Consider the following 72,089-nt stretch of genomic DNA (forward strand, 5'->3'; position numbering starts at 1 on the left):
AGACTCGGAAACCTCAACGAGGCAAAACGTCATCATCCCGCTGTCGGATTCTCTCGGGCTTTGGATTCCATATAAACCTCCGCGCATCACTTCCATTTTCACTCCGGAATTGGAGAGTGAGGGAGACAGACCTCTGTCTCTTTCTGTGGGTGGTGGCGTCAGGTGGGGTAAGTGTGTGCTCTGTAGGGGTGCTGTTCCTGTCACTGTGATGTCCCTGTACTGTTAGGGGTGCTGTTCTGGCTGTCACTGGTGTTTCATGTGCTGTTAGTGGTGCTGCAGCTGTACATGGGTGTTGCTGTCATGGCTGTCACTGTGTTGTATAGGGGGCAGGGGAACTGTCCTCCTGTATGCAGGGAAAATACAGGGGTGATGGCTGTAAAAATTCAGGTGTGCAGTGTAAATAAATGGTCTTGTATGCTGTAAAAAAATTTGGGCACTGTTGTTAAAAAAAAAAGTACACTGGCCCTGTATGCTGCAAACATTTGGGGGCATTGTTAGAATAAAAGTACACTGGCCCTGCATGCAGTAAACATTTTGGGGCACTGTTATTAAAATAAAAGTACACTGGCCCTGTATGCTGTAAAACTTTGGGGCGCTGTTGTAGAAATAAAAGTACACTGGCCCTGTATGCTTTTAAAATTTTGGTGCGCTGTTGTTAAAATAAAAGTACACTGGTCCTGTATGCTGTGAAAATACAGGGGTGCTGGCCCAATCTTGTAAGCAGTATAAATTCAGGAGTGATTCTGTTGTTAAAACAAAAGCACACTGGTCCTGTATGCTGTAAAAATTAATGGGTGCAGTTGTAAAATAAAAGTACACTGGCCCTGTATGCTGTAAAAATAGAGGGGTGCTCTTATTAAAATAAAAGTACACTGGTCCTGTATACTGTGAGAATAAAGGAGTGCTGTCCTGTGAAATGGAGAACAAAAATTTTGAGCAAATAATAGTGGAAGATCAGGAACCACTTCCAGTTCCTAGTACTAGTGTTGAAGCTGATGCTGCCACCAGTCATGACATTGACACTGCAATTCCATCAACATCATCTGCTAAGGCCAATGTCCAATGTCATAGAGGGCATGTAAAATCCAAGAAGCAAATATTAATAATCAGAAAAAAACATCTGATGAGAAACGTAAAATTGTCAATATGCCATTCACAACACAAAGTGGCAAGGATAGGCTAGGGCCTTTGCCTATGTTTATGACTGGTGGCTAAGCTTCTCATGAGGATGGAAACCCTCCTCCCACTCTCAAATTTGCATTCAGATATATCACAAATCCCCAAGGAGAGTCAAAGTGTGTCAATGGTTGCAATTTCTAGGCCTGACCTCCCTAAGACTGTATGAAAAGAGGAGGCTCCCACCACCAATTGCATGCACCCTGCAAGTGCTGGGAGGAGCACCGCCAGTCCAGTTGCTGAAATTGAGATTGAGGATGACACTAGTGATGAGCACCGGAAATTTTTCGGGTTTTGTGTTTTGGTTTTGGGTTCGGTTCCGCGGCCGTGTTTTGGGTTCGAACGCGTTTTGGCAAAACCTCACCAAAATTTTTTTGTCTAATTCGGGTGTGTTTTGGATTCGGGTGTTTTTTCAAAAAACCCTAAAAAACAGCTTAAATCATAGAATTTGGGGGTCATTTTGATCCCAAAGTATTATTAACCTCAATAACCATAATTTCCACTCGTTTTCAGTCTATTCTGAACACCTCACACCTCACAATATTATTTTTAGTCCTAAAATTTGCTCCGAGGTCGCTGGATGACTAAGCTCAGCGACCCTAGTGGCCGACACAAACACCTGGCCCATCTAGGAGTGGCACTGCAGTGTCACGCAGGATGGCCCTTCCAAAAATCACCCCCCAAACAGCACATGACGCAAAGAAAAAAAGAGGCGCAATGAGGTAGCTGTGTGACTAAGATAAGCGACCCAAGTGGCCGACACAAACACCTGGCCCATCTAGGAGTGGCACTGCAGTGTCACGCAGGATGGCCCTTCCAAAAAACACCCCCCAAACAGCACATGACGCAAAGAAAAAAAGAGGCGAAATGAGGTAGCTGTGTGACTAAGATAAGCGACCCAAGTGGCCGACACAAACACCTGGCCCATCTAGGAGTGGCACTGCAGTGTCACGCAGGATGGCCCTTCCAAAAAACACCCCCCAAACAGCACATGACGCAAAGAAAAAAAGAGGCGAAATGAGGTAGCTGTGTGACTAAGATAAGCGACCCAAGTGGCCGACACAAACACCTGGCCCATCTAGGAGTGGCACTGCAGTGTCACACAGGATGGCCCTTCCAAAAACTACTCCCCAAACAGCACATGACGCAAATAAAAATGAAAGAAAAAAGAGGTGCAAGATGGAATTGTCCTTGGGCCCTCCCACCCACCCTTATGTTGTATAAACAGGACATGCACACTTTAACCAACCCATCATTTCAGTGACAGGGTCTGCCACACGACTGTGACTGAAATGACGGGTTGGTTTGGACCCCCACCAAAAAAGAAGCAATTAATCTCTCCTTGCACAAACTGGCTCTACAGAGGCAAGATGTCCACCTCATCATCATCCTCCGATATATCACCGTGTACATCCCCCTCCTCACAGATTATCAATTCGTCCCCACTGGAATCCACCATCTCAGCTCCCTGTGTACTTTGTGGAGGCAATTGCTGCTGGTGAATGTCTCCACGGAGGAATTGATTATAATTCATTTTAATGAACATCATCTTCTCCACATTTTCTGGATGTAACCTCGTACGCCGATTGCTGACAAGGTGAGCGGCGGCACTAAACACTCTTTCGGAGTACACACTTGAGGGAGGGCAACTTAGGTAGAATAAAGCCAGTTTGTGCAAGGGCCTCCAAATTGCCTCTTTTTCCTGCCAGTATAAGTACGGACTGTCTGACGTGCCTACTTGGATGCGGTCACTCATATAATCCTCCACCATTCTTTCAATGGGGAGAGAATCATATGCAGTGACAGTAGACGACATGTCCGTAATCGTTGTCAGGTCCTTCAGTCCGGACCAGATGTCAGCATCAGCAGTCGCTCCAGACTGCCCTGCATCACCGCCAGCGGGTGGGCTCGGAATTCTGAGCCTTTTCCTCGCACCCCCAGTTGCGGGAGAATGTGAAGGAGGAGATGTTGACAGTTCGCGTTCCGCTTGACATGACAATTTTGTCACCAGCAGTTCTTTGAACCCCAGCAGACTTGTGTCTGCCGGAAAGAGAGATCCAAGGTAGGTTTCAAATCTAGGATCGAGCACGGTGGACAAAATGTAGTGCTCTGATTTCAACAGATTGACCACCCGTGAATCCTTGTTAAGCGAATTAAGGGCTTCATCCACAAGTCCCACATGCCTAGCGGAATCGCTCTGTGTTAGCTCCTCCTTCAATGTCTCCAGCTTCTTCTGCAAAAGCCTGATGAGGGGAATGACCTGACTCAGGCTGGCAGTGTCTGAACTGACTTCACGTGTGGCAAGTTCAAAAGGTTGCAGAACCTTGCACAACATTGAAATCATTCTCCACTGCGCTTGAGACAGGTGCATTCCACCTCCTATATCGAGCTCAGTTGTATAGGCTTGAATGGCCTTTTGCTGCTCCTCCAACCTCTGAAGCATATAGAGGGTTGAATTCAACCTCGTTACCACTTCTTGCTTCAGATGATGGCAGGGCAGGTTCAGGCGTTTTTGGTGGTGCTCCAGTCTTCTGTACGTGGTGCCTGTACGCCGAAAGTGTCCCGCAATTCTTCTGGCCACCGACAGCATCTCTTGCACGCCCCTCTCGTTTTTTAAATAATTCTGCACCACCAAATTCAAGGTATGTGCAAAACATGGGACGTGCTGGAATTTGCCCATATTTAATGCACACACAATATTGCTGGCGTTGTCCGATGCCACAAATCCACAGGAGAGTCCAATTGGGGTAAGCCATTCTGCGATGATCTTCCTCAGTTGCCGTAAGAGGTTTTTAGCTGTGTGCGTATTCTGGAAAGCGGTGATACAAAGCGTAGCCTGCCTAGGAAAGAGTTGGCGTTTGCGAGATGCTGCTACTGGTGCCGCTGCTGCTGTTCTTGCGGTGGGAGTCCATACATCTACCCAGTGGGCTGTCACAGTCATATAGTCCTGAGCCTGCCCTGCTCCACTTGTCCACATGTCCGTGGTTAAGTGGACATTGGGTACAACTGCATTTTTTAGGACACTGGTGAGTCTTTTTCTGAGGTCTGTGTACATTTTCGGTATTGCCTGCCTAGAGAAATGGAACCTAGATGGTATTTGGTACCGGGGACACAGTACCTCCAACAAGTCTCTAGTTGGCTCTGCAGTAATGATGGATACAGGAACCACGTTTCTCACCGCCCAGGATGCCAAGGCCTCAGTTATCCGCTTTGCAGCAGGATGACTGCTGTGATATTTCATCTTCCTCGCAAAGGACTGTTGGACAGTCAATTGCTTGGTGGAAGTAGTAAAAGTGGTCTTACGAGTACGACTTCCCCTCTGGGATGACCATCGACTCCCAGCAGCAACAACAGCAGCGCCAGCAGCAGTAGGCGTTACACGCAAGGATGCATCGGAGGAATCCCAGGCAGGAGAGGACTCGTCAGAATTGCCAGTGACATGGCCTGCAGGACTATTGGCATTCCTGGGGAAGGAGGAAATTGACACTGAGGGAGTTGGTGGGGTGGTTTGCATGAGCTTTGTTACAAGAGGAAGGGATTTACTGGTCAGTGGACTACTTCCGCTGTCGCCCAAAGTTTTTGAACTTGTCACTGACTTATGATGAATGCGCTGCAGGTGACGTATAAGGGAGGATGTTCCGAGGTGGTTAACGTCCTTACCCCTACTTATTACAGCTTGACAAAGGCAACACACGGCTTGACAAATGTTGTCCGCATTTCTGTTGAAATACTTCCACACCGAAGAGCTGATTTTTTTGGTATTTTCACCAGGCATGTCAATGGCCCTATTCCTCCCACGGACAACAGGTGTCTCCCCGGGTGCCTGACTTAAACAAACCACCTCACCATCAGAATCCTCCTGGTCAATTTCCTCCCCAGCGCCAGCAACACCCATATCCTCCTCATCCTGGTGTACTTCAACACTGACATCTTCAATCTGACTATCAGGAACTGGACTGCGGGTGCTCCTTCCAGCACTTGCAGGGGGCGTGCAAATGGTGGAAGGCGCATGCTCTTCACGTCCAGTGTTGGGAAGGTCAGGCATCGCAAACGACACAATTGGACTCTCCTTGTGGATTTGTGATTTCGAAAAACGCACAGTTCTTTGCTGTGCTTTTGCCAGCTTGAGTCTTTTCATTTTTCTAGCGAGAGGCTGAGTGCTTCCATCCTCATGTGAAGCTGAACCACTAGCCATGAACATAGGCCAGGGCCTCAGCCGTTCCTTGCCACTCCGTGTGGTAAATGGCATATTGGCAAGTTTACGCTTCTCCTCCGACAATTTTATTTTAGATTTTTGAGTCCTTTTTTTACTGATATTTGGTGTTTTGGATTTTACATGCTCTGTACTATGACATTGGGCATCGGCCTTGGCAGACGACTTTGATGGCATTTCATCGTCTCGGCCATGACTAGTGGCAGCAGCTTCAGCATGAGGTGGAAGTCGATCTTGATCTTTCCCTATTTTTGGAACCTCAACATTTTTGTTCTCCATATTTTAATAGGCACAACTAAAAGGCACCTCAGGTAAACAATGGAGATGGATGGATACTAGTATACTTATGGATGGACGAGCAACTGCCGACACAGAGGTAGCTACAGCCGTGGACTACCGTACTGCGTCTGCTGCTAATATAGACTGGATGATAATGATATAAAAAATATATATATATCACTACTGCAGCCGGACAGGTATATATTCCATAGACAAAAAACCTTACGGTTTCACATGTCCCATTAAGGCTTCTTAGACATGATCGAAATTTCAGAAACCTGTTGTAACTCTTCCACTCAAACTCCAAAAAGCAATGAAATTCCGATCATTAAGGCTGACGCCTTAATGGACGTGTTCCTTGCGCAATACAGATATGGTATGCCATCACAGCCTGTGGGTAAGTGCAGATTCAGCACTCTCACAGAGTGAGATTGCTGTCACTCACACAATGGTGGAGCTGCTAATTCACAGATTTGTGTGCTCATTGGAATACACACATGCAGTCTATGCAACTGAAGGTCTGAGCAGTTTTGTGGTGCTCCCATCCCACACAGTGCCCACAACCATCCCATTCGGTCACAACCATCCCACCTTGTTACAACATCCTTCTGACTCCATACATCCATCTCACATAGTATACACATTTAGCTCCCTCAAACATCTTGGTTAATTGCTAAAACTATAATACCCTATCTACGGTCTATGCATCTACACTTACTTCCCCTATACACCCCCATGCTGCCCTGTCTTCCCCAATCCCTACTGCTGTGTTCTCCCATCTGTGCTAGTCTGTACTAACTTATCTGCACCATCTGTCTTTCCCCACCTGTGCCTTGTCTGTACCACCGTTCCCTTCTCTCTGTGCTGCTCAGTGTTTCCTTCTTCAACGTCACTCTGCCTCCTTCAGTACATGGCACACTATTTTCTCTCCCATCTGCACCAGTTTTCTACCCATCCATGCCAGTGTTTTCAACCCATCTGCACTGCTCTGTCTCCCTTCCCATACTTGCTGCTTAATCTACCCCCTATCCACACCACTCTTACCCCATTCATGTAGCTGACATCCTGAAGGTAAATTTCGTGGATCATGTGCTCTTGGCAGGGGGATAACCGCTACAGCCCACCCCCCAGTGGTCTGGAAACGCCTCCGTTGTGCAGACCATGCCCTGCCAATGGCATGCTAACGCTGTTTGCACGCCCCCCTCCTTCCCCGCAACCACCTCTGCCTATCAATCAGGCAGGGTGATCGCAGCCAGTGAGATGCTGATAGCATCTCACTGGGCTCCTGGGGTACGCACGCGCAGTGCGGCCATTGCACGTGCGCACCTCACAAACTAATTCAGACTGCGATTGCTGCTGCTGCGGTCTGAATTACCCCCTGTGTTTCTTTGTCCCCCCCATCAGTGCTGCTTAGTGTTCAACTCTATCCACACACTTCTGTTCCCCCATCCACACCGCTCTCCTCCCTCCAATCAACAACACTCTTACCTCATCTGAGCAGCTTTGTCTTCCGCTCAGACCTTCAGTTGCATAGACTGCATGTGTGTATTCCAATGAGCACACAAATCTGTGAATTAGCAGCTCCACCATTGTGTGAGTGACAGCAATCTCACTCTGTGAGAGTGCTGAATCTGCACTTACCCACAGGCTGTGATGGCATACCATATCTGTATTGCGCAAGGAACACGTCCATTAAGGCGTCAGCCTTAATGATCGGAATTTCATTGCTTTTTGGAGTTTGAGTGGAAGAGTTACAACAGGTTTCTGAAATTTCGATCATGTCTAAGAAGCCTTAATGGGACATGTGAAACCGTAAGGTTTTTTGTCTATGGAATTTCATCGCTTTTTTTAAATTTATTCTTTTTATTCAGAAATGTAAAATTTCACTGTAAGAATAAACATTTGATTTTTTAAATGTTTAATGAAAATGTTCGTATAATATCACTGTTCTGTGCAAAATTATTTTATTAACCAAACCGAATTGTTTAAGGTCCATACACACTTAACGATTTAATGAGCAACGTCGCTCATTTTCCCCCTCCTTGAGCGATGTTGCTCGTTTTATCGTTAAGTGTGTATGCCGCCAGCGACGAACGATGCGCGGCCCCGCGGGTCGGCAACAATCGTCGCTGTCGGTAGGTCATGCATGAAGGATGTGGACGGTCGTCCACGACCTTCATGCAGGGCTGGCGGGGGCGTGACGTCACTGAGCGATATGAGCGGTCATATCGCTCAGCGTGTACAGTTGGCCGCCGGCCGGCCGGGGGAAACATTAGATGATGTCGCTCACAGAGCGACATCGTTTAATGTGTATGGGCCTTTAGACTTTGGTCAAAATATTTTGCTGCCTTTGCAGCTGATGCAGGGAGGGGGGTAGGCGGCAGCAGCCTGTGACTGAGGCTGGAGGTAGGCGTGAAATGCATTGCTTGTACGTGTGAGTGTGTGGTGTCAGGTGCTGCACGTGTATATGTGTGTGTGTGTGTGTGTCAGGTGCTGCCTGTGTATCAGCTCCTGTGTGTGTGTGTATGTGTGTCAGGTGCTGCGTGTATATACGAGTGTGTCTGATGGTGCGTGTGTATGCGTCAGCTGCCGCACGTGTATGAGTGTCAGGTGTTGCGGGTGTATATGTGTGTGAGTATCAGGTGCTCCGCGTGTGTACAAGGGTAGGTCTGGTGCTGTGCATGAATACGTATGTCTGTGTCAGGTGCTGCGCGTGTACATGTGTGCATCAGGTGCTGCGCGTGTACATGAGTGTGCATTAGGTGCTGCGCGTGTACATGAGTGTGCGTCGGGTGCTGCGTGTGTACATGAGTGTGCATTAGGTGCTGCGCGTGTACATGTGTGCGTCAGGTGCTGCGTGTGTACATGAGTGTGCGTCAGGTGCTGCGCGTGTACATGTGTGTGCGTCAGGTACTACACGTGTCTATGTGTGTGTGAGTAAGGTGCTGCATGTGTATGTGTGTGTCTGATGGTGTGCGTGTATATGTATGTGTCAGGTGCTGCGTGTATATGCATGTGTCAGGTGCTGCATGTTTATTTAATTGTGTCTGATGCTACGTGTGTGTGTCAGGTGCCGCACGTGTATATGTGTGTGTGTCAGGTGTTGCGCGTGTATGTGTGGGTCAGGTGCTGCATGTTTATTTTATTGTGTCTGATGCTACGTGTGTGTGTGTCAGGTGCCGCACGTGTATGTGTGTGTCAGGTTGCGCGTGTATGTGTATGTCAAGTGCCGTTCCCCTTCTTCCCATCCCAGCTCTCTCTGTAGAATACAGCTCTGCACCCAGAGAGAGGGAAAGACTAGGGGGCTGATCACTGCACTGCTCACTTTTTGGTCATGAGTTCGGCCTCCTGTTTCTTCCAGTGCTGTGTTCCTGCAGCCCAGCCCTCCCTGTTGTGCCAGAGAATCAGCCCTTCCTTCCCCTGCCAGAGAGAGAGAGAGCCAGAGGCAGAGACACTCTTCCCGTAGCTGGCTTACCCCCAGTACTTCAGCACTGGCCATGCGGCAGTCAACAAAGGAGACCAGCAGGGGGTTCTGGCAGCATCAGCTGTGGCCGCAGCTGGATCGGGGAGGCCTGTAGTGTCTGAGGTGGGCAGCACTTCCTCCGCCGCTGTCACCTTCCCCTGCCGGAGAGAAAGCCAGATACATACCCTTCCCGCAGCTGGGCTACCCCTAGTACCTCAGCGCTGGCCAGGCGGAAGTCTATGGAGGGGACCGGCAGGGGTTTCAGGCCACAGCAGCAGCGGCCGCAGCCAGATCAGGGAGGCCTGCAGGGTCAGAGCTGGGCAGCACTTCTACCAACACTGTCACCTCTGTGCTGGGCATGTACACCAGTCCGTACGGACGGAGGTGTCCACAACAGGCAGCAGTATAATGAGTCAGACAAACTCATTACACGCCGCCCACTGCTGCGCCGCATGCACTCGATGGAGGAAGCCTAGATGCGGTCCCCAGCTGCAGCGAGGGAGAAGGGTGATCACATCACCCTTCAACCCGGCACCTCACAATCAGCTGGGGATCTGCAGTAGCTTCATCTCTCTCTTCCTCTCTGACAGCACAGCAGCCCCTCTGGGTCCCATGTAGCTCTGCCCCCCTGCTCAGAGTTCACTCGGCCTCTCCTGATTAAAAAGAAAATAAGAGACTGACCTGCTGCTCAGATGCGAGGAGGGGACGGGCGGTAGGTCCTCTGTGAGTACACTACACAGTCAAAATTAACTCTGACTCCTCACAACAGTGTGGACTGCGGGCGACGTCAGACGCCAATTTGGGTGTGCTTGCCGCACTACCTGCCCATCAAGCCCAACGTGGTGCCATGGTGCAGCCCCGCCCACTATACGGATTCCATTTTGTATTAGGAACCCTATAACAGCATTCTGACATCCCTCCCCATGATGCTGCCATCCATACACTGCCGCTCTCACACAACTGTACACTGCTGCTCTCATACATCCATACACTGCCGCTCTCATACATCCGTACAACCCCGCTCTCATACATCCGCACACTGCCGCACTCTTACAGCCGCACACTGCCGCACTCTTACAGCCGCACACCATTGCACTCTTACAGCCGCACACCATTGCACTCTTACAGCCGCACACCATTGCACTCTTACAGCCGCACACCATTGCACTCTTACAGCCGCACACCATCGCACTCTTACAGCCGCACACCATCGCACTCTTACAGCCGCACACCATCGCACTCATACAGCCGTACATTGCCGCTCTCATACATCCGCACACTGCCGCTCACATCTATACAAACATAGCCTCCATACATCTACACATCCAATCCCCGCGCAAGGGAACACTGAAATCACTATCACTTTTGCCCGGGGTGTGACCACAGCCAGCCACTACTCCGGCCACCTTCTTGTGACACCAAAATGCATCTTACCTATCATCAGGGTGGTGCTGCTGCTGGGGGTGGGTTGCTGCCTCAGTCTCCAGGTTGGTGCTGCGATTGGAGGGGGTACTGCTTCCCTGTGCTGCCACTGTCTCCCGGATCATCGTGCCGCTGGCTGAATTGCAGCTTGACGCTACTGCTGCCGGGAGTAACAGCTTCCTGGCTGTTGTTGCTGGTGGCTGCCTACTGCTCATTGCCACCGGAACACTGACCGGCTCGGCAGTGATGCTGGTGGAGGAGTAGTGGCGGTGGGGTGGGGGTGGGGGGGTGCCTGCTCCCTTCCCTCGAGCATGCTGCAGTGTACAAAAATAAATAATAAATAGAGAGCTTACCAGGGTGAGAGTCTGTATGGATCACAGTGATTACATGGGGCACAGCAAAAGGACACCTTGCTGTGAAGGGCTCTGCCCACACAGATTGCTGCACCCTCTCTGATGTCAGCCGCTGCCCTCTCGTTCTCTGGGCGGCTAGTTCCAGTGTGAAGTAGGAGAGGAAGAGAACACACAGGAGAGCAGCCCTGATATATAACAGAGGTGGAAGTTCTATAGGCAGCAGAGACGGAGACCAGCCAGCCAGTCTCCCAGTGCCCTGATCACTACACGCCTCCAGCACAGCATTACAGGAGGGTCCTATAGTGCTGCCCTGAGCTAACAGGTGTGTGTACCAAGTGTACCCCGTACAGTGTGCTGCGCCCTGGTATCTCTGAGAGGGGTGAGGTCACCGTGCCGCTTTAGTATATGGCTTTTCCTTAGTACTGTACGTTACAGCCCTGCACTAGTGGTGGCAACTCTGCCCTATGTGAACCTGTGAGGTTATTTTCCTATTTACAGAATAACCGGGGAGAAGGCGGCCATATTGCGGCTCTCAAGTGAAGGCACTCTAATACACCCCCTGCTGGCGGCCACTGTGCAGGCGCAACAAATTGAAATGCCCGATCTCTAATGGGGCATATTTCTCTTAATTAAAAAAAACCTGTAACTTTCTGAAAAACCACAACCCCAAAAGGCACTTCACTGGGACATGCTCTATCTAATAAAACAAACCCCAAGTCATATATATATATATATATATATATATATATATATATACACACACACACACACACACACTCATGTATATACATGTATACACAAATACACGTATGTCCATGTTTATGTATGTATAATACATTGATAGAGTACATTATATTTATGAATTAATTGCTTCCCGATTCTGCAGCAGCATCATCAGCACCACCAGTGTTACTCACAGTCACTTCACACTGACTGCTGCACAACACATCACTTAATTTCCGGGCCGCCCGCCACCTGGTGAAGAGACATGGGAGATGAAGGACCAGCAGTGCCACGTTGAGCGGAAGTATTGTGAATTAGTTACCCACACACTCCTTGTGACACCTGCTCCCCGTCTGCCCTCCCACCCGCCGCCTGCCGTCCGGAACCAGCACTGACAAGTAAGTCTCAGCAGAATGTGTCTGCCGGCGGCTCCCAGTCCCCAGTGGTGTGGCGGCCGCGGCACACTAGGACTGAGAGACCGCAGCGGGAGGAAAGCACAGGTGGGCGGGAGGAGAGCATGGGCGGACATCACCAAGTCACATTGCAAGGTGACGCCAGTCCCCCCAGTGAGGCCGCCAACTAATGCACTCAGCATAGTATTAGCAGCAGGCAGAGGGGGGGCGGGCGCATCGGTGGTGGGAGGTACGGAAATGAGCTGCAGGCTAGGCTCCACCGATCACACACTCAGTGATCACTGTGCTACAGCAAGCGTGGCGTGCAGCGGTGCTGGACATTAGGGAGTGCCTGTGCGCACCAGGCACCCCCTGTACGCACGCCTATGCGCTACCACCCCCCATATGCCACACTACATCACTATGCTATAGCCCTCCCATATGCTGCACTTCATAATTACACTATACCCCCCATACAACATACTACATCACCACACTACACTACTCACAATAAAATTAAAGCATCCCAGTTCCTCATTCTTAATGAGCTCACGTGAGTTCTCTTCCCAACGGAGCTCCAGACCAAGTAACAATGAAGACACCAGCAGCGTGTAGGGGCATGCCTGGTCCACTTGTCAGGAGAGAGCAGTCACTGGAGGGTAAGAAGGGGGCGGGGCCTAGTCCTACAGACGGGAGAGAACACAGACAGGAGAGAGCAAGGTACAGGGGTAGAAGGGGACGGCTGATGTGAAGAAGGGGGCGGGGCCTATTCTTACAGGCTTTCAAAATTCGATTTTTTTAAAAATTCGACATTTGACAAATTCGACTTTTCTGCAATGGTACAAATGCGGCAATTCGACAAAAGTATATTCAATTGAAGTTTGTAAATTCGACAACAGTGCTTTTAAACAGTAAATTCGTCATTTTCAATCCGCCACACTTTGCTGGCGGAATCTAATAAAAAAATGTAAAAACATGTTTTTTTTGCAGTTTTCTTTTTTGGTAATATCATATCTATTTATATTAGAAGGGATTAGGTACTTGGTTTGTCTTTTTTGGAGGCACAAGTATTATTTATATATTTTTTAAAAGATTATTATTATTTTTTAAATGGAATGTGAAAAACCCGTAAAAAAAATTGCGTGGAGTCCCCCCTTAAAGCATAACCAGCCTCGGGCTCTTCGAGCCGGTCCTGGTTCTAAAAATCCGGGGGGAAAACGGACAGGGGATCCCACGTATTTTTAAAACCAGCACCAGGCTCTGCGCCTGGTGCAAAAAATACGGGGGACAAAAAGAGTAGGGGTCCTCCTTATTTTTTACACCAGCATCGGGCTCCACTAGCTGGACAGATAATGCCACAGCCGGGGGTCACTTTTATACAGTGCCCTGCGGCCGTGGCATTAAATATCCAACTAGTCACCCCTGGCCGGGGTACCCTGGGGGAGTGGGGACCCCTTCAATCAAGGGGTCCCCCCCCCAGCCACCCAAGGGCCAGGGGTGAAGCCCGAGGCTGTCCCCCCCATAAAAGGGCTGCGGATGGGAGGCTGATAGCCTTGAGAAAATTGAAAGAATATTGTTTTTTCCAGTAGTACTACAAGTCCCAGCAAGCCTCCCCCGCAAGCTGGTACTTTGAGAACCACAAGTACCAGCATGCTGGAGAAAAACGGGCCCGCTGGTACCTGTAGTTCTACTGGGAAAAAAATACCCAAATAAAAACAGGACACAGACACCGTGAAAGTATAACTTTATTTCACACCTGCCGACACACACATACTTACCTATGTTGACACGAAGCAGTCGGTCCTCTTCTCCAAGTAGAATCCACGGGTAACTGAAAATAAAAGATAATTATACTCACCTGATCCAGGTTCCAGATTAAATCCACGTACTTGGCAAAACAAACCGAACACACGGACCAGACGGACTGAAAGGGGTCCCATGTCCACGAATGCAGACATCCGAATCTCGCGAGAATCCGACAGCGGGATGACAACGTTCGGGTGCGCTCGGGTTAGCCGAGCGAGGCGGGAAGGTTCGAACCTGCCTCGGACCCGTGTAAAATGGGTGAAGTTCGGGGGGTTCGGATTCCGACGAACCGAACCCACTCATCACTAGTATGTACGTGTGCGTCAGGTGCCGTGCGTGCACGTACGTGTGTGTCAGGTGCCGTGCGTGTACGTACGTGTGTCAGGTGTCGTGCGTGTACGTGTGTGTGTGTCAGGTGGCGCGTACCTACATGTGTATGTCAGGTGCTGTGCATGTGTGTACGTACACGCGTGTATGTGTCAGGTGCCGCACGTGTACGTGTGTGTGTGCCAGGAGCCGCGCATGTACATGTGTGTGGGTGTCAGGAACCGCGCGTGTACGTACATATATGTGTATGTGTGTGTGTCAGGAGCCGCGCGTGTACGTACATGTGTGTATGTGTGTCAGGAGCCACGCGTGTGCATACGTGTGTGTGTGTCAGGTGCCACACGTGTATGTACGTGTGTGTGTGTGTGTCAGGTGCCGCGCGTGTACGTACGTATGTGTGTGCCTGGAGCCGCGCGTGTACATACATGTGTGTGTGTGTGTGTGTCTCAGGTGCTGCACGTGTATATGTGTGTATCTCAGGGGCTTCATTTGTATGCGTCAGCTGCCACGTGGGTGTCAGGTGTTGAGAGTGTATGTGTTTGTGTCAGGTGTCGCATCTGCATGTGTGCGACTGTCAGGTGCTGCGCGTGTATGTGTGTGTCAGGTGCTGCATGTATATATGTGTGTGTTAGGTGCTGTTCATGTATGTGGGAGTGGCAGGTGCTGCATGTGTATATATGTGTGAGTAGCAGGTGCTGCGTGTGTATATGATTGTGTGTCAGGTGCTATGCGTGCGTGCGTTAAATGCCACATGTATATATGTGTCAGGTGCTGCCTGTGTGTGTGTCAGGTGCTGCATGTCTGTATGTGTGTGGGTGTGTCAGGTGCTGCATGTCTGTGTGTGTGGGTGTGTCAGGTGCTGCATGTCTGTGTGTGTGTGTCTTTCAGGTGCTGCATGTGTGTGCCAGGTGCTGCATGTCTGCGTGTGTCAGGCGCTGCATGTCTGTGTGTCAGGTGCTGCGTGTCTGCGTGTGTGTGTCAAATGCTGCGTGTGTGTGTCAGGTGCTGCGTGTCTGTGTGTGCGTGTCTGTCAGGTGCTGCATGTGTGTGTCAGGCGCTGCATGTCTGCGTGTGTGTGTGTGTCAGGTGCTGCGTGTCTGGTGCTGCGTGTGTGTGTGTGTCAGGTGCTGCGTGTGTGTGTGTGTGTGTCAGGTGCTGCGTGTCTGCGTGTGTGTCAGGTGCTGCGTGTGTGTCAGGTGCTGCGTGTGTGCGTGTGTGTCAGGTGCTGCGTGTGTGCGTGTGTGTCAGGTGCACATCCCAGTTCCTCATTCTTAATGAGCTCACGTGAGTTCTCTCCCCAACGGAGCTCCAGACCAAGTAACAATGAAGACACCAGCAGCGTGTAGGGGGCAGGCCTGGTCCACTTGTCAGGAGAGAGCAGTCACTGGAGGGTAAGAAGGGGGCGGGGCCCAGTCCTACAGACGGGAGAGAACACAGACAGGAGAGAGCAAGGTACAGGGGTAGAAGGGGACGGCTGATGTGAAGAAGGGGGCGGGGCCTATTCTTACAGGCTTTCAAAATTCGACTTTTTAAAATTCGTCATTTGACAAATTCGACTTTTCTGCAATGGTACAAATGCAGTAATTCGACAAAAGTATATTCAATTGAAGTTTGTAAATTCGACAACAGTGCTTTTAAACAGTAAATTCGTCATTTTCAATCCGTCACACTTTGCAGGCGGAATCTAATAAATAAAAGTTGTTGTTTTTTTGGTAATAGCATATCTATATTAGAAGGGATTAGGTACTTGGTTTCTCTTTTTTGGAGGCACAAGTATTATTTATATATTTTTTAAAAGATTATTATTATTTTTTAAATGGAATGTAAAAAACCCGGAAAAAAAAATTGCGTGGGGTCCCCCCTCCAAAGCATAACCAGCCTCGGGCTCTTCGAGCCGGTCCTGGTTCTAAAAATCCGGGGGAAAAACGGACAGGGGATCCCCCGTATTTTTAAAACCAGCACCGGGCTCTGCGCCTGGTGCTGGTGCAAAAAATACGGGGGACAAAAAGAGTAGGGGACCCCCGTATTTTTTACACCAGCATCGGGCTCCACTAGCTGGACAGATAATGCCACAGCCGGGGGTCACTTTTATACAGTGCCCTGCGGCCGTGGCATTAAATATCCAACTAGTCACCCCTGGCCGGGGTACCCTGGGGGAGTGGGGACCCCTTCAATCAAGGGGTCCCCCCCCCCAGCCACCCAAGGGCCAAGGGTGAAGCCCGAGGCTGTCCCCCCCATCCAAGGGCTGCGGATGGGAGGCTGATAGCCTTGAGAAAATTGAAAGAATATTGTTTTTTCCAGTAGTACTACAAGTCCCAGCAAGCCTCCCCCGCAAGCTGGTACTTTGAGAACCACAAGTACCAGCATGCGGGAGAAAAACGGGCCCGCTGGTACCTGTAGTTCTACTGGAAAAAAAATACCCAAATAAAAACAGGACACAGACACCGTGAAAGTATAACTTTATTTCACACCTGCCGACACACACATACTTACCTATGTTGACACGAAGCAGTCGGTCCTCTTCTCCAAGTAGAATCCACGGGTACCTGAAAATAAAAGATAATTATACTCACCTGATCCAGGTTCCAGATTAAATCCACGTACTTGGCAAAACAACAAACCGAACACCCGGACCAGACGGACTGAAAGGGGTCCCATGTTTACACATGGGACCCCTTTCCACGAATGCAGACATCCGAATCTCGTGAGAATCCGACAGCGGGATGATGACGTTCGGGCGCGCTTGGGTTAGCCGAGCAAGGCGGGAAGGTTCGAACCTGCCTCGTGTAAAAGGGGTGAAGTTCGGGGGGTCCGGATTCCGACGAACCGAACCCACTCATCACTAGTATGTGCGTGTCAGGCGCTGCGTGTGAGTGTGTTAGGCGCTGCGTGTGAGTGTGTGTGCGTGTCAGGCGCTGCCTGTGAGTGCGCGTGTGTGTCAGGCGCTGCGTGTGAGTGCGCGTGTCTGTCAGGCGCTGCGTGTGAGTGCGTGTGCGCATGTCTGTCAGGTGCTGCGTGTGAGTGCGTGTGTCTGTCAGGCGCTGCGTGTGAGTGCGCGTGTCTGTCAGGCGCTGCGTGTGTCAGGCGCTGCGTGTCTGTGTCTGTCAGGCGCTGCGTGTGTCAGGCGCTGCGTGTCTGTGTCTGTCAGGCGCTGCGCGTCTGTGTGTGTCAGGCGCTGCGCGTCTGTGTGTGTGTGTCAGGCGCTGCGCGTCTGTGTGTGTGTGTCAGGCGCTGCGCGTCTGTGTGTGTGTGTCAGGCGCTATGCGTCTGTGTGTGTGTGTCAGGTGCTGCGCGTCTGTGTGTGTGTGTCAGGTGCTGCGTGCCTGTGTGTGTCAGGCGCTGCACGTCTGTGTGTGTGTGTCAGGTGCTGCGTGTGAGTGTGTGCGTGTGTCAGGTCCGTGTGAGTGTCATGTGCTGCGTCTGTGTGTGTGTGTCAGGTGCTGCCTGTGTGTGTGTGTGTGTCAGGTGCTGCATGTCTGTATGTGTGTGGGTGTGTGTGTGTGTCAGGTGCTGCATGTCTGTGTGTGTGGGTGTGTGTGTGTCTGTCAGGTGCTGCATGTCAGGCGCTGCATGTCTGCGTGTGTGTATGTGTCAGGCGCTGCATGTCTGAATGTCAGGTGCTGTGTGTGTGTGTGTGTGTCAGGTGCTGCGTGTGTGTGTGTCAGGTGCTGCATGTCAAGTGCTGCGTGTCTGCGTGTGTCAGGTGCTGCGTGTCTGCGTGTGTCAGGTGCTGCGTGTGTCAGGTGCTGCATGTCTGCGTGTGTCAGGTGCTGCGTGTGTGTGTCAGGTGCTGCATGTGTGTGTGTGTGTCAGGTGCTGCGTGTGAGTATGTCAGGTGCTGCGTGTGAGTGCATGTGTCAGGTGCGTGAGTGTGTGTGTCAGGTGCTGCGTGTGTGTGTCAGGTGCTGCGTGTGTGTGTCAGGTGCTGCGTGTGTGTGTCAGGTGCTGCTGTGTGTGTGTGTCAGGTGCTGCGTCTGTGTGTGTCAGGCGCTGCGCATCTGTGTGTGTCAGGTGCTGCGCGTCTGTATGTGTCAGGCGCTGCGCGTCTGTGTGTGTCAGGCGCTGCACGTCTGTGTGTGTCAGGCGCTGCGCGTCTGTGTGTGTGTCAGGCGCTGCGCGTCTGTGTGTGTAAGGCGCTGCGCGTCTGTGTGTGTCAGGCGCTGCGCGTCTGTGTGTGTCAGGCGCTGCGCGTCTGTGTGTGTCAGGCGCTGCGCGTCTGTGTGTGTCAGGCGCTGCGCGACTGTGTGTGTCAGGCGCTGCGTGTGAATGTGTGCGTGTGTGTCAGGTCCGTGTGAGTGTCAGGTGCTGCGTCTGGGGACGGCGGGGAGGGATGGACGGACACAGCAGGGAGGGCGGGGGGGATGGACGGACACAGCAGGGAGGGCGGGGGGGGTGGACGGACACAGCAGGGATATGGACGGACACAGCAGGGATATGGACGGACACAGCAGGGAGGGCGGGGGGGATGGACGGACACAGCAGGGAGGGCGGGGGGGATGGACGGACACAGCAGGGAGGGCGGGGGGGGGTGGACGGACACAGCAGGGAGGGCGGGGGGGGATGGACGGACACAGCAGGGAGGGCGGGGGGGGGTGGACGTACACAGCAGGGAGGGCGGGGGGGATGGGCGTACACAGCAGGGAGGGCGGGGGGGATGGGCGGACACAGCAGGGAGGGCGGGGGGGGATGGGCAGACACAGCAGGGAGGGCGGGGGGGGGATGGGCGGACACAGCAGGGAGGGCGGGGGGGATGGGCGGACACAGCAGGGAGGGCGGGGGGGGGGATGGGCGGACACAGCAGGGAGGGCGGGGGGGGGATGGGCGGACACAGCAGGGAGGGCGGGGGGGGGGGATGGGCGGACACAGCAGGGAGGGCGGGGGGGATGGGCGGACACAGCAGGGAGGGCGGGGGGGGGATGGGCGGACACAGCAGGGAGGGCGGGGGGGGATGGACGGACACATCAGGGAGGGCGGGGGGGGATGGACGGACACATCAGGGAGGGCGGGGGGGGATGGACGGACACATCAGGGAGGGCGGGGGGGGGATGGGCGGACACAGCAGTGAGGGCGGGGGGGGATGGGCGGACACAGCAGGGAGGGCGGGGGGGATGGGCGGACACAGCAGGGAGGGCGGGGGGGATGGGCGGACACAGCAGGGAGGGCGGGGGGGGATGGGCGGACACAGCAGGGAGGGCGGGGGGGTGGGCGTACACAGCAGGGAGGGCGGGGGGGATGGGCGGACACAGCAGGGAGGGCGGGGGGGATGGGCGGACACAGCAGGGAGGGCGGGGGGGATGGGCGGACACAGCAGGGAGGGCGGGGGGGATGGACGGACACAGCAGGGAGGGCGGGGGGGGTGGACGGACACAGCAGGGATATGGACGGACACAGCAGGGATATGGACGGACACAGCAGGGAGGGCGGGGGGGATGGACGGACACAGCAGGGAGGGCGGGGGGGATGGACGGACACAGCAGGGAGGGCGGGGGGGGTGGACGGACACAGCAGGGAGGGCGGGGGGGGGATGGACGGACACAGCAGGGAGGGCGGGGGGGGATGGGCGGACACAGCAGGGAGGGCGGGGGGGGGGGATGGGCGGACACAGCAGGGAGGGCGGGGGGGATGGACGGACACATCAGGGAGGGCGGGGGGGGATGGACGGACACATCAGGGAGGGCGGGGGGGGATGGACGGACACATCAGGGAGGGCGGGGGGGGATGGGCGGACACAGCAGTGAGGGCGGGGGGGGATGGGCGGACACAGCAGGGAGGGCGGGGGGGATGGGCGGACACAGCAGGGAGGGCGGGGGGGATGGGCGGACACAGCAGGGAGGGCGGGGGGGGATGGACGGACACATCAGGGAGGGCGGGGGGGTGGGCGGACACATCAGGGAGGGCGGGGGGGGATGGACGGACACATCAGGGAGGGCGGGGGGGGGGGATGGGCGGACACAGCAGTGAGGGCGGGGGGGGATGGGCGGACACAGCAGGGAGGGCGGGGGGGATGGGCGTACACAGCAGGGAGGGCGGGGGGGGATGGGCGGACACAGCAGGGAGGGCGGGGGGGATGGGCGTACACAGCAGGGAGGGCGGGGGGGGATGGGCGGACACAGCAGGGAGGGCGGGGGGGATGGGCGTACACAGCAGGGAGGGCGGGGGGGGATGGGCGGACACAGCAGGGAGGGCGGGGGGGGTGGGCGTACACAGCAGGGAGGGCGGGGGGGATGGGCGTAGACAGCAGGGAGGGCGGGGGGGGATGGGCGTAGACAGCAGGGAGGGCGGGGGGGGATGGGCGTAGACAGCAGGGAGGGCGTAGACAGCAGGGAGGGCGGGGGGGGATGGGCGTAGACAGCAGGGAGGGCGGGGGGGGATGGGCGGACACAGCAGGGAGGGCGGGGGGGATGGGCGGACACAGCAGGGAGGGCGGGGGGGGATGGGCGTACACAGCAGGGAGGGCGGGGGGGGGGGGATGGGCGGACACAGCAGGGAGGGCGGGGGGGGATGGGCGGACACAGCAGGGAGGGCGGGGGGGATGGGCGGACACAGCAGGGAGGGCGGGGGGGGGATGGGCGGACACAGCAGGGAGGGCGGGGGGGGTGGGCGTACACAGCAGGGAGGGCGGGGGGGGGGGATGGGCGGACACAGCAGGGAGGGCGGGGGGGGATGGGCGGACACAGCAGGGAGGGCGGGGGGGGGGATGGGCGGACACAGCAGGGAGGGCGGGGGGGGATGGACGGACACATCAGGGAGGGCGGGGGGGATGGACGGACACATCAGGGAGGGCGGGGGGGGATGGACGGACACATCAGGGAGGGCGGGGGGGGATGGGCGGACACAGCAGTGAGGGCGGGGGGGGATGGGCGGACACAGCAGGGAGGGCGGGGGGGATGGGCGGACACAGCAGGGAGGGCGGGGGGGATGGGCGGACACAGCAGGGAGGGCGGGGGGGATGGGCGGACACAGCAGGGAGGGCGGGGGGGGATGGGCGGACACAGCAGGGAGGGCGGGGGGGTGGGCGTACACAGCAGGGAGGGCGGGGGGGATGGGCGGACACAGCAGGGAGGGCGGGGGGGATGGGCGGACACAGCAGGGAGGGCGGGGGGGATGGGCGGACACAGCAGGGAGGGCGGGGGGGATGGACGGACACAGCAGGGAGGGCGGGGGGGGTGGACGGACACAGCAGGGATATGGACGGACACAGCAGGGATATGGACGGACACAGCAGGGAGGGCGGGGGGGATGGACGGACACAGCAGGGAGGGCGGGGGGGATGGACGGACACAGCAGGGAGGGCGGGGGGGGTGGACGGACACAGCAGGGAGGGCGGGGGGGGGATGGACGGACACAGCAGGGAGGGCGGGGGGGGATGGGCGGACACAGCAGGGAGGGCGGGGGGGGGGATGGGCGGACACAGCAGGGAGGGCGGGGGGGATGGACGGACACATCAGGGAGGGCGGGGGGGGATGGACGGACACATCAGGGAGGGCGGGGGGGGATGGACGGACACATCAGGGAGGGCGGGGGGGGATGGGCGGACACAGCAGGGAGGGCGGGGGGGATGGGCGGACACAGCAGGGAGGGCGGGGGGGGATGGACGGACACATCAGGGAGGGCGGGGGGGATGGACGGACACATCAGGGAGGGCGGGGGGGGATGGACGGACACATCAGGGAGGGCGGGGGGGGATGGGCGGACACAGCAGTGAGGGCGGGGGGGGATGGGCGGACACAGCAGGGAGGGCGGGGGGGATGGGCGGACACAGCAGGGAGGGCGGGGGGGATGGGCGGACACAGCAGGGAGGGCGGGGGGGGATGGGCGGACACAGCAGGGAGGGCGGGGGGGGTGGGCGTACACAGCAGGGAGGGCGGGGGGGATGGGCGGACACAGCAGGGAGGGCGGGGGGGGGGATGGGCGGACACAGCAGGAAGGGCGGGGGGGGGATGGGCGGACACAGCAGGGAGGGCGGGGGGGGGATGGGCGGACACAGCAGGGAGGGCGGGGGGGGGATGGGCGGACACAGCAGGGAGGGCGGGGGGGGGTGGGCGTACACAGCAGGGAGGGCGGGGGGGGTGGGCGTACACAGCAGGGAGGGCGGGGGGGATGGGCGTACACAGCAGGGAGGGCGGGGGGGGTGGGCGTACACAGCAGGGAGGGCGGGGGGGATGGGCGTACACAGCAGGGAGGGCGGGGGGGGATGGGCGGACACAGCAGGGAGGGCGGGGGGGTGGGCGTACACAGCAGGGAGGGCGGGGGGGATGGGCGTAGACAGCAGGGAGGGCGGGGGGGGATGGGCGTAGACAGCAGGGAGGGCGGGGGGGATGGGCGTAGACAGCAGGGAGGGCGTAGACAGCAGGGAGGGCGGGGGGGATGGGCGTAGACAGCAGGGAGGGCGGGGGGGATGGGCGTAGACAGCAGGGAGGGCAGGGGGGATGGGCGTAGACAGCAGGGAGGGCGGGGGGGATGGGCGTAGACAGCAGGGAGGGCGTAGACAGCAGGGAGGGCGGGGGGGGGATGGGCGTAGACAGCAGGGAGGGCGGGGGGATGGGCGTAGACAGCAGGGAGGGCGGGGGGGATGGGCGTAGACAGCAGGGAGGGCGGGGGGGGGATGGGCGTAGACAGCAGGGAGGGCGGGGGGGATGGGCGTAGACTGCAGGGAGGGCGGGGGGGGATGGGCGGAGGACGGACACGGCAGGACGGACACAGCAGGGCGGGCGGGCAGGCGGGGGACGGACACAGCAGGGCGGGCGGGCATGCGGGGGACGGACACAGCAGGGCGGGCAGGCGGGGGACGGACACAGCAGGGCGGCCGGGCGGACACAGCAGGGCGGCCGGGCGGACACAGCAGGGCGGCCGGGCGGGCGGACACAACAGGGCGGGCGGGAGAAGTATAAGAAAAATAAGAAAGGATGGCATACATCCTGCCGGCTTCCTCCGAGCTGCGGCTATCTCCTCCCGCTGACACTCCTGAAGGGGACCCGGCTTCTGCTCCGTCGTTCTCCTCCCCCAGTAAGGCTCCCTCCGTCGATCACGTCCCGCGATCTCCTCCGGGTCTTGTAGAGGCTCCCTCCTTCTCGTCCTCCCGCCGCCTGCAGCTGTCCTCGTCATGCACGAGACACTGCTTCCCGCGCTCTCCTCGTGCACAACTTGACAAGCTCATCTATGTTCACCCCCTGCTGGCGGCCACTGCGCAGGCGCAACAAATTGAAAAGCCCTATCTTTAAAATGGGGCATATTTTACTTAATTAAAAAAAAACTATAACTTTTTCAAAAACCACAACCCCAAAAGGCACTACACTGGGACATACTCTATCTAATAAAACAAACCCCAAGTCTTAATTTGTCCTCTATCCTGAGTTATGCCTTCCCAAAAAAATCCTCATTCACTCTATAGGAAAACCATGTCAAAAAGCCACAGAGGGAGTGGCAGAAAAAAACTGACAGTTGGAACTTTAGCTTACTCTCAATTCCTCATTTTTTATTATTTTGCCCTGAAATTTGGCATGCACCAGCGGGTGACGATTCTACACGTCCATGCCAAATTTCAGCTCGGTACGTCCAATCAGTTTTGAGGTGTAGCCCCTCAAACACCATGCCCCCATCTCAGAAGTTCCCTATGGGAGAATTCCGTTTGTTCGATTCAGCCTTAATATAAGGGCACGACCGTGCCCTTATAATTATATAATGACGGACCTGCTGGACACTGTCAGCACTGCAGACTCCTAAAGTAAGCTACTAGTATCAAGAAGATAGAAAAAAAAAACACCACAGGTAGGTGGTATACAATTATGGATGGACGAGCGACTGCCGACACAGAGGTAGCTACAGCCGTGGACTACCGTACTGCGTCTGCTGCTAATATAGACTGGATGATAATGATATAAAAAAAATATATATATATATATCACTACTGCAGCCGGACAGGTATATATTATATAATGACGGACCTGCTGGACACTGTCAGCACTGCAGACTCCTAAAGTAAGCTACTAGTATCAAGAAGATAGAAAAAAAAACACACCACAGGTAGGTGGTATACAATTATGGATGGACGAGCGACTGCCGACACAGAGGTAGCTACAGCCGTGGACTACCGTACTGCGTCTGCTGCTAATATAGACTGGATGATAATGATATAAAAAATATATATATATCACTACTGCAGCCGGACAGGTATATATTATATAATGACGGACCTGCTGGACACTGTCAGCACTGCAGACTCCTAAAGTAAGCTACTAGTATCAAGAAGATAGAAAAAAAAAAAACACAACAGGTAGGTGGTATACAATTATGGATGGACGAGCGACTGCCGACACAGAGGTAGCTACAGCCGTGGACTACCGTACTGCGTCTGCTGCTAATATAGACTGGTCGATAATGATATAAAAAATATATATATATATCACTACTGCAGCCGGACAGGTATATATTATATAATGGCGGACCTGCTGGACACTGTCAGCACTGCAGACTCCTAAAGTTAACTACTAGTATGAAGAAGATAGAAGAAAAAAAAAACACCACAGGTAGGTATACAATTATGGACGAGCGACTGCCGACACAGAGGTAGCTACAGCCGTGGACTACCATACTGTGTCTGCTGCTAGTATAGACTGGATGATAATGATATAAAAAATATATATATATATCACTACTGCAGGACAGGTATATATTATATAATGACGGACCTGCTGGACACTGTCAGCAGAATGCGTTTATAGAATAAAAACACCACACGACGAGTGTTTAACTTTTTCAGGCAGACAATCACAATATACTGGTGGTCACTGGTCACTGGTCAGTCACACTGGCAGTGGCACTCTGGCAGCAAAAGTGTGCACTGTTAAATATATGTACTCCTGCTATAACTGCTCCCCAGTCTCCCCCACAATTAAGCTGTGTGAGCAGTGAGCACTCAGCACAGTCAGATATACATAGATGATGCAGCACACTGAGGCTGAGCACAGATATGGTATACTGTGTCACTGTGTATCGTTTTTTTTTCAGGCAGAGAACGGATTATATTAAATAATAATAAAACTGCACTGGTCACTGGTCAGTCACTAGTAAACTCTGCACTCTCTGAGTACTCCTAAGCTCCAGTAAATCAAGTGTCTCACTCTCACTATCTATTTCTATTCTAAACGGAGAGGACGCCAGCCACGTCCTCTCCCTATCAATCTCAATGCACGTGTGAAAATGGCGGCGATGCGCGGCTCCTTATATAAAATCCGAGTCTCGCGATAGAATACGAGCCTCGCGAGAATCCGACAGCGGGATCATGACGTTCGGGCGCGCTCGGGTTAGCCGAGCAAGGCGGTAAGATCCGAGTCTGCCTCGGACCCGTGTAAAAAGCGTGAAGTTCGGGGGGGTTCGGTTTCCGAGAAACCGAACCCGCTCATCACTAGATGACACTGTAGATTTATACCAGGATGAGGAGGATATTGGTGAGGCTGGCACTGAGGAGGAAGTTGACGATGAGGTTTCTTATAGTGATGTGGTTTGTTTGAATAAGGCACCAGTGGAGACAGTTGTTGTCCATGGGATGAAAAATCCCATTGTGATGCCTGGGCAAAATATTTAAAAAAAAAGCCACCTCTTTAGTCTGGAATTTATTTCTCCACAAATCTGGACAACAGGTGTAAAGCCGTGTGTTGACTTTTTCAATCCATAATAAGTAGGGGTAAGGACGTTAATGACCTAGGAACATCCTCCCTTATACATCACCTGCATCACATTCCCCAGAAGTCATTGTCAAGTTCATAAACTTTGGGTAAGAGCATAAGCAGTCCACTGACACCTAAATGCCTTCTTTCTGTTGTACCCAAGCTCCTGCAATCCACACCACCAACTCCCTCAACGTCAATTTGCTCCTCAGTCTGGAACATAAGTAATCCTGCATGACATGTCACTGGCATGACTGAGTAGTCCTCTCCTAACCGGGATTCCTCCAGAGGATCCTTGAGTGGTGCACATACTGCTGCGGCCGCTGCTGTTGTTGCTACCTAGGAGTCAATCATCAGCCCAGATAGGAAGTCAGAAGACCACTTGTACTACTTCAACTAAGCAATTGACTGTCCAACAGTCCTTTGCGAGGAAGATGAAACATGACAGCAGTCATCCTGTTGCAAAGCAAATTGCTAAGGCCATAACAACTATGCTGGTGTAAAGGTGGGTACACACTGTTAGATATATCTGCAGATATATCTATGGACGGATCGGGCAGTGTGCTGTGCATTCACAATGTCCGATCCGTATGGGACTGACATCATGAACTGGACGGGCATGTACACACGCCCGCCCAGTTCAGCTGTCAATCACCGCCGGCCACCACAGCATGTGTACGATAGAGTTCACAGACATATTGTCCGTACACACTGGCCGATGGACCCGCGATATTTCGACCATTCAATAGAACGCCTGATATGTCGGCCAGTGTGTACCCACCTTTAGACGTGCGTCTGGTATCTGCCATTAGTGCAGTGGGATTTAGACAGTTGATGGACGTCCTGTGTCCTCTGTACCAAATCCCATCTAGATTCCATTTCACTAGGCAAGCGATTCCCGGATTGTAAAGGGACATTAAGAAAAGTGTCCTCCGTGTCCTGAAAAAGACAGTGGTACCCAGTGTCCACTTAAACACAGACATGTGGACAAGTGGAGCAGGGGAAAGTAAGGACTACATGACTGTGACAGCCCACTGGGTAGATGAATTGCCTCCTGCAGAATCAACAGTAGCGGCACCATTAGCAGCATCTCACAAATGCCAATTCATTCCTAGGCAGGCCACGCTGTGTATCTCCGATTTCCGTAAGAGACACACCATTGACAACCTGTTATGGAAACTGAGGGACATCATCGCACATTGGCTTACTTCCCTTAGATTCTCCTGTGGATTTGTGATATCTGACAATGCCACCAATATTGTGCAGGCATTACATCTGGGCAAATTCTAGCACGTCCCATGTTTTGCACATCCAATTAATTTGGTGGTGCAGAATTTTTTGAAAAATGACAGGGGCATGCAGGAGATGCTGCCGGTGGCCCAAATAATTGCGGGCCACTTTCGACATTCAGCGAATGCATGCCGAAGATTGGAGCACCATCAAACACTCCTGAATCTGCCCTGCCATCACCTGAAGCAAGAGGTGGTAACGAGGAGCAATTCAACACTCTATATGCTTCAGATGATGGAGGAGCAGCAATAGGCCATTCAAGCCTATTGTCATGATCCGGGTATCTGGACGCCATTACCTGCCTTTCAGATGTCTCCTGAGGCTCGCTCAGCGTTCCAAGGCCAGATCTCATCTGTGTCCACATACTGCACATTCCTCCTGTCACGCTGAGATGCTGTCACAGCGGCGCCATGTTTGAATCCTGCATGGCGTCTCCCGTTCTCCGCGGCCTCCGACGCTGCTCCTGTGTTATAGGTGCAGGTTGTCAGTGTGGTGTTCCATGCCTGCCGCGGCCTCCGTTGTCATCCACGAGTCTCAGCATACATTTGTCAGTCTGGCGTCTCCTGTCCTCTGTGACCGGCGCCGCCATTACAGTTATGTTTCCACATGGTTTCCCAAGCCAGTTTTCCCTCCAAGTTCTAACATGGGCGCAGCCATGTTGGATCTAATCAAATGTCTCAGTTCCTCCAATCCACTGCCTCTGGAAATCTGCATAATTGCCCAGCCAATGCCTGCATTGCTGCAGGTATAAGTATCCTGTGCCTGGGCCAGGAAATGGTCAGTGCTTTGTTTGTCATACCTTGTTCCAGTCTCTCTCCTGTGGTTGTGTTTCCAGGTTCCAGCTCCTGTCTCCAGCATTCACCAAAGAGACCCGCACCTGTCTACCATCCTGCGGTGCAGCCTGACTCTGCAGTCCTCCGTGGCTGATCCAGTTTCCAACTTCCAGCTATTTCATCTGCTTCCAGCAGTATCCACTACCACCGGTAATCATCCTTCAATTCCTCTGTTTCCACGCTCCCTAGCATCTTACTATATTCACTCCGTGTTTCATCACCTGGCTGGTTCCACCCAGCATTCATTCAGTGACTTTATCATCTGGCTGATTCCATTCCGCATCCGCTCCGTGTCTTACCACCTGGCTGGTTCCATCCAGCAATTACAACAGCTGATTCAAGTTACCAACTTCATCTGTTCCATCTACTGGCATGTTCCTTGGATATCTTCACTACTACAGCCAGGCCTGGTAAGGTTATTCCATCTAAGGACTGTAACAGCTGTTCTTACCTACCAGTGTCCTGTGTAAACATTTCATGGTCAGAGTGCTCCAGGAATCATATTATTTATTATTGCCATTATGTACCTTGAATGCTGTTTGTTTACACGGAGTCTGTTAATAAACTTTTATTTTGACTTTTACCTGGTTGTCATGGTCACACCTTCGGGTTTCCTTTTAACACTTACATGTCCAGGGGTCTGATTAAACCTCCCCGGTTTAAGTTCCTCTCAGCCCCTACAACTGAGGCTTTCTCCTGTCAGCCAAAACCCTCAGTTGTGACAGTCAGCACTGACCATATGAATCCAGCCGAAGACCAGGATCAAGCGGCTAGGCCGATGCTAGAACTGGCAGCCAACTTGAACATAAGGAGGCTGCACAAGGCCACATAATCCGCTGTCTCCAGGATCTCTCTACGCGGCTGGATGGGATTCAAACGACCCTCCGTGGACCTGGCACGTCCGGTGCATCCACTACAGTGACACCAGCTGTAACCCCACCCACCTTACCCATTTCCTTTCCACGTCTTCATCTCCCAACGCCAGCAAAGTTTGACGGATCTCCAAGGTTCTGCAGGGGATTTCTTAACCAATGCGAAATCCACTTTGAGCTTCAGCCTGGCAATTTTCCCAGCGACCGTACTAAAATTGCCTATATCATTTCCCTTCTCAGCGGCTCAGCCCTTGACTGGGCATCACCTTTATGGGAGAAGTCTGATCCCCTGCTGTCCTCTTATACGGACTTTGTGGCAACATTCAGGAGCATCTTCGACGAGCCAGGCCGGGTAACCTCTGCTTCATCTGAGATTCTCTGTTTATGCCAGGGAACACGTACTGTGGGACAGTATCTCATACAGTTCAAAATCCTGGCATCCGAACTGGCATGGAACGACGAGGCCCTGTATGCTGCATTCTGGCTTTGCTTATCAGAACGCATCAAGGATGAGTTAGCTACCAGAGACCTGCCCTCTAAGTTGGATGAGCTAATTTCTCTTTGCACGAAGGTTGATCTACGTTTCAGAGAGAGAGCAACCGAGCGAGGAAGATCGTCTGCTCCAAAATCTTCTGCTCCTCCTCTTCGTCAACCGACTCCATCCAAGGATGAGCCCATGCAAATTGGCCGTTCCCGTCTATCTCCCGCTGAGCGCCGAAGACGTCTCTCTGAGTCTCTCTGTCTCTATTGTGCAGCTCCGTCTCACATTATCAATGCCTGTCCCAAACATCCGGGAAACTCCAAATCCTAGCTCGCCAAGGAGAGGGCCGGCTAGGAGTAATGATCTCCTCTCCATCTCCTCATGATTGTAATCTCCCAGTCTCGCTCCAAATTGCTCAACGTTACAGGAACGTCATTGCCCTCCTTGATTCCGGAGCAGCTGGGAATTTCATAACCGAAGCTTATGTTAAACGGTGGTCCTTACCCACCGAGAGACTTCCTTCGTCCATCTCCTTAACTGCAGTAGATGGCAGCAAGATTTTCGACGCAGTTATTTCTCTAAGGACTCTACCAGTTCGTCTGAGAGTGGGAGTTCTTCATGCAAAATTTATTTCCTTCCTAGTGATTCCAAGAGCCACACATCCAGTGGTTTTGGGCCTTCCATGGCTCCGTCTCCACAATCCGTCGATTGACTGGACGACTACGCAAATACTAGCATGGGGTCCCTCCTGTGCTAAGACTTGTTTGTCCAAAGTGCTTCCTGTTTGTTCTTCTTTCCCCAGGTCATCTGATGTTCCACCTCCTCCATATCAAGACTACACGGACGTGTTCAGTAAGGCTTCTGCTGAAATCCTTCCTCCTCATAGAGAATGGGACTGCCCAATTGATCTCATTCCAGGGAAGGTTCCACCTTGAGGCCGAACTTACCCGTTGTCTCTGCCTGAGATGCACTCCATGGAGGAGTACATCAAAGAGAACCTGGCAAAAGGTTTTATCCGACCTTCTTCTTCTCCAGCTGGCGCAGGCTTCTTCTTCGTTAAGAAGAAGGACAGTGGTCTGCGACCGTGCATCGATTACAGAGGTCTGAACAACATTACTGTCAAGAACTGGTATCCTTTACCTTTGATTACAGAGCTCTTCGATAGAGTCAGCGGAGCAACCATCTTTACAAAGTTGGATTTGAGGGGTGCCTACAATCTCATCCGGATCCGTGAGGGCGACGAGTGGAAGACCGCTTTTAACACCCGTGATGGACATTATGAGTACCTCGTCATGCCCTTCGGATTGAGCAATGCTCCAGCTGTCTTCCAACATTTCGTGAATGAGATCTTCAGAGACATCTTATATCGCCATGTCGTGGTTTATCTAGATGATATCCTCATCTTTGCCAATAATCTGGAGGAACATTGTTTCTGGGTAAAGGAGGTTCTGTCCCGTCTCCGTGTCAATCATCTCTATTGCAAATTGGAGAAATGTGTCTTTGAAGTTAAATCCATTCCGTTCCTAGGTTACATCGTGTCCGGTTCCGGACTAGAGATGGATCCTGAGAAACTACAAGCAATCCAGAATTGGCCGATACCCTTAACCCTCAAAGGGGTCCAGAGGTTCTTAGGGTTCACCAATTATTACAGAAAGTTCATACGAGACTTTTCCACCATTGTGGCGCCTATCACTGCATTAACCAAGAAGGGTGCTAACCCGTCCAAGTGGTCTGAAGAAGCTACGCAAGCTTTTCATCTTCTAAAACAACGTTTCATCTCTGCAGCAGTTCTGAAACAGTCCGACACCGACTCTCCTTTCATCTTAGAGGTGGATGCCTCCTCCGTTGGAGTAGGAGCGGTATTATCCCAGAGGGCTAAAGATGGCCATCTACATCCCTGCAGTTTCTTCTCCCGGAAGTTCTCCCCAGCTGAGCGCAACTATGCCATTGGCGACCAGGAGTTGCTAGCCATCAAACTCGCTCTTGAGGAGTGAAGGTATCTGTTGGAGGGAGCTTCTCATTCAATCACGATACTTACCGACCACAAGAATATTTTATACCTGAAAGGCACACAATGTCTTAACCCCCCTTCAGGCCAGATGGGCACTTTTCTTTTCCAGGTTCGACTTTAAACTCCAGTTCTGTCCGGGCTCGCAGAATCGCAAGGCCGATGCCCTTTCCCGCTCTTGGGAGCAAGAAAACGAGTCAGAGTCTTCAGATAAGCATCCTATTATTAATCCGTTGGCATTCTCCATGGTAGGGATGGACTCTACGACCCCACCAGGGAAACGTTTTGTGAAGCCGGTGTTAAGGAAGAAGCTCATGCATTGGGCCCATGCTTCCCGTTTTGCCGGACATACAGGCATTCAGAAAACCCACGAGTTTATCTCTAGGTCCTACTGGTGGCCAACTCTGAAGAAGGACGTCAAGGAGTTTATTGCCTCTTGCCCAAAGTGTGCCCAACACAAAGTTCCTCGCCAGTCTCCTGCAGGGCAACTGGTTCCATTATCTGTTCCCAGTCGACCATGGACCCATTTGTCGATGGACTTTGTTACAGATCTGCCTATATGCAACAAGTTTAATACCATCTGGGTGGTAGTTAACCGGTTCACCAAGATGGCACATTTCATACCCCTTACCGGTCTTCCGTCAGCTTCCAAGTTGGCTCAAGCCTTTATCCAAGAGATCTTTCGACTTCACGGTCTCCCTGAAGAAATCATCTCCGATCGTGGAGTACAATTTGTAGCCAAATTTTGGCGAAGTTTGTGTCAAGCCCTCCAAGTCAAGTTAAAGTTTTCAACAGCTTACCATCCTCAGACCAATGGTCAAACCGAGAGGGTTAATCAGGACTTGGAGGCCTTCCTCCGCATTTCCGTGTCTTCCTCCCAAGATGACTGGGTTCAACTCCTTCCCTGGGCCGAGTTTAGCCACAACAATCAATACCATTCCTCTTAATCCTCAACACCATTCTTCATCAACTATGGATTTCACCCTAAGGTTCCAGAATTCAAACCGCTTCCAGCAACTTCTGTTCCAGCAGTGGATGTCAGCTTGCGTCAGTTTTCAAACAACTGGAAGAATGTCCGCGCAGCCCTGCTTAAAGCCTCATTTAGGTATAAGAAGTTTGCCGATAGGAAGCGTAGAGCAGTTCCAGCTCTCAAGGTGGGTGATCGAGTATGGTTGTCCACGAAGAATTTGAGGTTGAGAGTTCCCAGCATGAAATTTGCTCCTCGTTACATCGGTACTTTTAAAATTGAACAAGTCATCAATCCTGTTGCTTACAGACTCCAGTTACCTCCCTTCTTGAAAATACTCAGGACATTCCATGTTTCCTTGTTGAAACCGCTGATCCTGAATCGGTTTCATTCTGCTCTTCCTCCAGCTCCTAAAGTTCAGACTCAACGGGTAGTCGAGTATGAGGTGGCCAAGATTCTGGACTCACGTTTCCGTTACGGTCAGTTGCAGTATCTTATTGACTGGAAGGGCTATGGTCCTGAAGAACGCTCTTGGACCAATGCGTCTGATGTCCATGCTCCTGCCTTGGTCCGGAATTTCCACTCGAAGTTTCCTCTAAAGCCTAAGAAGCGTCCTGGGGCCACTCTTAAAGGGGGGGGGGTGCTGTCACGTTTCGGGTATCTGGACGCCATTACCTGCCTTTCAGATGTCTCCTGAGGCTCGCTCAGTGTTCCGAGGCCGGATCTCATCTGTGTCCACATTCTGCACATTCCTCCTGTCACGCTGAGATGCTGTCACAGCGGCGCCATGTTTGAATCCTGCATTGCATCTCCCGTTCTCTGCGGCCTCCGCCGCAGCTCCTGTGTTATAGGTGCAGGTTGTCAGTGTGGTGTTCCATGCCTGCCGCGGCCTCCGTTGTCATCCATGAGTCTCAGCATACATTTGTCAGTCTGGCATCTCCTGTCCTCTGTGACCGGCGCCGCCATTACAGTTATGTTTCCACATGGTTTCCCAAGCCAGTTTTCCCTCCAAGTTCTAACATGGGCGCAGCCATGTTGGATCTAATCACATGTCTCAGTTCCTCCAATCCACTGCCTCTGGAAATCTGCATAATTGCCCAGCCAATGCCTGTATGGCTGCAGGTATAAGTATCCTGTGCCTGGGCCAGGAAATCGTCAGTGCTTTGTTTGTCCTGGAGTTTCGGTGAGAAATAGACTGTGCTGTGGGAGGTAAGGGTACACAGCAAGACTCACTGGAAGTTGGAGTCTCATCCCTTCTCAGTGTCATCAGTGATCAGTCACTTTGTGTGCCCTGCTACAGCTGTCATTGCTGCCCAGGACTGGAAGAGCTATAGATCAGCTGGAAAGGACTTTGCTGAACTCTGAGTGAATTGTATTAGTATAATCCTACTTGCTATTCATTGCATTTTTTGGTCTCCCTGATTTAAGTACACCTTGCTTTCATTGTAACCTACTCACTGTGTGATCCCTGAACCCCAGGATACCAAGGTCACCTGGTATCCTCCCACCTGGCATAATGTGTATAGGTAGTTTTTATCTGGTAGAACGTAGGCTATACCTGGCAGAATGTGTATAAGGAGCTCTAACTGGCATAATGTGTATTGGGACCACTACTATGGTGTAATGTGTGTAAGGGGTACTACTGTGTGGTGTAATGTGAATAACAGACACTAATGTGCTGTGTAATGTTAATTGGTATTATTCTGTTACCATGCCCCTTCCCCTATATATTTGTCATGTGCCTATGGCATGCACTATTCCTATTTTATATATGGTAGGAGAGGGGGCACCATTTCTTTTTATGGCACAGGGCAACAAAATGTCTAGATACGGCACTTTAAATGTGGCTATTTTCAGGTATATAAGCACACTAATGGGCAAAACCATGCTGATCTGCAGGTGGGGCAAATGTAACATGTGCAGAGAGAGTTAGATTTGGATGGGGTGTGTTCAAACTGAAATCTAAACTGCAGGGTAAAAATAAAGCAGCCAGTTTTTACCATTTTTTTTATGTAATATAAATGTCATAAATCACCTGTTAGTAAATTTGTGAATTAGACCCTTAAACATAAAATCGATCACAAATTGACCAAATATCTACACAAAAACTTTTAGTAAATATACCCCCAACTGTCTGTGAGACTGACTGTCTGTTACTGAGTGCACTGGACTGAGAGACCAACCCCAAAGTTCTTCTGTATGCCACTTTTCACTCACTGAGTTGGGGCACTGTGTTTATTTTATTTTTTTGTGCAATGTTTTTCAACTGTACAGTAATACCAAAGATTATTATCATAACTAGAGATGAGTTGGTTCGGATCTCCGAGATCTGAACCCCCCAAAATACATGCACCGAGCCCGGTTCCGTGTCCAGCCCTGGATGTGACCCAGGGGTGGGTCTAATCCAGTACACTGGGGATCATTGGTCGGCATAAACGGTGGGCGATGACTAAGTCCTGAGATGTGATTACTGTTGTATACATCTGAGTTCCTGCCCCAAGACCAGTCAAACCCACCACATTATCATACAGTAATATACATGATTCCGGTATTGCTCATAACTTGTTGCAGCAATAAGAGACAATGGGGCAGATTTATTAAGCTCGGTGAAGTGATAAATTGGATGGTGATAAAGGACCAGCCAGTCAGCTCCTAACTGTCATTTTTCAAACCCAGCCTGTAACATGGTAGTTAGGATCTGATTGGCTGGTCCTTTATCACCTTCCAATTTATCACTTCACCGAGCTTAATAAATCTGCCCCAATATCTTTGCAACCACCAAATAACTGCTTATGTGACCCTGAACAATTTGATCCCACACACGGTATCCTTGATATTTAATGGAACAATACATATATATATATATATATATATATAGAGGTACAGCAGCAGCCGGCACTCAAATAAATTAGTCGGCTTGCTCCGGTGCCCAAACGAAAGAAAGCATACAGTCCACAAATAGTTGGCACTCGGAGGCAACACGTGGTGAAAAACAAAGTTTTATCCTTAAGTCAACGTTTCGGGGTTTCCCCCGTCGTCAGGACAATAAGCAGCATACATAACAAACAGTGATACTTACCCCACTAAATACCCCACCATGATTGATCTCCGCCGCATCTCCCGGATGTACGACTTGTCACTATATGTTTAATTGCAAGGCATTTAAACCCCCGCATAATCCCCAAAAATATGATATTAGGTTTGTTCTATCTTGCTCTACCCCATATGTTGTTTACATTATAGTTTGTCCATGTGGACTCTATTATGTAGGGCAGACTATCAGGAAATTTTCTGAAAGAATGGCAGCACATAGGTCAGCAATTAAATTAATTTTGGAAGGAAAAAGCATAGACCAGACGGTTGCTAAACATTTTAAAAAAGCTAATCATACTCTGGAAATGTTACGCTATTTTATAATTGACCGTGTGCCTGTCTCTCAACGTGGAGGTGATAGAGCTAAAACGTTATTAGTGAAGGAAGCGCGATGGATCACTAGGTTAGGTACTACTAGCCCGGCAGGTTTAAATGAGAAAATCAATTGGAACTCTGTGGTTTAAGTATCTAGTTATTTTCCTTATCTAGAGTGTGGTGTATTTGGCTACATTCCTTTTCCTTTCTCTACTTATTGCACTTTGTGCCTATCATAGATATATAGGCATTAATATTGTTTATTTCTATGAATATGTCTAGCTGCTTTTTCCATGTTTATATGTGTATATGGTTTTACATTTTGTTATTGTTTTAATTATTATTATTATTACATTTTATTTATAAGGCGCCACATGTGTTTCGCAGTGCCATACAAAAGACAGTTCAGGGGACAAAACATTGCATTACAGTAAATAAATAACAGAAATAGAGTACAGGTAACAGAGCACCACACATTCTCAAGACATAGTACAGCTAAGATGTAAGTATTGAGGGAGTGATCATAGTACTACTAGAGGCTGGTGGTCATAGATGGAGATAAGCCTTTACTAGCAGGATAAAGATGGTCGTTGAGTAGGGGAGAGCTGTGAGTGAAATGTGTTGAGACAAGGGCTTAGATAACAAGAGGAAAGAGGGCCCTGCTCTGAAGAGCTAACAATCTATTGGGAAGGGGCGACAGACAGATGACAAGAGGTGCAGGCAAGTGGGAGGTAGCCTGATGGCAGTATGCAAGCAAAGTAGAGATGTTCACGGCATGAGGCAGGGGGGTGGAGGCGCAGCTTCAGCACAGGGTTATGCATCAGAAGGGTACACTTTGATGAATAGGTTGGTTTTTAGTGCCCGTTTGAAGCTTTGCAAGGTTGGGGAGAGTCTAATGGAGCGGGGGAGTGCGTTCCACTGAAGGGGTGCAGCACGGGCAAAATCCTGAACTCGTGCATGGGAAGCAGTAACCAGGGCGGTGGAGAGGCGACGGTCATTAGTCGACCGTAGGGGGCGGGAGGGAGTATGAAGGGAAAGGAGGTTGGAGATGTAGGGAGCAGTCGAGATAGAGATGGCCTTGTATGTAAGGGTGAGGAGTTTGAAGAGGATTCTGTAGGGGAATGGGAGCCAGTGTAGATTTTGTGGAAGGGGAGCGGCAGATGTGGTCGGTGGGAGAGGAAGATAAGCCTAGCTGCGGAGTTCAGGACAGATTGGAGGGGAGCAAGCGAGGCCAGTGAGGAGGACATTGCAGTAGTCAAGTCATGAGATGACCAGTGAGTGGATGATGAGTTTAGTGGCACTCTGGGAGAGATATGGCCTGATACGAGCAATTTTTTAATCATGTATCTCATGTCAGTCTCTTCGTTATTCATACAGCTACTCAGAGTCGGCCATAGGCATAGGCAAACTAGGCAATTGCCTAGGGCATCTGGTATGCCTAGGGGCATCAGCAGCTTCTGCTGATTAAAATGATATGCAGCATGCCTATATTCTGTGTGTAGCATTTCATATGCAGATACAGCCACAGTCTCACACAGTATATAGGCATGCTGCATATCATTTTAATCAGCAGAAGCTGCTTGTGCACCCTAGCCACATAGCAGTGCAAATAAGATGCATTCTCATCAAGAAAAGTCACCCGACATTAGCACTGTGGCAAGATTTGTGAGGACACATCTGTATCCAAGCAGTGGCAGAGGTCACAGTGTTAGTGGCAGTGTAAGTGCTGTGTGCATGTGAATGGGTTGGTTGTACAGTAGTGTTCAGAATATGTGTAAGGAGCATTATGTGTGTCATGTAAAAATGCATTAATAATGTGCAACATATGAGTAAGGGGCCCTATGTGTGTCATTATGTGTATAAGGGCATTAATAATATGCGGCATGTATGTAACAGGGTAACACTGTATGTGTGTCATTATGTGTATAGGGGCACTAATAATGTGCATCAAATGTATAGGAGGCACTATGTGTGTCATTATGTGCATAAGGGCATTAATAATGTGCATCATATGTGTAAGGGACATTACGTGTTAAAGGGCATTAATAAAGGTTGTCATAATGTGTAAGGTGCATTATGTTTATAAGGACATTAATAATGTGTCTCATATGTGTAAGGGGCATTACTGTGTGGAATTATGTGTATAAATGCATTACTAATGTGTGGCATTATGTGAAAAAGGTGCTCTACTATGTGGCGTTGCGTATAGAAAGGGCACTACTGTGTGGTCTAATGTGAATAAAGAGCAATAGGGTGTGGTGTAATGTGAATAAGGTGCAATTCAGTGTGATGTAATGTGAATAAGGAGCTCTACTGTGAGGAGTAACGTTTAAGGTAAATTGATACTACTGTGGGATGTAATATGAATTATTGACACTATCGCATGATCAAATGTGAATAAAGTTGCAGTACTGTGTGGCGTAATTGGAATTGGGGGTACTATTGTGTGGCCATGCCCCTTGTCAGCAAAAACACCCCCCTTTTTGGGCTGCGCGCCAAATGTGCGAACTGTTCCTATTTAAAATATAGGGGGTACAAACCCCAAAACAAAGACTGCTATGGGGTGAGGGATGATGGTGCTGGGAAAGAGGTGCAAGTTCAGAGGCGGAACCAGCGGTGGTGCTAGGGGGCACCAGCCAAAATCTTGCCTAGGGCATCATATTGGCTAGGGCCGGCTCTGCAGCTACCTAATGCCTGCAGTACCCGCCCCCTGGTGATCTTGGACCGCATGCCATTTGCTGGGTGGAACGCATGCTGTGGTCTCCCAAACAACAGGCCTAGCGACGACCGGAACCCGAGGTGCGAAAGTGACGTGACAGCGGAGATCAATCATGGTGGGGTATTTAGTGGGGTAAGTATCACTGTTTGTTATGTATGCTGCTTATTGTCCTGACGACAGGGGAAACCCCGAAACGTTGACTTACGGATAAAACTTTGTTTTTCACCACGTGTTGCCTCCAAGTGCCAAATATTTTGGACTGTATATATATATATATATATATATATATATATACACTCATTCCTTGTGTTTACCAAAATGGTCAGACACAGGGAGACCAGCACACCACCATGTAACAAAGTGAAAAAATGTTTAGTTTGATAGCAGCATTATCAGGTCTTTGAAAAAACACGTTTTATACTCATCAGTGTTAAGTAGAGAAAGTCCATAGATAAACAAACTGCCATCCCAAAGGCCCGTTTCGGTTGTCACACCTTCATCATGGGGTCAGCTACCCCATGATGAACCCCATGATGACTTTCTCTACTTAACACTGATGAGTATAAAACATGTTTTTTCAAAGGCCTGATAATGCTGCTATCAAATTAAATGTTTTTTTTCTCTTTGCTACATGGTGGTCTCCCTGTGTCTGACTGTTTTGGTAAACACAAGGAATGAGTGTATTTCAAAGAATTGATGTGGCACCCCTGGAACTTTGATAAGTGTGTGCGATTCTTCTCTGGACTTATATATATATATATATATATATATATATTTTTATATAAGTTGTAACACTGTAGGGGTGAAAGGCGCCTCTTCCTGAGGGATATGGCAGCACGCAGCAGCTGAGGAACAACACAAGTCCAGTTTCTGGTACAACTGGCCCCGGCCAGTTTTATTGAAACAGAAAATAAAACAAACACCAAAAGAAAATACCTTGCCTGTCCGGCACTAACTAAACACAAGATATTCCTAACTATCACTAAACAAAAAAACACAGAGTTCTCCAGTAAACACTGTATAGCTCACTTGTATCAGGAAGCGTGTTTCTCTCACACAGATCCCTCCAGCCTTCCCAGGCAGTCTGCCCATACTAATCAGGCTAGCAGCCTTATAACACTCTTACACAGCTGAAACCGTGATTAGACCTCTGTGAGGACAAAGACCCGAACTGGGCCCAATGTCTAGAACTCTCCTTATCTCTCTCTCAGAGCCTTTACCCAGCTTTTACAGCAAACTGAAAAGGTTCTGACAAAACAAAAGCATTTTTCCTAGAAGTTTTCATTTTCTAAAACATGTAAGACAAGAACCTGGGACAAACATACCTGCCCTCAAACACTATCCCAGTGTTCTTATCACATATCCCCCTCTCCTGTTTCGACCTAGGGGCCGGAACACTTGTAGCCCCCAAACAGAAGATGCAAGACAATGCATCTGCGTTGGCCAATTGTGTTCCCGGTCTATGTTCGACAGTAAACTTAAAGTCCTGCAACGCTAGAAACCATCTAGTTACACGAGCATTCTTGCCTCTATTTACATACATCCATTTTAAAGGGGCATGGTCTGTCACTAGTCTGAATTGTCTACCCAAGAGATAATATCTCAAGGTATCTAGTGCCCACTTAATGGACAAAGCCTCCTTTTCCACAATAGCATACCTTTTTTCATGCTCATTGAGTTTCCTACTCAAATAAATGATAGGGTGTTCGTCCCCATCTCTGGTTTGGGACAGCACAGCCCCTATCCCTACCTCTGAGGCATCTGTCTGTACCACAAATTCTTTTGAAAAATCTGGTGTTATCAATACTGGTTGTGAACACAAAGCCACTTTTAACGCTTGGAACGCTTTTTCTGCATCAGGGTTCCATTTCACCATATTTGACTGCTTCCCTTTGGTAAGGTCTGACAACGGCACCGCCGTGGTCGCAAAATTGGGAATAAACCGTCTATAGTACCCAGTTATTCCCAAAAAAGCCCTTACCTGTTTTTTATTCACTGGACGAGGCCAGTTTTGAAAAGCATCAATTTTATTCAATTGGGGCCTAATCAGATCTCTGCCTATGGTGAAGCCCAGGTATTTGACCTCCTCCATTGCGAGGCAGCACTTCTTTGGGTTAGCAGTTAACCCTAACTCTCTGATTGAGTCCAGTACTGCTTGTAACCAAATGGGACCCCCAGTCTGTACTGTGAATTACTACATCATCCAAATAGATAGCTGCATATTTTCTATGGGGCCTCAAAATTTTATCCATCGCCCGTTGAAAGGTTGCTGGAGCCCCATGCAACCCAAAGGGTAAAATCTTATACTGGTACAGCCTCTCCGGAACCGAAAAGGCTGTTTTTTCTTTTGCGCCATCAGATAAAGGTATTTGCCAGTAACCTTTGGTCAGGTCCAACGTGGTGAGAAACCTGGCTGTTCCCAGCCTTTCTATAAGCTCATCCACACGGGGCATGGGGTATGCGTCAAACTTGGACACCTCATTTAACTTACGAAAGTCATTACAGAAGCGTATGCTACCGTCAGGCTTCGGGATGAGAACTATGGGACTGGACCACTCACTGTTAGATTCCTCGATGACTCCAAGTTCTAACATGGTTTTAACTTCTTTAGAAACAGCTTCTCGCTGAGCTTCCGGAATCCTATATGGCTTTAAATGAACCCTGACCCCTGGTTCTGTGACAATGTCATGTTTTATTATGGTCGTTCGGCCAAGCAGCTCTGAAAATATTTCACTATTTTGGATGAGAAATTCTTTAACCTGATTTTTCTGATCAGCTGATAATGTCTCTGACACCTTCACTGTGGGAAGCAACCAAGGTGAAGACACCGAAGGGCAAGGCTCCGCTGACAGAGACAACCTATCTTTCCAGGGTTTGATTAAGTTAACATGATAAATTTGTTCGGGTTTTCTCTTTCCCGGCTGGTATACTTTGTAATTAACCTCATTCACTTTTTCCCTAATCTCAAATGGACCCTGCCATTTAGCTAGGAACTTGCTTTACACAGTGAGTACCAAAACAGGAACTCTATCTCCAGGAGCAAATTCCCGTATCTTGGCACTCCGGTTATATACCCTCTGTTGAGCACTTTGGGCCTGTTCCATGTGCTCTCTGACAATAGGTACCACGGCTGCAATCCTATCCTGCATTTGTGTTACATGTTCAATAACGCTTCTATAAGGAGTGGGCTGTCCTTCCCACGTCTCTTTGGCAACGTCCAACAGCCCTCTGGGGTGTCTACCATACAACAAATCAAATGGAGAAAACCCCATAGAGGACTGCAGAACTTCTCTGATGGACATTAACAAGTAGGGCAACAAACAATCCCAGTTTTTCCCATCTTTATCAACCACCTTTTTTAACATACTTTTTAATGTTTTATTAAACCTTTACACCAACCCATCAGTTTGGGGATGGTAAATGGACGTCCTGAGGTGAGTGACCTTAAATAATTTGCACAATTCTTTCATGACTCTTGACATAAATAGAGTTCCTTGGTCAGTCAAAATTTCTTTTGGTATTCCCACTCTACTAAAAACCTGCACCAGCTCCTTAGCTATCGCCTTGGTTGTGATAATGCGTAAAGGGACAACCTCAGGATATCGAGTGGCATAGTCTATTATTACCAGGATATCCTGATGGCCCCGAGCGGACTTTAACAAGGGACCCCCCCCGAGATCCATGGCTATTCTGTCAAACGGGACCTCTATAATAGGCATGGGAACTAGTGGGCTCCTGAAATGGGTCCTAGGGGCATGATACTGGCATTCAGGACAGAACAATACTCAGACACTTCTTTATAAACCCCTGGCCAAAAGAACCTTTGTAAAACTGTTTCAAATGCCCTGCTGTAACGTGACTATGAGCTAAATCTAGTACCGTTCTCCGATAAGGCTGGGGTACTACCAGCTGTTCCACCACATCCTCACCCTTTTTGACAATGTGGTACAAGAGCTCATTACAGATGGCCATGTGGGGATACGTAACCCTGTCACCTGGTACCACAGACTCCCCATTAACAATCTTAACATTCTCTCTAGCCTTTATCAAGGTAGGATCCTTTAACTGTTCAGACGCAAACAGATCCTTCTTTACCTCCAGGTCAGGCACGCTTTCGTTTCTAACCACTATGTCTCTGTTTCCAGCAAGAGGGTCCTCACTGGACTCCCCATCTGTCACTTCCCAAGCCAAACTGGCAAAAGGCAAAGGGTCAGAAAGTTCTGAAGACACACGTACAGCCATACAATCACCGGTATTACCAACTGGCTCTTCACTTCTCACATCTGTTGATAAACGTGATTCCCACAGTTTCCAAAAATGAGGAAAATCCCTCCCTGTTATGGCCTTATGCACCAAGGTGGGGACCAGTCCTACTTTAACCATTGCTGACCCACAACAAGTTTCTATATTCACTTCAGCAGTGACATAATACTGGGTATCCCCATGTATGCAAGTTACCCCAATAGGTATTTGCTGGACCTTTGAGGGGTTCACTAACCCAGCTTCCACAAGGGTAACTAAACTTCCAGAATCTAGCAAGGCCTCTACCCGGTTACCCTCTAAGAACACATCACACATTTGTTTTTCCAGCTCAGGTGAAGGTACCACAGTACAGGCTAACCTAGCAAAGAAAGACATTCTGTGACATTCAAAGGCAGCATTACATTGCATGGGTTCTTGCATGACTGGGCAATTGGCAATAACATGACCTGGCATACCACATCTAAAACATTTAACCACATGATTATCAACCCGTTTGGGCAACATAGACCGTTCTAGCCCCATTGGCCTGTCTCCAGGGCCAGTGTTTACAGTCTCTCCAGCCTTGCGTTCTCTTAACCGCCCAGCAACGTTTTCCCACGGAACAGTCTTACCAGTCTTTACTGTAGGGCGCTGTCGAGGATCTATGGGTTGCTGGGTGGTCATCAGTAGTTCCTCTGCTGCCAAATACCGCTCTACCATGTCCACTAATTGGTCAGCAGTACCCGAGTTTCCATATCTCACCCACTTGCGCAGGACCATAGGCAAAGATCTCAAGTAGCGGTCCATGACGACTCTTTCAACCATCTGGGGACCAGTTTTTGTCTCTGGCTGTAGCCATTTTTTTGTTAGCTGAATAAGGTTGTGCATCTGGGAGCGCAGAGGCTTCTCCATGGCGTACACCCAACAGTGCACCCGTTGTGCTCGTACTGACAGCATGACTCCCAGGCAGGTCAGGATCTCAGTCTTTAGTTTATCATAGTCCCGAACCTCAGCAGGGCTTAAATCAAAGTACGCTTTTTGGGGCTCACCTGACAAAAAAGGTGCCAGCAGACTGGCCCACTGCGCTTTCGGCCAGTTCTCACGCTCGGCAGTCCTTTCAAATGTGGTCAGGTAGGCCACCACATCATCAGCCTCTGACATTTTCTGCAGGAAGTGACTGGCCCGTATAGAACTAGAGCTGGTCGGAGCACTGACGGCCACATCTCCAATCCGGGCTGCAAGGCTCTGCACCACTTCTGTTAAGGCCTCTCTATCCTGACGCTGTTGCCTGTAAAGTTCGTCAACAGCTGCCTGCTGTTGTCTCCTATTTTCCTCCATTGCCACCTGCTGCTGTCTGTTGGCCTCCTGCTGTAGTCTACAATTTTCCTCCATTGCCACCTGCTGTTGTCTCCTATTTTCCCCCATTGCCACCTGCTGCTGTCTGTTGGCCTCCTGCTGAGCCGTTGTAGCTTGCAGCAAGGCTTTAAGCAGATCCTCCATGTCGACAGATTTTTCAGGCGGCTTTGTAGCTGCTTTCACCCAGGACGTATATCAAACCCTCAGGGGTGAGTCTCAGTAACTTTACAGTGGGCTGTATCTGCATAAACCACCGTTTTCTGCAGGCCTCACAAAGCTGCTGCTTTCACTTATGCGCAGAACAGCATGCTCGCATTCTCCACCAAGTTGTAACACTGTAGGGGTGCAAGGCGCCTCTTCCTGGGGAATATGGCAGCACGCAGCAGCTGAGGAACAACACAAGTCCAGTTTCTGGTACAACTGGCCCCGGCCAGTTTTATTGAAACAGAAAATAAAACAAACACCAAAAGAAAATACCTTGCATGTCTGGCACTAACTAAACACAAGATGTTCCTAACTATCACTAAACAAAAAAACACAGAGTTCTCCAGTAAACACTGTATAGCTCACTTGTATCAGGAAGCGTGTTTCTCTCACACAGATCCCTCCAGTCTTCCCAGGCAGTCTGCCCATACTAATCAGGCTAGCAGCCCTATAACACTCTTACACAGCTGAAACCCTGATTAGCCCTCTGTGAGGCCAAAGACCCGAACTGGGCCCAATGTCTAGAACTCGCCTTGTCTCTCTCAAAACCTTTACCCAGCTTTTACAGCAAACTGAAAAGGTTCTGACAAAACAAAAGCGTTTTTCCTAGAAGATTTCATTTTCTAAAACATGTAAGACAAGAACCTAGGACAAACATACCTGTCCTCAAACACTATCCCAGTGTTCTTGTCACATTACATATATATATATATATATATATATATATATATATATATATATATATATAGTTTCCTGCTATTACAATTACGTTATAAAATATATATAAACCATAGGTTAGATGTGTTTAAAACTATGTGTAGGAGAATATAAATATTATACATTTGATATATCATACATCAATGTCTAGTCTGTACTATATTCAATGTCACCTTTTGGTGGTCTTGTTTAGATCATTGAAGGTTTTAAGCAAACAAGGTTCTGGCTTGTGTTTGTGTATGTTATATTGTGTTCTTGTTTGTTCTGACCTCTAGTGTAACAATGATAGTCCAGTATCTATTGACTCAATACACTGCAATTGTTTGTGCTTACAGTAAGGCACACATAAGGTGTTTACTTTTCCAACAGAACAAAAGTCTGTGAGTAAAGAACCCTCCATTATATGTTCACAATGGCTGTTTACGCAATCTGATATGTTTAAGACTCTTTTTGTTTTGTATTCCTGGAGATGCTACATTTGAGTGTGTGCATAAATTATTTGCTATTTATGTCACAGCATGATATTTATTAACAAATGCATCTTCTACCGTAATGCGCACAGTAACTTGCCGTTATGGTCATTCGTGTCTTACCATATTGACGCATGCATCGTAGATGCATCCACTAATAAATGCAATAGCGTATTCTAAATATTGAAATATGAAATTTGACTTTGACACCTGGAACTAGCCACCAGTGAGCAGCAGTCTGTTACAGGCTGGCCTTCCTCTCCTGTCTTCCATCCTCCCTTTATCCCTCAGCACATTCTCCTCTCTCTTCTTTGTACTTATGATTGCCTCCATTAACTTAAAAAACCAGGTAAGTGGTCAGTGGGGTGCTTTAAGGGTCAGCACTGCTACAGTTCTGGAGGGGTGTGTTTATGTGTGTACTGTGTGTATAGTGTGTGTGTGTGTGTGTGTGTGTGTGTGTGTGTGTGTTTGTGTGTGTAAGTATGTATGTATGTACGTATGTCAGATAGTGATAAAAGTACTTTCCATTGCTTTATCCTTAACAGTTTTTTACTGGGGAAAATTATGGGCAGGGACGTAACTAGATGTGTGTAAGCTAGTGGTATAGTGGCGCCGGGATTCCGAGCGCCGGTATATCATAGTATAGATGGGTCCACGGCTTTCTTGACTAGTTTTCTGCGCCTAGGCACAACATGACTTATTAGCATAAACCCTTCATCTATTGTTCTCAACTGCAATACAATACAGAGAACAATACAGCAGGGGATTAAGTCATTACAGCAGGGTATTAAGTCCGACTGGCCTGTCTCAGTTAATCTTACTAAAGGTCAAGATAAATGGGGACCCATCTGTATACCCATTCCCAACCTGTCTATGAGAAGCAAGTGCATGCTTTCCTTGGAGTTTCCGGATTGTTACTGAAAATTCATACCATATGACAGCATTGTGGACAAGGCTTTGAAAGACTTGACCAAAAAGAGACATGCTCAGAAAATTGAATGGACCATTGAGTGTGAGCAAGCCTTTAGCCCATAAAACACATGCTGACTTGAGCCCCAGTGTTGGCTGCCCCTGACAGCAATGTGGACTTGGGGCAGTATTGAGCCAGGTGGGAGAAGATGGTAGAAAACTTGAAACATGTATCTTTCTCGTAAGCTAGCTGACCGAAGGATAGCCTATGACACTTTCCAAAAAGGAATGTCTAGCCATAGTCTGGGCCTTTAAGATACTACAACCATACCTCTATGGGAAAGAATCCACTGTTCTTAATGACCATAACCCGTTTAATTGGCTAAATAGAACCTCAGGGGAACATGGAAGGTTGTTGAAGTGGAGTTTGACATTAAAAGGTTTCAACTTTCCCATTTCTCACAAAAAGGGATGGGACCATCACAACACTGGTGGAATATCCAGTCATGAAGAAATGAATTCCAAGCAACACAGACCTTGGGCCTAGTTGACAGTCAGGACTCCAACATTGGGACCATTCCTGTCTATTTGATTTAAGAAAGGGGTGCATGTGAGGAGGAAAGGGAAAGAGACCTCTAGGACTTGCCTTCATGTTAGAAAGGAAAGGTGTAATCCTATGGCCCAAGTTCTTTTTTCTTAAATTAAAGCCCTCAGTCTGCAGAAGTCACACAAGAAGCCCGTCAGAAGCAGACAGCAATGTGGCATTCCTATTAGACAAGCCCTCCTCCTTCCCTTCTGAAAAGACTGACATCACAGTCCACCAATCAGAAAGGTGGATATAGAAAGAACTAGGAGGGGGAAATTTTTAGGAGTCCTGGAGTTTCGGTGAGAAATAGACTGTGCTGTGGGAGGTAAGGGTACACAGCAAGACTCACTGGAAGTTGGAGTCTCGTCCCTTCTCAGTGTCATCAGTGATCAGTCACTTTGTGTGCCCTGCTACAGCTGTCATTGCTGCCCAGGACTGGAAGAGCTATACAGCAGCTGGAAAGGACTTTGCTGAACTCTCAGTGAATTGTATTAGTATAATCCTGCTTGCTATTCATTCCATTTTTGGGTCTCCCTGATTTAAGCACACCTTGCTTTCATTGTAACCTACTCACTGTGTGATCCCTGAACCCCAGGATACCCAGGTCACCTGGTATCTTCCCACCTGGCATAATGTGTATAGGTGGTTTTTATCTGGCAGAATGTAGGCTATACCTGGCAGAATGTGTATAAGGAGCTCTAACTGGCATAATGTGTATTGGGACCACTACTATGGTGTAATGTGTGTAAGGGGTACTACTGTGTGGTGTAATGTGAATAACAGACACTAATGTGCTGTGTAATGTTAATTGGCATTTTTCTGTGACCACGCCCCTTCCCCTATATATTTGTCATGTGCCTATGGCATGCACTATCCCTATTTTATATATGATTGGAGAGGGGGCACCATTTCTTTTTATGGCACAGGGCAACAAAATGTCTAGATACGGCTCTTTAAATGTGGCCTTATTCAGGTTTATAAGCACACTAATGGGCAAAACCATGCTGATCTGCAGGTGGGGCAAATGTAACATGTGCAGAGAGAGTTAGATTTGGATGGGGTGTGTTCAAACTGAAATTTAAACTGCAGCGTAAAAATAAAGCAGCTGGTTTTTATCATTTTTTTTAATGTAATATAAATGTCATAAATCACCTGTTAGTAAATTTGTGAATTAGACCCTTAAACATAAAATCGATCACAAATTGACCAAACATCTACAAAAAAAACTTTTAGTAAATATACCCCCAACTGTCTGTGAGACTGACTGTCTGTTACTGAGTGCACTGGACTGAGAGACCAACTCCAAAGTTCTTCTGCATGCCACTTTTCACTCAGTGAGTTGGGGCACTGTGGGTTTTTTTTTTTTTGTGCAATGTTTTTCAACTGTACAGTGATACCAAAGATTATTATCATAACTAGAGATGAGTGGGTTCAGATCTCCGAGATCTGAACCCCCCAAAAATACGTGCACCGAGCCCGGTTCCGTGTCTAGCTCAGGACTTCCCACCAGACTCGGAAACCACAACGAGGCAAAACGTCATCATCCCGCTGTTGGATTCTCTGGGGCTTTGGATTCCATATAAACAGCGGCGCGTCACTTCCATTTTCACTGCAGACTTGGAGAGTGAGGGAGAAAGGCCTCTGTCTCTCTGTGGGTGGTGGCGTCAGGTGGGGTAAGTGTGTGCTCTGTAGGGGTGCTGTTCCTGTCACTGTGATGTCCCTGTTCTGTAAGATGTGCTGTCCTTGCTACCACTGGTGTCTCATGTGCTGTTAGGGGTGCTGCAGCTGTACATGGGTGTTGCTGTCATGGCTGTCACTGTGTTGTACAGGGGGCAGGGGCACTGTCCTCCTGTATTCAGGTAAAATACAGGGGTGTTGTCTGTAAAAATTCAGGGGTGCAGTGTAAATAAATGGTCTTGTATGCTGTAAAAATTTTGAGGCACTGTTTTTAAAATAAAAGTACATTGTCACTGTATGCTGTAAACATTTTTGGGCACTGTTGTTAAAAAAAAAGTACACTGGCCCTGTATGCTGCAAACATTTGAGGGCATTGTTAGAATAAAAATACACTGACCCTGTATGCTGTAAACATTTTGGGGCACTGTTATTAAAATAAAAATACACTGACCCTGTATGCTGTAAAACTTTTGGGGCACTGTTGTTAAAATAAAAGTACACTGGCCCTGTGTGCTGTAAAACTTTTGGGGCACTGTTGTTAAAATAAAAGTACACTGGCCCTGTGTGCTGTAAAGATTTTGGGGCACTGTTGTTAAAATAAAAGTACACTGGCCCTGTGTGCTTTTAAAATTTTGGTGCGCTGTTGTTAAAATAGAAGTACACTGGCCTGGCCCTGTATGCTGCAAACATTTTGGGGCGCTGTTGTTAAAATAAAAGTACACTGGTCCTGTATGCTGTAAAAATACAGGGGTGCTGGCCCAATCTTGTAAGCTGTATAAATTCAGGAGTGCTTCTGTTGTTTAAACAAAAGAACACTGGTCCTGTACGCTGTAAAAATTAATGGGTGCAGTTGTTAAAATAAAAGTACACTGGCCCTGTATGCTGTAAAAATAGAGGGGTGCTCTTGTTAAGATAAAAGTACACTGGTCCTGTTTGCTGTGAGAATAAAGTAGTGCTGTCCTGTGAAATGGAGAACAAAAATTTGGAGCAAAAAAATAGTGGAAGATCAGGAACCACTTCCAGTTCCTAGTACTAGTGTTGAAGCTGATGCTGCCACCAGTCATGACATTGACACTGCAATTCAATCAACATCATCTGCTAAGGCCAATGCCCAATGTCATAGAGGGCATGTAAAATCCAAGAAGCAAATATTAATAATCAGTAAAAAACATCTGATGAGAAACGTAAAATTTTCACTATGCCATTCACGACACAAAGTGGCAAGGATAGGCTAGGGCCTTTGCCTATGTTTATGACTGGTGGCTTAGCTTCTCATGAGGATGGAAGTCCTCCTCCCACTCTCAATTTTTTTTTAAATAAGCTTGTTAAAGCACAGGAAAAAACAAATGTGCATTCAGATATATCACAAATCCCCAAGGAGAGTCAAAGTGTGTCAATGGTTGCGATTTCTAGGCCTGACCTCCCTAAGACTGTATAGAAAGAGGAGGCTCCCACCACCAATTGCATGCACCCTACAAGTGCTGGGAGGAGCACCGCCAGTCCAGTTGCTGATATTGAGATTGAGGATGTCACTGTAGAAGTACACCAGGATGAGGAGGATATTGGTGTAGCTGGCACTGAGGAGGAAGTTGACGATGAGATTTCTTATAGTGATGTGGTTTGTTTGAATAAGGAACGAGTGGAGACAGTTGTTGTCCATGGGATGAAAAATCCCATTGTGATGCCTGGGCAAAATTTCAAAAAAAGCCACCTCTTTAGTCTGGAATTTATTTCTCCACAAATCTGGACAACAGGTGTCAAGCCGTGTGTTGACTTTGTCAATCCATAATAAGTAGGGGTAAGGACGTTAATGACCTAGGAACATCCTCCCTTATACATCACCTGCATCACATTCCCCAGAAGTCATTGTCAAGTTCATAAACTTTGGGTAAGAGCATAAGCAGTCCACTGACACCTAAATCCCTTCTTTCTGTTGTACCCAAGCTCCTGCAATCCACACCACCAACTCCCTCAACATCAATTTGCTCCTCAGTCTGGAACGTAAGTAATACTGCATGACATGTCACTGGTATGACTGAGTAGTCCTCTTCTAACCGGGATTCCTCCGGAGGATCCATGAGTGGTGCACATACTGCAGCGGCCGCTGCTGTTGTTGCTACTAGGAGTCAATCATCAGCCCAGATACGTTGTCGGAAGACCACTTGTACTACTTCAACTAAGCAATTGACTGTCCAACAGTCCTTTGCGAGGAAGATGAAACATGACATGCAGTCATCCTGTTGCAAAGCAAATTGCTAAGGCCATAACAACTATGCTGGTGTAAAGGTGGGTACACACTGATAGATATATCTGCAGATATATCTATGGACGGATCGGGTAGTGTGCTGTGCATTCCCAATGTCCGATCCATTTGGGACTGACGTCATGAACTGGACGGGCATGTACACCCGCCCGCCCAGTTCAGCTGTCAATCACCGCCGGCCGTCACAGCATGTGTACAATAGAGTTCACAGACATATCGTCCGTACACACTGGCCGACGGACCAGCGATATTTCGACCATTCAATAGAACGCCCGATATGTCGGCCAGTGTGTACCCACCTTTAGACGTGCGTCTGGTATCTGCCATTAGTGCAGTGGGATTTAGACAGTTGATGGACGTACTGTGTCCCCTGTACCAAATCCCATCTAGATTCCATTTCACTAGGCAAGCAATTCCCGGACTGTACAGGGACATTAAGAAAAGTGTCCTCCGTGTCCTGAAAAAGACAGTGGTACCCAGTGTCCACTTAAACCCAGACATGTGGACAAGTGGAGCAGGGGAAACTAAGGATTAAATGACCGTGAAAGCCCACTGCAGCATCAACAGTAGCGGCACCAGTAGCAGCATCTCACAAATGCCAATTCATTCCTAGGCAGGCCACGCTGTGTATCTCCGATTTCCATAAGAGGCACACCTCTGACAACCTGTTATGGAAACTGAGGGACATCATCGCACATTGGCTTACCTCCCTCAGATTCTCCTGTGGATTTGTGATATCTGACAATGCCACCAATATTGTGCGTGCATTACATCTGGGCAAATTCTAGCACGTCCCATCTTTTGCACATACAATTAATTTGGTGGTGCCGAATTTTTTGAAAAATTACAGTGGCATGCAGGAAATGCTGTCGGTGGCCAAAAAAATTGCGGCCCACTTTTGACATTCAGCGAATGCATGCCGAAGATTAGAGCACCATCAAACACTCCTGAACCTGCCCTGCCATCACCTGAAGCAAGAGGTGGTAACGAGGTGCAATTCAACACTCTATATGCTTCAGAGGATGGAGGAGCAGCAATAGGCCATTCAAGCCTATACATCCACCTACGATATAGGTAAAGGAGGGGAATTGCATCTGACTCAAGTGCAGTGGAGAATGATTTTCATCTTGTGCAAGGTTCTCCATCGAACTTGCCACACGTGAAGTCAGTTCAGCTTGAGTCAGGTCATTCCCCTCATCGGGCTTTTACAGAAGCAGCTGGATAATTTGAAGGAGGAGCTAAGCTGGAGCAATTCTGCTAAGTATGTTGGACTTGTGGATGGAGCCCTTCATTCGCTTAGCCAGGATTCAAGGGTGGTCAAAATGTTGAAATCAGAGCACTACATTTTGGCCACCATGCTCGAGTCTAGGTTTAAAACCTACATTGTATCTCTCTTTCCAGCATACACAAGTCTGCAGAGGTATAAAGACCTGCTGGTGAGAAAATTGTCAACTCAACTGCTCCTACTTCATTTTCTCCCGCAACTGGGGCTGCAAGGAGAAGGATAAAATTTCCTAGCCTGCCACTGGCAGTGATGCAGGGCAGACAGGAGCAAGTGTCGACATCTGGTCCGGACTGAAGGACCTGCCAACAATTACTGACATGTCTATTGTCACTGCATATGATGCTGTCACCATTGAAAGAATGGTGGAGGATTATATCGGTGACAGCATCACTGTAGTCATGTCAGACAATCCGTATGTATACTGGCAGGAAAAAGAGGCAATTTGGAGGCCCCTGCACAAACTGGATTTATTTTACCTAAGTTGCATCCCCCTCCAGTGTGTACTCCGAAAGAGTGTTTAGTGCAGCGGGTAACCTTGTCAGCGATCGGCGTAGGTGGTTACTTCCACAAAATGTGGAGAAGATGATGTTCATCAAAATGAATTATAAATTTCTCCAGGAAGACCTTTACAAGCAATTGCCTCCAGAAAGTACACAGGGACCTTTGATGGTGGATTTCAGTGGGAATGAATTATTACTCTGTGAGGAGGAGGATGTACACACTGAAAGGAGTGAGGAATCATAGGATGAAGATGAGGATGACATCTTGCCGCTGTAGAGCCAGTTTGTGCAAGGAGAGATTGATTGCTTCTTTTTTTGTGGGGGTCCAAACAAACAAATCATTTCAGCCACAGTCGTGTGGCAGACCCTGTCACTGAAATGACTGGTTTGTTAAAGTGTGCATGTCCTGATTGTACAACATAAGGGTGGGTGGGAGGGGTGGGTGGGAGGGCCCAAGGACAATTCCATCTTGCACCTCTTTATTTTCTTTGCATCATGTGCTGTTTGGGGCCGCGTTTTTAAAACTGTCATCCTGTCTGACACTGCAGTGCCACTCCTAGATAGGCCAGGTGTTTGTGCCGCACACTTGTGTCGCTTAGTTTAGTCTTCCAGCGACTTCGGTGCAACCTTTTGACCTAAAAACAAAATTGTCAGGTGTTCAGAATAGACTGGAAATTAGTAGAAATGAAAGTTATCGATGTTAATTATATCATAGGAACAAAAGTACACCCGAATTCTCTGATTTTATTAGCTGTTTTTATGTTGTTGTTTTTACAAAAATCATCCAGATCCAAAATCTTAACCAAAACCTGAAAGGGTGGTTTTGGCTAAACCAATCCAGATCCAAAACACGACCCACATCCAAAACCAAAACACGAAAAGTGTCCGCCACACATCTCTAGTTCCTACAGTTCCTTAGGGGTCTTGGGGTTTGAGCTGAGGACAGTCTCTGGTTGTCTCTACTGTCATTGTTTTGGGCCTATCAGTGCCTCTGCCAACTCTATTCCCCATTCACTGTACCGCTGTCATTTCTATCTGGTCCTAACTGTCAGGCCTGATCTACAATTTTATTGTAGCAACTTATGACTTGGGAAACCTACCTTGCCTAGTTGCCACCTAGGTCTCCTCTTACCACCTTCTCAGCTACCTGTCCAACAGATGGACAGATCACCATTTACTGGATGCTGTGAGGCATGCACAAAGGGCAGGTTGCCTGTCTTTTCCAATCTACTGCTGTATGTCCACAACCACTTGAATATGGGGCCCAACTACAGTATGGACAGGGACCTGGGGGAAACATGAATACTGGTTGCCCAAGCCACAAACATGCATTTTATTTTATTAAACAAACGGTAGCCAAATGAATGCAATAAAGCAAGACAATAATCTATAATGGGCATCAGTGGTTCACAGACAATAATAAAATGTTAAATAATTTTATTAACTTGTATCCAAATCATAATAAAAATTAATATTCATACTGTGCTATTGTGCTGCACCCACAGTTTCTGCAGCAAGATTCAATGGACTCAGAATTTATCACAATTTGGTGCACAGCTACTGTATATTTTTTTTACATGTTCTGTACCTCAGCAGCAACTATGCTGGAAGAAGAGAGATGCAGATGCACACTCTTAGCACTAAGAACAATGATAGTAAAAAATTATTTAAATAAACCCTCACAATTAACATGGAGTATAATTGAAGTTCTTAGCATACATTTGCGCAAATATGCGGGCCCATGTACCACGGCCAGGTGACTACATCACATGGCTCCCTAACATTCCTAATACTATCACATTCTTGTGCTAGCAGTGTGCATCTGCATCTCTCTTCCTCCAGCATAGTATTAGAAGCCTCAGCATGATAGCACATTTTAATATCTTTAGTAATAGGATGTGCAATCCAGGTTACCCCCTTTTTCCTCAGCAGCAACTACTCCGATCCATAGTTTAACAATGAACCAAAATATCTGTCAGGTTCTAGATCTTTTATAAATGTTTTTGCTATTTTATTTAGATTTGTATTTGCAACTAGAGATGAGCGCCTGAAATTTTTCGGGTTTTGTGTTTTGGTTTTGGGTTCGGTTCCGCGGCCGTGTTTTGGGTTCGAACGCGTTTTGGCAAAACCTCACCGAATTTTTTTTGTCGGATTCGGGTGTGTTTTGGATTCGGGTGTTTTTTTCAAAAAACACTAAAAAACAGCTTAAATCATAGAATTTGGGGGTCATTTTGATCCCAAAGTATTATTAACCTCAAAAACCATAATTTACACTCATTTTCAGTCTATTCTGAATACCTCACACCTCACAATATTATTTTTAGTCCTAAAATTTGCACCGAGGTCGCTGTGTGAGTAAGATAAGCGACCCTAGTGGCCGACACAAACACCGGGCCCATCTAGGAGTGGCACTGCAGTGTCACGCAGGATGTCCCTTCCAAAAAACCCTCCCCAAACAGCACATGACGCAAAGAAAAAAAGAGGCGCAATAAGGTAGCTGTGTGAGTAAGATTAGCGACCCTAGTGGCCGACACAAACACCGGGCCCATCTAGGAGTGGCACTGCAGTGTCACGCAGGATGGCCCTTCCAAAAAACCCTCCCCAAACAGCACATGACGCAAAGAAAAAAAGAGGCGCAATGAGGTAGCTGTGTGAGTAAGATTAGCGACCCTAGTGGCCGACACAAACACCGGGCCCATCTAGGAGTGGCACTGCAGTGTCACGCAGGATGTCCCTTCCAAAAAACCCTCCCCAAACAGCACATGACGCAAAGAAAAAAAGAGGCGCAATGAGGTAGCTGTGTGAGTAAGATTAGCGACCCTAGTGGCCGACACAAACACCGGGCCCATCTAGGAGTGGCACTGCAGTGTCACGCAGGATGTCCCTTCCAAAAAACCCTCCCCAAACAGCACATGACGCAAAGAAAAAAAGAGGCGCAATGAGGTAGCTGACTGTGTGAGTAAGATTAGCGACCCTAGTGGCCGACACAAACACCGGGCCCATCTAGGAGTGGCACTGCAGTGTCACGCAGGATGTCCCTTCCAAAAAACCCTCCCCAATCAGCACATGATGCAAAGAAAAAGAAAAGAAAAAAGAGGTGCAAGATGGAATTGTCCTTGGGCCCTCCCACCCACCCTTATGTTGTATAAACAAAACAGGACATGCACACTTTAACCAACCCATCATTTCAGTGACAGGGTCTGCCACACGACTGTGACTGATATGACGGGTTGGTTTGGACCCCCCCCAAAAAAGAAGCAATTAATCTCTCCTTGCACAAACTGGCTCTACAGAGGCAAGATGTCCACCTCATCTTCACCCTCCGATATATCACCGTGTACATCCCCCTCCTCACAGATTATCAATTCGTCCCCACTGGAATCCACCATCTCAGCTCCCTGTGTACTTTGTGGAGGCAATTGCTGCTGGTCAATGTCTCCGCGGAGGAATTGATTATAATTCATTTTAATGAACATCATCTTCTCCACATTTTCTGGATGTAACCTCGTACGCCGATTGCTGACAAGGTGAGCGGCGGCACTAAACACTCTTTCGGAGTACACACTTGTGGGAGGGCAACTTAGGTAGAATAAAGCCAGTTTGTGCAAGGGCCTCCAAATTGCCTCTTTTTCCTGCCAGTATAAGTACGGACTGTGTGACGTGCCTACTTGGATGCGGTCACTCATATAATCCTCCACCATTCTATCAATGTTGAGAGAATCATATGCAGTGACAGTAGACGACATGTCCGTAATCGTTGTCAGGTCCTTCAGTCCGGACCAGATGTCAGCATCAGCAGTCGCTCCAGACTGCCCTGCATCACCGCCAGCGGGTGGGCTCGGAATTCTGAGCCTTTTCCTCGCACCCCCAGTTGCGGGAGAATGTGAAGGAGGAGATGTTGACAGGTCGCGTTCCGCTTGACTTGACAATTTTGTCACCAGCAGGTCTTTCAACCCCAGCAGACCTGTGTCTGCCGGAAAGAGAGATCCAAGGTAGGCTTTAAATCTAGGATCGAGCACGGTGGCCAAAATGTAGTGCTCTGATTTCAACAGATTGACCACCCGTGAATCCTTGTTAAGCGAATTAAGGGCTGCATCCACAAGTCCCACATGCCTAGCGGAATCGCTCCCTTTTAGCTCCTTCTTCAATGCCTCCAGCTTCTTCTGCAAAAGCCTGATGAGGGGAATGACCTGACTCAGGCTGGCAGTGTCTGAACTGACTTCACGTGTGGCAAGTTCAAAGGGCATCAGAACCTTGCACAACGTTGAAATCATTCTCCACTGCACTTGAGACAGGTGCATTCCACCTACTATATCGTGCTCAATTGTATAGGCTTGAATGGCCTTTTGCTGCTCCTCCAACCTCTGAAGCATATAGAGGGTTGAATTCCACCTCGTTACCACTTCTTGCTTCAGATGATGGCAGGGCAGGTTCAGTAGTTTTTGGTGGTGCTCCAGTCTTCTGTACGTGGTGCCTGTACGCCGAAAGTGTCCCGCAATTTTTCTGGCCACCGACAGCATCTCTTGCACGCCCCTGTCGTTTTTTAAAAAATTCTGCACCACCAAATTCAAGGTATGTGCAAAACATGGGACGTGCTGGAATTTGCCCATATTTAATGCACACACAATATTGCTGGCGTTGTCCGATGCCACAAATCCACAGGAGAGTCCAATTGGGGTAAGCCATTCCGCGATGATCTTCCTCAGTTGCCGTAAGAGTTTTTCAGCTGTGTGCGTATTCTGGAAAGCGGTGATACAAAGCGTAGCCTGCCTAGGAAAGAGTTGGCGTTTGCGAGATGCTGCTACTGGTGCCGCCGCTGCTGTTCTTGCGGCGGGAGTCCATACATCTACCCAGTGGGCTGTCACAGTCATATAGTCCTGACCCTGCCCTGCTCCACTTGTCCACATGTCCGTGGTTAAGTGGACATTGGGTACAACTGCATTTTTTAGGACACTGGTGAGTCTTTTTCTGACGTCCGTGTACATTCTCGGTATCGCCTGCCTAGAGAAGTGGAACCTAGATGGTATTTGGTAACGGGGGCACACTGCCTCAATAAATTGTCTAGTTCCCTGTGAACTAACGGCGGATACCGGACGCACGTCTAACACCAACATAGTTGTCAAGGACTCAGTTATCCGCTTTGCAGTAGGATGACTGCTGTGATATTTCATCTTCCTCGCAAAGGACTGTTGAACAGTCAATTGCTTACTGGAAGTAGTACAAGTGGGCTTACGACTTCCCCTCTGGGATGACCATCGACTCCCAGCGGCAACAACAGCAGCGCCAGCAGCAGTAGGCGTTACACGCAAGGATGCATCGGAGGAATCCCAGGCAGGAGAGGACTCGTCAGAATTGCCAGTGACATGGCCTGCAGGACTATTGGCATTCCTGGGGAAGGAGGAAATTGACACTGAGGGAGTTGGTGGGGTGGTTTGCGTGAGCTTGGTTACAAGAGGAAGGGATTTACTGGTCAGTGGACTGCTTCCGCTGTCACCCAAAGTTTTTGAACTTGTCACTGACTTATTATGAATGCGCTGCAGGTGACGTATAAGGGAGGATGTTCCGAGGTGGTTAACGTCCTTACCCCTACTTATTACAGCTTGACAAAGGGAACACACGGCTTGACACCTGTTGTCCGCATTTCTGGTGAAATACCTCCACACCGAAGAGCTGATTTTTTTGGTATTTTCACCTGGCATGTCAACGGCCATATTCCTCCCACGGACAACAGGTGTCTCCCCGGGTGCCTGACTTAAACAAACCACCTCACCATCAGAATCCTCCTGGTCAATTTCCTCCCCAGCGCCAGCAACACCCATATCCTCCTCATCCTGGTGTACTTCAACACTGACATCTTCAATCTGACTATCAGGAACTGGACTGCGGGTGCTCCTTCCAGCACTTGCAGGGGGCGTGCAAATGGTGGAAGGCGCATGCTCTTCACGTCCAGTGTTGGGAAGGTCAGGCATCGCAACCGACACAATTGGACTCTCCTTGTGGATTTGGGATTTCGAAGAATGCACAGTTCTTTGCTGTGCTGCTTTTGCCAGCTTGAGTCTTTTCATTTTTCTAGCGAGAGGCTGAGTGCTTCCATCCTCATGTGAAGCTGAACCACTAGCCATGAACATAGGCCAGGGCCTCAGCCGTTCCTTGCCACTCCGTGTGGTAAATGGCATATTGGCAAGTTTACGCTTCTCCTCCGACAATTTTATTTTAGGTTTTGGAGTCCTTTTTTTACTGATATTTGGTGTTTTGGATTTGACTTGCTCTGTACTATGACATTGGGCATCGGCCTTGGCAGACGACGTTGCTGGCATTTCATCGTCTCGGCCATGACTAGTGGCAGCAGCTTCAGCACGAGGTGGAAGTGGATCTTGATCTTTCCCTAATTTTGGAACCTCAACATTTTTGTTCTCCATATTTTAATAGGCACAACTAAAAGGCACCTCAGGTAAACAATGGAGATGGATGGATTGGATACTAGTATACAATTATGGACGGGCTGCCGAGTGCCGACACAGAGGTAGCCACAGCCATGAACTACCGCACTGTACTGTGTCTGCTGCTAATATATAGACTGGTTGATAAAGAGATAGTATACTCGTAACTAGTATGTATGTATAAAGAAAGAAAAAAAAACCACGGTTAGGTGGTATATACAATTATGGACGGGCTGCCGAGTGCCGACACAGAGGTAGCCACAGCCGTGAACTACCGCACTGTACTGTGTCTGCTGCTAATATATAGACTGGTTGATAAAGAGATAGTATACTCGTAACTAGTATGTATGTATAAAGAAAGAAAAAAAAAACACGGTTAGGTGGTATATACAATTATGGACGGGCTGCCGAGTGCCGACACAGAGGTAGCCACAGCCGTGAACTACCGCACTGTACTGTGTCTGCTGCTAATATATAGACTGGTTGATAAAGAGATAGTATACTCGTAACTAGTATGTATGTATAAAGAAAGAAAAAAAACCACGGTTAGGTGGTATATACAATTATGGACGGGCTGCCGAGTGCCGACACAGAGGTAGCCACAGCCGTGAACTACCGCACTGTACTGTGTCGGCTGCTAATATAGACTGGTTGATAAAGAGATAGTATACTCGTAACTAGTATGTATGTATAAAGAAAGAAAAAAAAACCACGGTTAGGTGGTATATACAATTATGGACGGGCTGCCGAGTGCCGACACAGAGGTAGCCACAGCCGTGAACTACCGCACTGTACTGTGTCTGCTGCTAATATATAGACTGGTTGATAAAGAGATAGTATACTCGTAACTAGTATGTATGTATAAAGAAAGAAAAAAAAACCACGGTTAGGTGGTATATACAATTATGGACGGGCTGCCGAGTGCCGACACAGAGGTAGCCACAGCCGTGAACTACCGCACTGTACTGTGTCTGCTGCTAATATATAGACTGGTTGATAAAGAGATAGTATACTCGTAACTAGTATGTATGTATAAAGAAAGAAAAAAAAACCACGGTTAGGTGGTATATACAATTATGGACGGGCTGCCGAGTGCCGACACAGAGGTAGCCACAGCCGTGAACTACCGCACTGTACTGTGTCTGCTGCTAATATATAGACTGGTTGATAAAGAGATAGTATACTCGTAACTAGTATGTATGTATAAAGAAAGAAAAAAAAACCACGGTTAGGTGGTATATACAATTATGGACGGGCTGCCGAGTGCCGACACAGAGGTAGCCACAGCCGTGAACTACCGCACTGTACTGTGTCTGCTGCTAATATATAGACTGGTTGATAAAGAGATAGTATACTCGTAACTAGTATGTATGTATAAAGAAAGAAAAAAAAACCACGGTTAGGTGGTATATACAATTATGGACGGGCTGCCGAGTGCCGACACAGAGGTAGCCACAGCCGTGAACTACCGCACTGTACTGTGTCTGCTGCTAATATAGACTGGTTGATAAAGAGATAGTATACTACTAATATTATATATACTGGTGGTCAGGTCACTGGTCACTAGTCACACTGGCAGTGGCACTCCTGCAGCAAAAGTGTGCACTGTTTAATTTTAATATAATATTATGTACTCCTGGCTCCTGCTATAACCTATAACTGGCACTGCAGTAGTGCTCCCCAGTCTCCCCCACAATTATAAGCTGTGTGAGCTGAGCAGTCAGACAGATATATAATATATATAGATGATGCAGCACACTGGCCTGAGCCTGAGCAGTGCACACAGATATGGTATGTGACTGACTGAGTCACTGTGTGTATCGCTTTTTTCAGGCAGAGAACGGATATATTAAATAAACTGCACTGTGTGTCTGGTGGTCACTCACTATATAATATATTATGTACTCCTGGCTCCTGCTATAACCTATAACTGGCACTGCAGTAGTGCTCCCCAGTCTCCCCCACAATTATAAGCTGTGTGAGCTGAGCAGTCAGACAGATATATATAATATTATATATAGATAATAGATGATGCAGCACACTGGCCTGAGCCTGAGCAGTGCACACAGATATGGTATGTGACTGAGTCACTGTGTGCTGTGTATCGCTTTTTTCAGGCAGAGAACGGATTATAAATAAAACTGGTGGTCACTGGTCACTATCAGCAAAACTCTGCACTGTACTGAGTACTCCTAATGCTCCCCAAAATTAGTAAATCAAGTGTCTCTCTAATCTATTCTAAACGGAGAGGACGCCAGCCACGTCCTCTCCCTATCAATCTCAATGCACGTGTGAAAATGGCGGCGACGCGCGGCTCCTTATATAGAATCCGAGTCTCGCGATAGAATCCGAGCCTCGCGAGAATCCGACAGCGTCATGATGACGTTCGGGCGCGCTCGGGTTAACCGAGCAAGGCGGGAAGATCCGAGTCGCTCGGACCCGTGAAAAAAAACATGAAGTTCTGGCGGGTTCGGATTCAGAGAAACCGAACCCGCTCATTGCAACAACGTCTTATAGGGAAATCATCAGTATATAAAACAGCTTATTATTATATTATAAACTGAGCCATTTAAAACCCAGTAACTTAATAGTTCAACTTCAATTCTATAACTTTTTTAATGTTTGCAGTGTTTTACTTTATTAAAGTTTCTCTTATATTCTCTTATATGCTCTTAGATGCTTTTTGATACTTATGACCCAACTGCATTGCAGCCATACAGCAGGTATAACGTAGAAAGTTGGATTCATAGCAAATGTCAACATGATTCTATGGTTTACTATTGGCAATACTGGATGTACAGAAACTGAGTCACTAACAAGAGTTTAGGGACACAGCAGAAAGACAAAGTGATAATGAATGATGCCGATGTAATTCTCAATGCAAAACCTCTGATGATTGCACTGTTACAGCGTAACGAGAAGAGGGACAGATAGTGAGCTGATTGTGTCTGTCTCATTATACAACAGAAGAGACTACAGATCTTGTGAGAGTTATTAGCAGTAGGTGTTTAGAGACATGCAATGTAGAGAACGGCTATGATGTTAGAGATCCCCAGATGTTTAACTAGATCTCTGTGTAATCAATAGACTGAATGATGAAACGTATTACTAACAACGGACTGATGTAGAATAGGGAAATATTTACATAGCAAGTTTTATCATTAATATTCTGCTTTATTTTCTTAGTTATATATTTGCAAATTAAAAATAAAGAGCATTTGTTTACCTGTATGGTTATAATGTCAATGGAAATCAGAGATACAAATATTTTGTATACAGCGAGTCTAGGCATACAGTATATGGGGAAACTGACACATGTGTAGTAGTATGATATATCCTGTATGGGTAGATCCCTGTGAGGTACATCCTGCCCATGAATGAACCATCCAAGGTAGTTATCTAGGGCATACTAGTAGGGTGATGCAGGCAGGGTGTGCAAACTGTGGGGGTATAGCATTCAGTGGGGCAGAAGTACATGGTACATGATGGGGTCCATGAGGCAGCAAATAAAAAAGGCTGTAGGTGGCAGTATCAGTATTGGGAAAAAATTGGTGATTTGTAAGCAAGAGACCAGCAACACAAAATGTTCTTAATAGTCCATGTGTGCATATAAATAATGATGAGAGCTGTGATAACATTAATCATAGTAGTTCAATAATATAAACAGTATGTGTCATTTTACAGTATATGATTGTCCAGGACAATGGTCCAGATGGTGTGAGAACATGGGGAGTCCCTGGCATCCCCCCCCCCCCCCAGTTCCTTGTTTAGAGCGCAGACTTGGTGTCCACACATCTTGGATCCTTGCTCATGTGGATGTGCAGATCCAGTGTTCTCAGGTGGTGAGGATGGCCCAGGGCCTGTGTGTAAATATAGAGGGATGGGTAGCACTGAAGGGGTCATGATGGGTCTTAGGTTGGTGCAAGCCCAACCCCACTGCTTAAGGTTATGTTGGAAACCAGCACGGTGGATGGAGGTGGAGAGGAGCAGCTGCATAAGGGTTCAGGCAGGCTGTTTGCTGATGAGAAACATATTTGGCAGTACCACCAGTGGCCAGCAGCAGGACCCTGCAATTTGCAGTGGGCCTTTGGAGCAGGAAGGTGCCCATGATAGCAGATCAAACAGAGAAGGGTGCAGTCACCATGCATGGATCCCAATGGAATCACAGGGGGATGGGGTGTTGTGGGTGGCAAGTCCAGAGTAGGCATTGGGTGCTACTGCAGGTGGAGCTGGTCATCCATTCATCACTGGCTGGAGCATCCAGAGATGGGCAACAACAAAAGGGTCTGGCTCATGGCTTAATCTATGGATCAAATCAGCAGTTGGAGGCTTCAGGGATGGCCGGCAGGTCCAGGGACAATAAGTGGCTTTGAAGATGGCTGTAGCTGGTTCTCCAATTGTGGGTGGGTACACCTGGGCCCTCCTTAATCCAGGGGTTCTTTGGCTACAGCTGGTTTGACCCAGTTCTTGCAATGGTAGCAGCACTCCCATAACAGCGCAGTAAGTTAACTACTGCTGAATACAAGTAAAATTAATATGTCCTGCATTGCCAGAAAGAACTCTCAAGAAGTTGACTGGTGGGCCAGTCAACTAGTTTGGTTACTAGGCGGATACCTGCATCTCTTTGGGTGGACAAAATGCAGAGGAAGCCATGATGTGTATGGTCATCTGGCAGGTAAGGGTGGTGTGTAGGCTGGGGAAGTAGGGTGGTTTGGGCCACTGGTATCTTCTGACAGTTCCCGCTGGCCAGGACACATTTGTACCCCACACTCCCCTCCGTGGTTTACTACAGCTCTCAGTCCTGATTCATTAGTGTCATGATAGGAGCTAAGCTCCTGATAGGCAGTGGTGGAGCTTACTGGTCATTGAAAAGTCAGTAAAGTGGTGGGCTGGTACATGATGCTGTATGGGGACCACTCTAGGTTATGCAAAGATTGCAGGTGGTCCATGAGATCAATAGAGTATGTTCCTGCGGTCACGGGCAACAGGTCCCTGATTTCAAAGCTGCTGATTCTGTCAAGCATTAGCCATCCCCTTTTACCATTAGAAATGTGCTTTTCAGTTTCTGGCCCCTCCCCTGGAACTAGCCACCAGTGAGCAGCAGGCTGTTACAGGCTGGCCCTCCTCTCCTGTCTTCCATCTTCCCTTTATCCCACAGCGTCTTCTCCTCTCTTCTTTGTACTTATGGCTGCCTCCATTAATTCCAGAAACCAGGTAAGTAGTCAGTGGGGTGCTTTGACGGGCAGCACTGCTGCATTTCTGGAGGGGTGTGCTTATGTGTGTACTGTGTGTATAGTGTGTGTATGTGTGAGTGTGTGTTTGTGTGTAAGTATGTATGTATGTATGCCAGATAGTGATGAAAGTACGTACCAATGCTTTATCTTCAACAGAATTTTACCAGGGTTAAATAATGGGCAGAAACATAACTATGTGTGTGCCAGCTAGGGTAATATCGGTGCCGGGATCCCGAGCGCCAGTATATCATAGTATACCCGTACCCAACCTATCAATGAGAAGCAAGTGCATGCTTTCCTTGGAGTTGCCGGATTATTACTGAAATTTCATACCATATGACAGCACCGTGGTCAAGGCTTTAAAACACTTGACCAAAAAGAGATATGCTTCTTAGTGTGAACTTGGGGAAGTATTGAGCCAGGTGGGAGAAGATGGTAGAAAACACCGAATCATGTATCTTTCTCGTAATCTAGCTGACCGAAGGATAGCCTATGCCACTATCCAAAAGGAATGTCTAGCCATAGTCTGGGCCTTAAAGATACTACAACCATAGCTCTATGGAAAATAATCCACTGTTCTTACTGATCATAACCCATTGAGTTGGCTAAATAGAACCTCAGGAGAACATGGAAGGTTGTTGAGGTGGAGTTTGACATTATAAGGTTTCAACTTTTCCATTTCTCACAAAAAAGGGATGGGACCATCACAACACTGGTGGAATATCCAGTCGTGAGGAAAGAAATTCTAAGCAACACAGACCTTTGGGCCAAATTGACAGTCATGACTCCAACATTGGGACCATGACTGTCCACTCGATTTAAGAAGGGGGCAGTATGTGAGGGGGTAAGGGAAAGGGACCTCTAGGACTTGCCTGCATGTTGGAAAGGAAAACTGTAATCCTATGGCCCAATTTCTGTTTTCTTACTTTAAATCTCTCAGTCTGCAGAAGTCACACAAGAAGCCTGTCAGAAGCAGCCCTCCTCCTTCCCCTCTGAAAAGACAGACAACACAGTCCACCAATCAGAAAGAAGGATATAGAAAGAGCTAGGAGGGGGGAATTTTAGGAGTCTGGCAGTGTCGTTGAGAAAAAGACTGTGTTGTGTGGAGGTATGGATACACAGCAAGACTCTTTAGAGGTTGGGGCGTCATCCCTTCTCAATGTCTTTAGTGATCAGTCACTTTGTGTGCCCTGCAACAACTGTCATTGCTGCCCAGGACTGGAAGAGCTATAGAGCAGCTGGAAAGGACTTTGCTGAGTACATTTTATTACTATAATTCTGCTTGCTATTCATTGCATTTCTGTGTCTCCCTGATTAAAGCTCACCTTGCTTTCATTGTAACCCACTTCACTGTGTGATCCCTGAACCCCAGGATACCCAGGTAACCTGGTATCCTCCCACCTGGCATAATGTGTATCAGTGGCTTTTATCTGGCAGAATGGGGCTATACCTGGTATAATGTTTATAAAGAGCTCTAACTGGCATAATGTGTTGGGACCACTATTATGGTGTAATGTATGTAAGGGGTACTAATGTATGGTGTAATGTGAATAACAGACACTAATGTGCTGTGTAATGTTAATTGGTATTGTTCTGTGACCACGCCCCTTCCCCTATACTTTTGTCATGTGCCTTTGGCATGCACTAGTCCTATTTTAAATATGGTTGGAGAGGGGGCACCATATATTTTTCTGGCACAGGGCACCAAAATGTCTAGGTATGGCACTGTATATGTGGCCTTATTTAATGTAAATGCCGAATTGCTTTCTAACAATATGGTAACTAAAAGAAATACCCGGTTGTTACCCTGTCTCTGTCCGCTTTCCTACTGGCAAATACTAATGTGCGGACGGGTTTTTCTCCATTTCTGACTTTACTTTCTTGATTTTTATTTTATTTTTGGGTTTTACTATATATGTACACGAATGATACCATACTTACCAGTTCTACTGGTCACAGCCACTTCCCCCGCAGGCTACTGCTCTTCTTTTACCGGTTGAGAAATGGCTGAAACCAATCAGGTTGCCTTCTCCTCCTAAATAAAACTTCAACATTCATTAGTACATATATAGGTTACAGTCATATTTTTCATATTTTTACTATTTTCTATAATTTGTATGCTGGCCGTAACTGCTTCCACATCTACATATGGTGGTGTACTTGCTTTATCTTTTTCTTCCTACTTGTTTATTATTGCTACAAGTTCAAACAGTTCTTATATTTCCATTCTTGTCTTATATGACTTTGGTTAGACATACCACCTGCAATACCTTAGGATCAAACTCACCAACCCCTCTTGCTGCCACAGGTTTAAACAATTTGTATGTCTGACCCTTTGTTTTCTAGATTTTATCAGACATATTCTAATCTTTACGTTCTGCAGTACCTCTGGCTCAAAGCTGCCCATCCTAGGGAATGATGCCCTATCTTCCGCAGTCATATGTTCCCATTCAGAACCAGAAAGTCTCTGCGTGTGGACCATATTTCCCACACATAATAATTTCAGCATAATAACTTCAGCCTGAACCTGGCTACCATACGTCTCTTTCTTAAGCAAATGTCTCCCATTGTGGGTCCTTTTCCCACAAACACCACCAAAATACACAATGCAAGCAGACGGTGAAAGTTCTCCGAGCGCTCTTCTCCCGCTCTCACCCACGTTGGCGAGTACAACGATACACTGTCGATAGTGGATCGCAATGTACCCAACTTAGGGCCCCTAACTGGCTTCTATTCACTGGAAGTTTTTAGGAGTGACTTACCTTTTCCAGTGAATATATACCGTTGTAGATTTTCCTGAGAGAGACCAGCGAAAACTCCCTGTGCACTTATACACAAATCACGCTTGCGTATGCTCTACACAGCGCTAATGATACCGCGGTTTTGCGCAAAAAGTTTGCACTAGGGTATCAAGTTGCGTCACGTATCGCACCCACAAACGCGCGGTCCAATCGCACAGCGTATAGGTACTTGTTACCTATCCACTCTATGACCACTGAAGTCAAATTCACAAGCTGCGATCCTCAGCCGGAGCATAACAAAAAACCTTTACTTCAATACTACACAATGCACAATTCCCTATTACGCTCCTCTGCAAATCTCCTCACAATTTGCCTACTTCACTGTACCATATTCAGCATGAGTCAGCCGCCTCACGCCGCCAAGCCTCCACTTACTTGGTGTACCAACGACGGGATCCCGAATTCACGGGGTTCAATACACTCTTTCTGATTGGCAGTTTTACCCCCAGAGGCTCTTACAGTTTAGACAAAAGTCTTACACTAATCTGCTTTTGAAACAGATAGTTATGTGCTATAGTATTTAAGGTTTACTATCCCACCTTTTAATTGAACAAAACTATTGTGTGATTTGTACTTAGCGTCCGTACTCCTACGCAACCTTGCGTAAACACGCGACTGTGCGTGCCTTTTATGCCGCGTGCTCGGTCCTGTACTTTGTCCGGGCCACGTGTACAAAACGTGCGTCCGCATTAAAACGAACCACACAGAGGTATATTTACTAAAATTTGTATTTTTCCGAATGAGGTTAAAGTTCAATCACGAATGACATCGAAAGTGTAAAATTGCAACTTTTTGAATTTATTACGACTAATTTACTAAGCTGTTGTATTCTGCTTTTTCGTATTTACCGATGTCGATGTCATTCGTATTTTTTTGCAGTGTTTTACGTGAGTGAATTGTAAAACACTGCCGACTTTAACACAATGAATATCGTCCGGATCTGTGAGATCCGTGCTGGGCTTCATTGTGCACCTTTCGTAAAAAATAAAACACTGTTAAAATAAAAAATAAAAATGCGTGGGGTCCCCCCTCCTAAGCAAAACCAGCCACGGGCTCTTTGAGCCGGTCCTGGTTGAAAAAATATGGGGAAAAAAGTGACCGGGGTTCCCCCATATTTAATCAACCAGCACCAGGCTCTGCGCCTGGTCCTGGTTCCAAAAATACGGGGGACAAAAAGCGTAGGGGTCCCCCGTATTTCTGAAACCAGCACCGGGCTCCACTAGGCAGATACATAATGCCACAGCCGGGGGACACTTTTATAATGGTCACTGCGGCCCTGGCATTACATACCCAACTAGTCACCCCTGGCCGGGGTACCATGGAGGAGAGGGGGCCCCTTCAATCAAGGGGTCCCCCCCTACAGCCACCCAAGGGCCAGGGGTGAAGCCCGAGGCTGTCCCCACCATCCAAGGGCGGCGGATGGGGGGCTGATAGCCATTTTGTCAAAATTTGAATATTGTTTTTAGTAGCAGTACTACAAGTCCCAGCAAGCCTCCCCCGCAAGCTGGTACTTGGAGAACCACAAGTACCAGCATGCGGTGGAAAACCGGGCCCGCTGGTACCTGTAGTACTACTACTAAAAAAATACCCCAATAAAAACAGAAGACACACACCTTGAAAGTAAAAGTTTAATTCATACATCCACACCTCCAAACATACATACTTACCTATGTTCACACGAGGGTCGGTCCTCTTCTCCATGTAGAATCCATGGGGTTCCTGTTGGAAAAATGATACTCACATAATCCAGTGTAGATCGGTCCACTTCTGTTCTATTTGCAATCCACGTACTTTGCAAATTAAAAAAACGGACACCCGACCACGCACTGAAAGGGGCCCCATGTTTTCACATGGGACCCCTTTCCCCGACTGCCAGGAACCCCCCTGATTTCTGTCTAAGAGGGTTCCTTCAGCCAATCAGGGAGCACCACGCTGTGGCACCCTCCTGAATGGCTGTGTGCTCCTGTAGTGTATGTCAGGCAGCACACGGCAGTGATACAATGTAGCACCTATGCGCTCCATTGTAGCCAATGGTGGGAACTTTGTGGTCAGTGGTTGACCGAAAGTAACCTCACCGCTGACCACAAAGTTCCCACCATTGGTTACAATGGAGCGCGTAGGCGCTACATTGTATCACTGCCGTGTGCTGCCTGACATACACTACAGGAGCACACAGCCAATCAGGAGGGTGCCACAACGTGGCGCTCCCTGATTGGATGAAGGAACCCTCTTAGACACAAGTCAGGGGGGGTTCCTGGCAGTCGGGGAAAGGGGTCCCATGTGAAAACATGGGGCCCCTTTCAGTGCGTGGTCGGGTGTCCGTTTTTTTATTTTGCAAAGTACGTGGATTACAAATAGAACAGAAGAGGACCGATCTACACTGGATAATGTGAGTATCATTATTCCAACAGGTACCCCATGGATTCTACATGGAGAAGAGGACCGACCCTCGTGTGAACATAGGTAAGTATATATGTTTGGAGGTGTGGATGTATGAATTAAACTTTTACTTTCAAGGTGTGTGTCTTCTGTTTTTATTGGGGTATTTTTTTAATAGTAGTACTACAGGTACCAGCGGGCCCGGTTTTCAACCGCATGCTGGTACTTGTTGTTCTCCAAGTACCAGCTTGCAGGGGAGGCTTGCTGGGACTTGTAGTACTGCTACTAAAAACAATATTAAAATTTTGACAAAATGGCTATCAGCCCCCCATCCGCCGCCCTTGGATGGGGGGGGGACAGCCTCGGGCTTCACCCCTGGCCCTTGGGTGGCTGGAGGGGGGGACCCCTTGATTGAAGGGGTCCCCACTCCTCCAGGGTACCCCGGCCAGGGGTGACTAGTTGGGTATGTAATGCCAGGGCCGCAGTGACCATTATAAAAGTGTCCCCCGGCTGTGGCATTATGTATCTGGCTAGTGGAGCCCGGTGCTGGTTTCAGAAATATGGGGGACCCCTACGCTTTTTGTCCCCCGTATTTTTGGAACCAGGACCAGGCACAGAGCCCGGTGCTGGTTGATTAAATATGGGGGAACCCAGGTCACTTTTTTCCCCATATTTTTTCAACCAGGACCGGCTCAAAGAGCCCGTGGCTGGTTTTGCTTAGGAGGGGGGACCCTACGCATTTTTTTTTGCAAATTTAACACTTTCCCACCCCTTCCCACTGATAAACATGCACGGATCTCATTTATTCGTGCATGCCTATCAGAATACGGTAAAAAAAGCAGGTCTGTTTTATTTTAGCACTTTTTCACGATTTGTATTTTTACACGGCAGTGTTTGGCTATTGTCGGCAGTGTTTGTGAATTGCACTTTTTAGTAAATGACCGAGTACTACCAAATTACAGGCGTATTTGACCGATGGTGTATTCATTCGTATTTTTTTTCTTGGACTTCCAAAAAAATACGAATGCCCTCATCACTGCCGTGATTTGAGTTTAGTAAATTCCCGAGATGACACTTTGAAGAAGAAACACCATCTCGGTCAAAATCGGGACTTTAGTAAATATACCCCGCAGTCTCTATAAATGTGAGCAATACTAACTATAATCGCTCACTTAACACAACACCCAGTTTTTCTGTATAAACCTTTAACGACTAGGCCAGAACTGCGTTTCATGTCTTTATAATTACTCCCTTAATACACTTATTTCAAGTTTATCTATATAGCAAACAAATGTATCGATTTCACACAGATCTATAATGACTGCAATAATCTATAATTTAAATGATATGATTCAGATTGGATAGCCATCTTGCAGAACATACACTGATATAAATATACACATAATTATAATAATATTATATATATATATATATATATATATATATATATAAATATATTATTTACTAGCCTCCTATGAGACACCTCACCTCTTCACTGCCTCTAATTTGCATATCAAAGATATTTGCTTTTCACTACTAAAAAAAAAGTAGTTACACAGGTTAATTTGCATTTCAGTGGCTATACTCCACAAGTCTTGGAAGAAAAGAAAGAAGAAAAAAAACAAAACTCTTTTTTTCTCTATCTGTGTGCAACCCCCCACTTGATGTAAGGTTATTACATAGACAAGAAGGGGGGAAAATTCACTTATCTCACCAATTACTCTCACTAGGCCCAGTTGAAACTATTTGTAATTGATTATGGCATGGGTTAAATAAATTCATTGGTAACTCATAAATGGTGCTGGATGTGACAAAGGAAACTGAGTGTTCTGAGCAGACTGAAAATCAGCTATTTAGAAATTGACCTTCCTAAAATGGCCACTGCTCCTCCCCTTCCACATTCATGAGGTTTACACAAGATAGTGGACACATCATGGGGCTAGGCCAAAATGGAGGACAAACCATGCGGCTCCTTTGTCACAAAGAAATCACACCCTATACAGGCACCAAAGTTACTTTAGGCCTAAGTTTAAAAAGTATACAAAATTTCTCAGCATGCTAACACAGCCATATCATGGATATGCAGCAACTTTTAAATGTACTTTTAAATTCTACTTAACAGATAAACAATCCAATCTGAATCAAACACAATATGACATATTTGAACTTTGTTTTGCAACAATAAAAATACGCTTTAGCATCTTAAATATTATGAGAAACACACTGTCTCTTGAATTACATTTCAGCATCTTACTGATAACACAACAGAACACATGGATGTGATTTGTCAGCGTTACGATGCGTCCACCGTTAGCTGATCGACCACAGTGTCGCATTTGTAATGTACAGTGCATCATTAAGACCGTGATATCGCAGACGCAGCCACCATCTGTAAATGCCAAATTGCTTTCTAACAAATATTTAAAATGCCCGCTCTAATATATACTGCGGACGCCAGGCGCATCTTATTACCATATATGATAAAAGTATGCTGCACATCGCAAAACACTACATCCCTTAAGAGAAAACAATACACGCACACATTGTCTGAGTTCCAAAGCTCATTGATGTCTATATTTGATATTAAAAGGATATGTATACAATATATCACATGTACAGTATATATAT

This window comes from Pseudophryne corroboree, chromosome 6, assembly GCF_028390025.1.
Source record: "Pseudophryne corroboree isolate aPseCor3 chromosome 6, aPseCor3.hap2, whole genome shotgun sequence".
Taxonomy (NCBI): domain Eukaryota; kingdom Metazoa; phylum Chordata; class Amphibia; order Anura; family Myobatrachidae; genus Pseudophryne; species Pseudophryne corroboree.